Source organism: Cygnus atratus, chromosome 4, assembly GCF_013377495.2.
Source record: "Cygnus atratus isolate AKBS03 ecotype Queensland, Australia chromosome 4, CAtr_DNAZoo_HiC_assembly, whole genome shotgun sequence".
Classification (NCBI taxonomy): domain Eukaryota; kingdom Metazoa; phylum Chordata; class Aves; order Anseriformes; family Anatidae; genus Cygnus; species Cygnus atratus.
This window is the reverse complement of record NC_066365.1, coordinates 62747618-62818233: the sequence shown is the minus strand read 5'-3', so window position 1 is coordinate 62818233 and position 70616 is coordinate 62747618. Positions and strand designations below refer to the sequence as shown.

The following is a 70616-nucleotide window of genomic DNA, read 5'->3' as shown; positions in this document are numbered from 1 at the left end:
ATGTGGACTCCAGCCCAGTTCTTGTTTGCAGGGTCCTGGGAACCTGGAAGGTGATTCTGGTCACATCAGAGTTATATGAGGAGTAGGGTTGGCTAATGACGTGGATTATAATTGCTCTGCCTGATATTTTCACAACTGCTCTTATCACCTTTCCTCTCAACAGCTAGTACTAGTAGTTAGTAAAGGCTTTTTAGCCCATATCTAACCTGTTTGGATGTCAGTAGGTCCACATACCAGTGATTAAGTGCAAGCCAGCTGCTTTACAAAGCCGGTTGATCAAGTCATGCGTCCCTAGAGTCTCAGCGTCTTGCTGAGCCAGACCCCTGTGATCCTCTTTTTTGTTCTTTTTTTCAAAGCACCGAGGCACAGAGGAAGAACTTCTGCCCACGCTACTGATGAGACTTTCTCCAAGCAGTGAAGAACATCTGCTGCCTGTCACCAAAGCAGTCCAGGCTTCTGAATTCTCTGATGTCTGCGGATTACTGGATGATAGCATGCCTCCCCCTTCACATCTACCTGCACCCCAGACTTGTGGGTCTGCACATGTTCTGCTTTCACGGGGTTTGGGATCCGTGCGAAAGCCCAGCTACTCCCATAGCTCAGGTAAGTGTTACGCTTGTTGATTGGGAAGTCAGCAAGAATTGCTCCAGGTATGCAAGAAGACACCAGTCAGGCCTGTTGCCTTAGAAGTCATGCACTAGTGCTGATAAATAATACTTATCTGGTTTCTTTTTCTTTTGAATAAAGAGCAGTTTGGGTGAAAATGCAGCAGCTTGATGTTTGGGGGGAGTAGGACTGGGCCATTTCACTTGTCTGTGGCTTCCCAGGACTCCTGCAGCTGGTTGCAGAGCTGTGGGTAGGGAGATGACACGCTCATCCAGCTGGGAGCAGCCACGAGTCTGCCACCCTCGGGAGGGCCACCAGGGCCCTCTCCTACATAATGAGGCCAGCAAGTGAGCGTTGGCCAGGACTCATGCCTGTAAGCAGCAGGAGCTACAGCAGATGTGAGTGCTTTTTTTTTTTTGGAGTACGGGTAGAGCCAGGCCTGTTTAAAGCTCGTGGTCTTAGCAAAGCCTCTTGCTGAAGCTAGTGAAAGAGCAGTAAGTGTCCCTTCCAATAACAACCACCAAAACAGGAGAGGCTACTCACAGAAGTTCTCAGTTGTGGCAAGAAGAATGGCAGGAAGGGAAATTGGAGCAGAAAAAAAGGACTTTGAAGAAAAATAAATGAAGGACAAGGGCAGAGGGAGCCATCAGGACCTGCCTGGCCTGAGAGAAGGCAACAAGCTGATGATGGGAAGGAAAAGGGGAGAGGACAGGAAGGGAGAACTGAGAGCTGAGAGGGCCCTGTGCGAGAGACAGAGGGGTTAAGCAAAGGAGGGAGGACAGAGTAGAAGTGAGGGTGGAAAACAGAAGGGATGGGAAGCTCTGGGCAAGGAAACGGTGACCAGAGAGGAAAGCTATTGCCAAACCCCCAAACCCAACTTGTTGCGCTTGAGGGAACGTGCTGAACGTGTTGCTCCTCCAGAAGCCCGAAGTGCCGATAAACACAGAGGCGTGATAGGTATGGGATTCACTACGCTTACATTGCACCTTGAGACATGGTGGGGGACGGAGTGGGACCCCGTAGCCCCCTGTGTCCTGCACTATGCTCACAAAAGCAGGGATACAAGTGGATGTGCTCCTGAAGAATCCGGGGGCACTTCTCCTGCGGGTGCAGGGCGGTGGGTTCGGAGGGCACCATGGCTGCTTGGAGCACGACCCCGGCACGTCCTGGGGCCTCCCCCGGCCCGGCCTCCCCACTGCACCGGGGCCGGAGGCGGCGGGCGCTGCTGCCGGCGGCCATCCGTTGCCACCTAGCGGCTGCCTGCGGACATCCGTGCCTGGGAAGCACCTTTCCGGGGGTTATTTATTTATTTATGTGTTTATATTTCCCCACCAAGCCTCGATTTTGCCGCAGGAGGCTGCGCGTGAGGCTGCCGAGGCCGTGCAGGGCCGGACTCCTCATCCCATCGTTGGGCCGGCGATGGGAGCCCTTGTGTGTGTCCTTCCTGACACAGCACCCAGGGACATGCTAGGCACCAAGGGACATGGTCCCACTCTGCATTCACTGTGATAAAGGGTCCAGGAGGCTCCCATCGGAGGAGAAATCCCCCCAAAGTCCCAGCCTTGCTGGTCCTGCCCTGGTGGAAAGGCGACGCTTCCAAAGTTTCCAGTGGGACAGGGATTCTTCACCTTTTGCTTGTAAGGACTTTGGCCTCTAACATGTTAGAATACACTTAAAGTTTTCCCTATTATATAATAATACATTCACCTTTGCCAAGTCCCAGGCAGACCAAGACACAGTGTTTTAGACATTGGGCAAACAGAGCAGAAGTTGGCCCAACATGCATGGTGGAACTTTGCTCCACACCATCTCTCATCTCTGGTCAGTGAACGCTGAAGAGCTGGTGCAGATGGACAGCTTCGGGTCTGATGCCCTTGGTTGGAAACACAACTAATTGGAGTTCTTTCCCTTTTTTAGACACCGCTGATCACATTCCTGTTCTTTACTATCTTTCAGAATAAAAAGAGGTGATACAAGCTGAGACAAATTTTAAGAAAGGTGTGAAAAGAGGGAGAGGAGCAAAGGAATGAGAGCTGGCAAAGGTGCCTGCTCACTGGCATTATCTTCAAACAATCCCATTACCATAGAAAATGGAATTGACAAGACCCAAGAATTGCTTAGAAAAGCAAAATAAAATAAAAAATATATTATTTTCTTAAAAGAGAGAAAATTTGGGAAGTTTGGAAAGTTTCCCTCCTCTGTCTCATGGAGTATCTCTACACCACATCCACTGCTGTTGTAGCATTTGCTTGTCTTTGTGTTCACTCATGACAGATTATTCCATTTTGGATTATTGCCATTGTGGTATATAATCACAGCAGCAAATATTATCCCATTGTACTTTAAGTACTTAGCACTTGCACCCAGATCCCATTGCTGTTGTCAGAAGCGGAACCTCCCTAATTCTGAAAACACAATAAAATTGTCTGAACATCTATTACAAAGTTGTAACGGTGACTGGACAGTGTTTTGTTCGTGCAAGAAAAATGAAGCTAGCAATGTGTCTGTAACAGTAAAGCTTTGTGGATGTGTTATATGGCACAGCTGCCTTTTTCCTTTCTTGAAGAGGCTCCTTGGTCTGTTAGCTCCAGGCTAAAGCAAACGAATGTATATCCACAAAGCCTGACTGCAGGGCAAAAACCTGGAGATTTCATATTTCAAGCTGGTCCTCCTTTTCTCTTTCATTTTTTCTGCAGTGGAGAAAGAAGTCATAGGAGACATAGAAAGTTGCTAACAACTTTTTAAAGCAGAAAAACAACAAAACCAGATTAGGCGAAAGGAAAAAGTTCCAAGGGGTAGTGCCCTGCTGTAGAGAGAGATGGTCACAGAGCAAACAAAAAGGGCATAAATTACAACAGGGAGCTGCAGGTTAGAAAAAATATTTGAAGTCTAACCCAGGAAAAGGCTTCTGCATGCCAGCCAGCACTGCACCGTGCTGGGGGAGGCTGGAGGTGAGGGCTGAATAGAGTGCTGAGTTCAGAATTAGTTGAAAGATGCTTCACCTTCAGCGTATTTATTTATTTATTTATCTATTTTAAGTGGCCTTATATTGCCTATTTACTTAGCCTGAAAAATCCTGGCTGAATAGAGTTAAGTAAGCACTGTATTACTGAGCAATTCTTAGGTCTTGTTTATAGAAAAAGCAGAGTGAAGCTCTTGTCGTCTGAAAGGAAAGTCGCATTCCAGTTCTCTGCTTGCTCTGGGCACTGAAGCAGGAATGACTATTTAATTTCAACCTCTTTAAGTTTATATACTGGAATTGATGCTGGGGTATCTTTCTCCTGTATTCCTTAACATTCTCATGTAACCCTTAGCATTTATTTTTAGGAATGTTAACTGACAGAAATTATGGCATAGCATGCGTGATGGGTCACAATAAAATCTAGAAAAGGAAGGAATGGAATTAGAGGGTTAAGCTGTCTAGCTGACAATAAAATCAATTGCTTTGATATTTCTCTGTTATTCTCATTTACATCCCCAGTACACACACAGGCACAGTCAGCGCTCCTGCTGACTTGTGTGATCAGCAGAGGAGCTGTGTTTAAAAAGTGGCTCAGTCTGGGAGTTCGGTTTGCTAATAAGAGCTGTCGATGGGCAGAGATGCAAACTGACAGTACAGCTGGGTCTTACCTTCACTGTTGACTCTCAGCAGAGTTATACAAGTGCCAGTGAGCACTCGATAAATAAAAGCTAACAGCAAGCATGGGGGTGGCACTGTAGCTATGGGTCCCCACAAACTCACTTGCTGTACTCGACCTTCTAGTCTGTCTGCTCTACCTGTCATACCCTGCCTAAGATTTTCTGTAGTACTAATAAAGATCAAGGTCTCAAGGCTAGCAGAGACTGGTAGAATAACCCAGTCTGTCCTCCTGCATAGTCAAGGTCATCAGTTGCCTCATCATTTCTACATCATGCCCACACTAAAGTTGCAAGTTTCAGTAGTTGTGAGATGTTGACAAAAGAAGTACATCAAGAAGTCTGTAACATCTCCCCCTTACTGTTCCCACCATAACTCTGCCTTTCAGGTGCCAGTATATCTAACTGTCAACCCAAAACTAATACACAAAATAAACAATAAAACCTCATTGTTAGTGATGCTTTTTCCTTATTTATTTATTTTTTAAATTTTATTTTCCCCTCTTTTCATTCTCACTCTCTCTTTTCTTTTTCCAATAACCTTCACATAAGGTGCTTCCAACATGGGAAAACTGAGCTGCCCTAAACTAGAGTGTATCTCCAGAAAACAGCAAAAGAAGCATTTCCACAATGATGAGGCCACAGAGAAACACGGGCCTGTGGTTATAAGAGGACTTGCACGAATATTGTGGTACCTTTCTCAGTGGTAGGTACTTGCTGGACATCACACCACCTCAGCAGGCAATTTAGACAAACAACACTTCAAAGCCTGTTCTAACACCTAACTTGGGGTGGAAGTAGATGCTTCACCCTGCTCGAGAGTCACAGACATGAAACTTACCTTGGAGATAAAAGCCTAGGCATTGCTTTGTGACAAACATTGTATAAGATGGTGAAACACGCATGCCTCTAACACCCATTTCCTCGACATCCTCTGGAAGGGAACAGTCATCTGGAACATGGACAGTGAGACCTGGTCTCTAGCTTCTGCTTCAAGTACTGACATGTTATGGGACATTAAATATCTTAACAGGAGACAGAGTAGTACCTACTTGATACCCTACAGACTCACGTTCCGTGACATGAGGGCTTAAATCCTCCAATGCTCTCACCGCAGCATAAAAAAACTTTCCTCCTTTGTGCCTTTGGAAGGAAGACCAGACACAGACACAGACACAGATTTCTAGGTTGGAAGAGACCTCAAGATCATCGAGTCCAACCTCCGACCTAACACTAAGTACTCCACTAAACCATATCGCTAAGCTATACATCTAAACGTCTTTTAAAGACCTCCAGGGATGGTGACTCCACCACCTCCCTGGGCAGCCTGTTCCAATGCTTAATAACCCTTTCGGTAAAGAAGTACTTCCTAACATCCAACCTAAACCTCCCCTGTCACAACTTTCGCCCATTCCCCCTCGTCCTGTCACCAGGCACGTGGGAGAACAGACCAACCCCCACCTCACTACAGCCTCCTTTAAGGTAACTGTAGAGAGCGATAAGGTCGCCCCTGAGCCTCCTCTTCTCCAGGCTGAACAACCCCAGCTCCCTCAGCCGCTCCTCGTAAGACTTGTTCTCCAGACCCCTCACCAGCTTGGTCGCCCTTCTCTGGACTCGCTCGAGCACGTCCATGTCCTTCCTGTAGCGAGGGGCCCAAAACTGAACACAGTACTCAAGGTGCGGCCTCACCAGAGCCGAGTACAGGGGGACAATCACTTCCCTAGACCTGCTGGCCACACTGCTTCTTATACAGGCCAGGATGCTGTTGGCCTTCTGGGCCACCTGAGCACACTGCTGGCTCATATTCAGCCGACTATCAACCAATACTCCCAGGTCCTTCTCGGCCAGGCAGCTTTCCAACCACTCATCTCCCAGCCTGTAGCTCTGCTCGGGGTTGTTGCGCCCCAGGTGCAGGACCCGGCACTTGGCCTTGTTGAACTTCATACAGTTGACCTCAGCCCATCGCTCCAGCCTATCCAGATCCTCCTGCAGAGCCTTCCTGCCCTCGAGCAGATCGACACACGCACTTAGCTTGGTGTCATCTGCAAACTTACTGAGGGTGCACTGGACGCCCTCATCCAGATCATCGATAAAGATATTAAAGAGGACCGGCCCCAGTACCGAGCCCTGGGGGACACCACTTGTGACCAGCCTCCAACCAGATTTGACTCCATTCGCCACAACTCTCTGGGCCCGGCTATCCAGCCAGTTTCTAACCCAGCGAAGCGTACGCCAGTCCAAGCCCCGAGCAGCCAGTTTCTTGAGGAGAATGTTGTGGGGAACGGTGTCAAAAGCCTTACTGAGGTCAAGGTAAACCACATCCACAGCCCTTCCCTCATCCACCAAGCGCGTCACTTTGTCATAGAAGGAGATCAGGTTCGTCAAGCAGGACCTGCCTTTCATAAACCCATGCTGACTGGGCCTGATCGACTGCTTGCCCTGCAAGTGCCGCGTGTTGGTGGGACCAACAAAGGTCCACCCTTGGTGAAACCTAAGCAGATGGAAGTTATCATCCAGCACTACAGGCATGTCCTACATGTTTCCTACAGGCCAGTGCCGTCAGCTTCCAGCACAGCTTGTTCAATGTTGTGGGTCACATCTGAGGCACCTACCTCTCCTAACACAGAAAGCTTTGAGGCTTTGCTTGGATTCTTAACTTCCTCAGGAAGCCAGTTGGCTTAAATTCAGATGCTTCAACACTAGATCCAATTTCAGTTTAGAGCACAACCCTACATTTTACATCAGTTTTAGAAATGGGGCTTTCGTTCCTAAAGAACCCTGAAAAATCTTTTCCCACATCAGAATTTAAAGCATCCCGCTAGGGGGGAACCCACTGTGACCCTGCAAGTCATTCCACTGCTGAATTACCCACACTGCCAAGAAGAGACATGGCACATTATAGCCAGACTAAGTTTGTCTTCAGCTTTCAGCAACTGCGTGATCTCTTCTTGAAACATGGATCACTTGGAACATGACACATTGGAACAAGGATCCCTAACTAGGTTGGATAATCCACACTTCCTACAAGAAGCCCCTGTCACAAGGGAAGGATACAACCCACAAAATAGCTCACTGTCCATTTATGCACCAATTATTTGACACAGAGCTATTGTAAATACATGCTAGAGCTAATGGTGCACTTGGATGACCAACTGCAACTGCACCCAAACCTACAGTACAGAGGAATGGTGATTCCACACCTCCGCTGGCCACGTGGCCATCTTTGTGCAGGCAGTAGTATTTGCACTAAGCCAACAGCTGGTTTAGTAAACAGACCACATTAAAATCTAACCTGCAGTTTCGTAGAGGAAATTTCAGGCTTCCTTATCCATCAGTCTGTGGCTGTACAACTCGGTGCTGGCATGGAGGAAGGCACCGGCCATGGGGCAAAAGACAGAAGATGAAAGGTGCCTTCTAGTGGCAGCCTGACTACTCCGGCCATTAAACCACACCTTTGGCTAATTCATTGCACACTAAGTTCCAAAAATCTACTCCTGCTCTACTAAGTTGTGTCCATTTCAAACTATGTATTTTTCTTCCACATTTGTTTGGCATTATGTTCCTAGCTTTAAATCTTTAAATTCAGTTATCTAAGGACTCTCTCAGACATGTTTATATTTTTATTATGTTTTCCTTTTGGAGTTCTTTTTTCCCCGAAAGAGCTAAAAAGCTGAGATTTGAAAGAGAACGGATTTAAATCAGAAATAACCTTTAGTGGAATTTCGGTATAACACTGGAATTTGGAAATAAAGACTAGAATGTAGACGGAATTTCCTTGGTGTTTAAACTTTCCTGTTTTAGTATAAAAACACCCTGCTCGAAGCAGACACAGAGTTTTTGAGAAGCTGATGGAAGTAATGGAGTGTGACGTATACAGCTGGGACAAGGAATCTCTTGGAAGAAACAAGCACGGTATCTTTAAGATGTTGCCAAAACCTGCAGAAGGCTGACACAGGCGATTTCCTCTGAACTGAAGCTACAAGCAAGTGAAATAGATGAAGAGCTGTTGAAGTCACAAAGATAAGAGTCTTCGGAGCTGGTATACAAAATGACTGAGCAGCAATATTGATAATCCCCAAGGTAATATTGAGAATTCCCAGGATCAAGAGCTTGGATTAACTATATGGAGTATATGAATATGCATTCAGCTTACTTCATTAAGATGTCTACATGAGATCTTAAAACTGAAAACATTTCACATGGAATGACTTCAATGGGAAGAGAGCTAAAACCTAACAGTTAAATCCACTCTTTGCAATATAAACAGGTAGAGCTCCAAGGAAATCAAACACTGCTTTGGACAGAAATGTAGCAGTCGCTCGGCACATCCCAGCTTCGGGGCAGCGACTCACTCAGCACCACAGAGGTCCCACTACCTCTTCCAAAAGCAAGGAGTGGTAAAAGTCTGGGATGGCAAATGATCTTTTCCCATTGCACAACTCAAGGCAGGTATCAGAATTTGACCACTTTTAGTATTGACACCTAAGCCTGTGTTGGACTTGCATCAAGCAGACATCTGTTGATACTGTCACCATGGCCAGAAACATTTGCTGCTCTGCATTGCGAAGTTTTAGGGTAAAAAGTTTTACTGAGGTTCTGTAGGGAATTCCTCAGCCTCTGAGGGAATGGAGCCAGAGCTACAGATCTGAACATGCGATGCCCCTAGAACATACAGAGATAAGAAACAGTGAATGTCTGTACTTTGGGTTGATGTAACAGATTAAAAAAACAAAACAACAAAGCAAACCACAACTAAGGAGAGATGTTACTAGAGATGCTGTTGGAATAGAAAATTGAGGCATTCACAGATCTGCCAGCATCAATAAAAACTTTGCTCCAGCTGCTGAGTGCACCTACTGACTTTGGATCAGGTTCCAGATGGAAATTTCACCAGCTGCACGAGTTACTAGCTTGCCAAACCCTATCAAAAAATGACAACTGTAACTGAATTTTTACTGATGATCCTTTAGGTGGTTAAAATAAGCAAACAAATTCCACCCCAAATCCACACAAGTGATTAAAAAACTATAGAGTACGTGAATCCATAGCATTTTAGGTTTAAGGCATTAGAGAGATGTAAAGAACTTTTAAGTAGAATGCACTAAAAAAAAAAAAAGAAGAGATACTGACAGCTAGCCAGAAATCCATCACGAAGCAAGTGGAGTTTGCCAAAGTTAAAACAGTTGGGGGAATTTGCATTTTCTTCCTGCTCTAGAGATTAAGTAAAAGCAGCTCTCTCGCAGGAAGAGAACTCCTTTAATACCTTCAGACTATGAAATAATGCAATGAATGATCAAAGACACACTCCACAGATGAGAGGATTTTCCTAAATATTGCCCACCAGTGAGAGGAAGGACAGTAAGAAAGCTTCTAGGTTAGCTCTGAAAGGCTGTCGTTGATCTTCAAGGTTGTATTTCTCTGCTCAGATTCTCTTGCTCTGACTGTCTGTCAGGCAAAAGACAGTCAGGAGGCTCTGACACCTTTAAGTAGGAGCTTCATCCCCATAAGCCATGAGAACAGATGTGCTTGTGAAAAAGACAAATGTAACCTGCACTGTGGCAGGAGAGGTATTACCAGCAGAGAGAGAGAGAAGCAGACGTTCAGTGTGGTGGGAGGTTTGCTAGGAACCTCCCGAGCAGCCTCACTGCTCAATTCAGGTGTAAGGAAACAATAACAGGAAGAGATACAGAGGACTCCAGCTATGATCAAAAGCCTAGAAAGAACTGATGGGGAAAAAAGGAAAAAAAAAGATTACAAACAGCTCAGCTTGTTTAGACATACAGAATGAAGGCTGAGAAGAAACCTACAACTTTAATTTATGCATACTGCAGGGGGCAAAGGGGAAGAAAAGGAAGACATTCAACTCATCCTGTGAAGTGGGTATACATTACTCTTAGTATACATGAATGCATACATTACTGTTAGTCATGTATAGGTATATATTAGTAATATGTTAGCAAGGTATATATTTCAGCAGAGTTGAGATGGAGATCAAAAGGAGTTAACTTTCAGAGCAGGGAGGTTTTGTATTTCAGACTCAAGTTTGCTTAGGGGAGAAAAAAAAACGTGTGCACCTGCCTCTATAGTGTACTAGGGTTGGTAAACTGTTTGGTCCTCTCCCTACCTGAAGGTCCTACCCGTAGGACACCAATCAGGTACAGCATTACTTGCAGACATGGCTCCAACCAAATACATTTGCAAAAACAAGTTTTCAGAGTGATATGACTAAAAGGTAATAAAATATGGCAACTCAGGTGTTTGGCAAACATTTTATAATTTTTATATAAAAATCTCAGTAAGAAACCAAGCAGAATATCTGACGGAAACATCTGCCTTACAACAAGTTCAAAAAAAAAAAAAAACAACCCACAAAAGAGAAAAAAATAAAGGAAAATTCCAACCCCCCAGAATCCTCTGTAATTATAAACCAGAATACGAACAAAACACTTAAAATAATCTCAGATTGTTTGGCAACTCGTCACATCAGTACAAGAGACACATTTGATCATAAGAAAAGTTTAACTTTATATACAACTTCACTTGAACATTTGCTCTTACCAGAGTTAATATACATTAAAAAAAGATTCTGGCAACAATACCAGGTTCTATTTTTAATACCTGTGTATAAAACGTAACATAAAATGCTGAAGCTCTATCGTTAGGAGAAGTGACATTTGATTTCAATGGGTTCTTCTTTGTTGAAATAGACAAATACTGAAAGAACAGGTGTTTAGTTGCAAAATAAAAGTTTGTTTCGTTTCAGGGTAGAGTTGGCTGACTGAATAAATCTAACCTAGTACAATTTATTTCTTGAGGTTGGTAGTAAATTCACGAGTGAAAATATAATCCAGTAAGATTACATTTTAAGTTTTATACTTCGTCACAAATGTGAACCGAAAGGAGCCAAGTCCCTTTCACTATGCTAAACTACTTTAATGCATGCGAGAAAAATACTTTACCAACTGTCTGAGCATATTTTAGAGAACTTCAGGTTTTAGACAGCCCCAGGAGAGTGGAGGGAAAGTTTCCTACTGACATCTGCATAGAATGTAAAATATATAATTAAAAAAACCTAAGGTATATACTAAAGTTTACAGACCAATGCTTTCCATATAATAAATAAAATGTCCATCATTGATTAGATTCATACACAGAGTAAAATACAACCTATTTTTACAAGTTTATGTACAAAGTGTATTAGTAGGCCAAGGGTGCCTCGTGGGTTGGAAGCATCTGCATTAGCATGTCACATTGGGTATCCCCAACTTTCCAAGTCAGTGATAAAATATATAACTACTTTGTTTTTCATTCAGATACAAAGTAAACTTATTTTTCATCTGAAATAAATGTACATAATATTCTGTATAAACAATTGTTTATAAAGCTGTTTAAAATGTAACTTAGAAGTACTGCATCGATTAACTTAGAGCTCTGAAACAAGCACGTGCAAATCCCTTTGCTTTAAAAAAAATAGAAGCACAGATTTTTTTTTTCTTCCTTTTGACTCTTCCACGAAGAGTACTAGTTGGTAAAGATTATCGTTTAGCTTTCTTTACCGGTGTCTCCTCTGTTTTCTGCTGGCCTTTTCTCCGTACTACTGTTGGGCTGCCATCCCTTTTACGCTTGGTAGACTGCACCTTTAACCTAAAAAACATCATAATTAATTATTTTAACAATGGTAGGATCTGAAAAACAAGAAGGGTGGTCAGGCACAATCCTGTTTAGAGGACGGAACTTAACTGCCCATCTCTGATGAATTATCAGGATATATTGTTTAAAAGCTTACTACTATAACATTATAGTTTTAGTTGCACGGACCCAAGAGAGTCCCTCCACACTTCCATCACATCTTAGTAGGGTACTGCATGCTAGTTCTGTATGATGGAGGATGCTCCAAATGGAGAATCTGGGGCTAGAGTACTCCTCCTTCCTCTTCTCTTTTGGAATGACTTGTGGATAAGAACAGAATATAACAAACTACGTTATCTGCTACCACCTCACAAGGATGGAATAGTAATAGTGGATTAAGCCTTGCATACACAATAGGGAATAAAGGGCAGACACCATGTATCCTTATCTCTGTTTAAGCATCTATATATAAGCCCACCACATTTCAGCTGCAACCAATTATAAGTGCAGCTTAAACTCTTGGCCACTCATAACCATCAGGTGAACCGTGACAGCTGATCAGTGCACAATACTCATCTGCCACTGTTCCCGACATCCAGTTTGAAAACATAACTCATACACTTCATAGTGGAAAACAACTGAATGCATTTGGCATATAGCCTGTTTTACAGGTAAACTACAAGATGGATAGCAACGTTTGTTGCTCTCTTTGGATTGTACACAGTGATCTCAACTTCAAAAAAATCGCACCAGGGAAGGAAGGAAAAGGAAGTATTTTCAGAACTTCGTATGAGGCCTCAAAGTTTCTCCTTTCTTACCAGTTAATCTTAGAAATATCTTCAAAGTTTTAGATCCATGACATAGCATGTTGCTTTAACCTGAACTACAGCTGCCCTCCCCTCTCCCCCACCCCATTCATGAAAGAACCAGAGCTCAAGTTAAAATATTGCTTAGCAGCATTTTCAAATTCTCCCAAGAGGTTTCCAAGGACACACACACACACACAGAAAATCTAGTCTTGCAAATGTTAAAGAAAGGAAGAAAAAAGGAAAAGCATAAACAGAAAAAAAAATCCTTTGAAAGCTTTTATATAAAACAAAAGACCAGAACTGAGCAACATTAAGACGGCAGTTCAGATTTTGAACCAGTATGTTACATACAAAGAAAGGATCGATGTAGTGGACTCCCAAACTAAAGTGGCTTTAACTTTCATACTTACTGTGTCAATGGAGAAGATTTACTAATTTTTGTATCACTTGGAGATCTTTTTTTCGCTGATAGCTTCTGTTGTTTTCTGGGAGAAACTGAACTTGGACTGCTGCCTTTAGAAGTTGCACGTGTGGTTGGCTTGCTGGGCTGCTTTCTGTAATACAAAAGAATGATGTATGTATATATAACAAAATACTTTTACCAAGTCACTTTCTTCTTGCATTCCAAGTGTGGAAAATTAAGACCGCACAGTATTTGCAACAAGTAAATCAAAATTGTTGAAAGAAACTGTGAAAAAACATTTGCATGCTTTGAGACAAAGTACCAACCAGAGACGTGTACTTTTGTACCAAAACACAGAATCAAGAAGACTGCTTTACTGACAATATTTAACAAATAACCAAGTAAAAATCCTAGTTTCAAATCTGCAGCAATTCTGGTACATAAATGCCCATGTTTGAAAAAAAATATCTTTGAGTACCAGCATAACAATAAAAGAAGCAAGGGGAACAAGCTGTGAAAGGAAAGGTAATTATCTTATCCAGTGTAAAGAAAGAACTCCTATTAGCCTTGGTATTCATCAGTTCAGAAACATGAAAAAGTGGTTATAGATATTTTTGTTGTTTCAGTAAATAAATGGAAAGCGTTTCCAAAAGCAATCAGAATGAAAACACTGATATCTAAACATTGATTACAATTTTAGAGTTAACTGTTAAGTGAGATAAAAAGAAGCCCCTTTACCTTTACTACAACAAAACTGCTGTTTATAAAGCAGTAAATCTTCACAGGTTTATATTAAAAAGACCGTGTAACTAATACCTAAAATTATAAATTCAAGAGTTTACTCTGTGAACAGTGCTTCAAGTAAGCCCCAAAGGCTAACACCTAATACAAAATCCTCAGGAAAGAAGTAAAGCTGGTGGATTTACAGAAATCTCACCACGAGCATAAAACAAAGCCTGGAATCCAATTTGTTCTGGAAGGCAGCTATGCAGATTAGAACTTCCCAAAACTGGTATTCTTCTGTGGTTCCACATAGCAAAGTCAAGAGGATGACCTCTATATAATTAAGTTTGCCAACAGAAAGGTATGTATACTGAAGAATGGCTTCTTGGAAGCATTCTTGGTACGCTGATCTTTTGCGGTAAGATTATTTTCCTGAGCTTGGAGATCACTAATAGATAAATGAAATCCTACAGTACTGCTGATTCACGTATTTAACTTGGATAACATTTGGAAAAAGAAATAGACATTGAAAAATGTATTTTTGCCTTGTTCCAACTCTGAATACCAAACAGTGAAAATGGCAGATTCATATCAGAGGTCCCTTTTTACCTATCAGAGTTAAGTGCTTTCAGACCAATCTTCTGAGACATCCCTAGGATGAAGACTGCCAGCAGGATCAATTCTCATCTAGCAAATTCAAGTGTGTCCTTTGTGGCCCTAATAGTTTCCCGTCTCCTAGTAACACTGAATCAAGGCAAAAAGCTTTGCCCCTCCTGGTTTGTTATTCACTATTAGAATGAGAGCTACCCTCTGCCATACTACGACCTGACTCCACTTCCAAATAGGACTTTCCATTCTTCATTATCGGAAGAAACAATAGCCTCTTTCCCCTTACTATGAAACCTCCCCTTTTGCCTCTTCATCCCTAGAGAAATGGTACTGGAATTAGATATGGAATTATTTGGTAAGTTCAAATCAATTAAAAAACAAACAAACAAAATCAAAGCAACCTACAACTGAGAACAACGTAGAAAAAAAATCTGCTGTCAGTGTCTCTACAAATGGTTACCTTTGAGCCTCTAATCTTGTGGCTGGTCTAGTTGTGGACCCAGAATGCGTTTCATCATCGTCCTCCTCATCTTCTTCCTCACCTTCCTCCTGCTCTCTTACTTCCTCTTCAGAAGATGTTAATTTCCGACGTTTTCTTTCTGGCTCCAGCGTTTCTGCCCATGTAAAATTTTACACATGTGCTATAATTTTCCAAAAGCCCTCCAAAAGGATATGGACACTTAGTTTAGAAAAGGTATTCTATTCACAAATCCCGTTTTAAGTAAGTATTTTTCCATTTCCTTTATGCTTCAACATTTTTAATTCACACTTGTTTGACTTAATCTTGCTAACACATTCACAACAGTTTACTTATGCAGCTCATAGCCAGAATTCATAGAAAATTCATGAGGCTTTATAGAAGCATCTGGGATGTAGCAATTCTGACATGAGATTACAGCAATTTACACATATTTACATAATATTTACACTAGCTGTAACTCAATGATTTTTCCTCAAGAAAGGAAAATTGAATAAAGCTTATCTTGTTGCTATCAGTATACAGAAAGGCACAGTAATATCTCCTCATTCTGGTAGGAACAGCACAGTTTCATGTTTTTACCAGTTTCCTCTGACTGAACCAGAGAACGCCTGGGCTTTCTCCCTCTTTTACGCACAGCCATATCTGCTTTCCCAGCTTCATCTTCCTGAAGAAATAAAATACAAGCAAGTAAGGCAAGAACAATTTAATTTAAATAAAAGACAGACATTTTTCATTACATACTGCTTATAGGCTTACAAAATTAAAATGCTTGCACTTACATTTGTTGTTTCTTTCTTATTTGATAAGTCTGTACCTAAAAAGAAAAAACAAAACGGAATCCTGAACTTCGAATCTTTTGCTACTCAGTTAAAAACCACAAACTTCTTTTGAACTCTGTCAACTTTGCTTAAACAACACAATGTCAGAAAACATTTAAAGTCTCTAAATTAGAATTTGGCTTGGCTTTGTTGTATTTTGTTATACACAGATTGGGACAATGATTTATTAATATTTTTTTTTTAAGCAGTAAGGCTTTTATAAAACTGATGCTATATTTATTACTTTGTTGCATACGCTTTTTTTTATTTTAATGGAAAAACAGAAGTTACTTATCCCTTTTAATTACTGTCAATCAATTACAGCACCACAGAAAAATTTAGCTTGGAAGGGGCCTCTGGAGGTCATCTAGTCCAGCCTCCTGTTCAACGCACAGCTAAACTCAAAATCTGATCTTACTGCTCAAGATCTTGTTCAATGCAATTCTGAAAGTCTCTAAGAACACAGATTACATATGTAGTCCCTCTGGGCAACCTGTTCCAGTGCTTAACTACACCCATGGTGAAGCACCAAGATGGCTGTAGCTCAAAAAGGCAACACTGAAAACCTGTATATATAATACCTAATACCTAGCATACAAATTAGGTGACTTCCTCTGTTGAAGTGGCCCCGCTTTTCAATTCAGTGCTTCTTACAGACTGGCTTGTGCATGTTAAAATACATCTACAAACCCTATGAACCGTGTTGTCCCAACCTGGCCACTCTCTATGGTAGATGGCTACTGCTTCTACTCTAACTCTGTGGTAAGAAAAATAATTTTATGAATTTTGAGGTTTGCCAAATGGAATTATCTGCAACACTGCATGGAAAAAAATCCCCAGCTGTGGAAGGAGAGTAGCAGCCTAAACAAAAGCATGTTTTTATACCTTTTTTCTGCCATAAAATTGCCTTTTTTTTCCCCTCCAAGAAAGCTTAAAAAAAAAAAAAAAGAGACCACAAACTCTAAATCCATCACTAATTAGACCAGTAGAGTAAGAACAGAAGAATGTCAACTCAGTGGATCAAAACCAGATCTCAAAGCAGAAACATATTCTAAAATTCACACAAGTGTTTTTTTGGAGTTGTGCTGTTAAAGTTATGAGGAAAAGCTTTTACACAGAAGCAAACAAAATGAATTGCAAAGATGTGTAACTACTTGATGAAGAAGCATAATAAAACATAGGGCTGTCCACTACATTAAGTGTTCTACATAAAATAAGTCTAATACATCAAAAACATTTTTTAATTCTGTTGTGTACTGAAGACATATACTTAAAATTCTGGTAAGTTTTGGCAAATTTATAGCAAAATATTTTGTGATTGAAGAAGATTTCATTTAACTATAAGATACCCTTTTTTTTTTTTTTTAAACATAAACAATCTTCCCTTTAGGATGACAAAATGTGGTACTTTTACCTCAAAGTATAAAAATAATTAGCAATAACAAAAAATCCTACCAACTTTACAGCAGCAACCACTAATTAGTGCAAAATAATTTCAATTTCAAGTTCAGCATCAGTTACTTCTACTTATTCAGGAAGAGTTTTCCAGAGAAGCCCTTTTCCACTGCTGAGCATGTACAGAGGAGAAGCATGCTACGGAAGGATGTTTCCTTCAGAAACCAGTTGTCTCCAACTGTATGAGTTGTCCTGACTGAAAACGACTTCTCTGCTTCCCATTCTGTATGTGAATCTGTCTCTGTCATAAACCCTTATACAAAACATCCCAAAATTACCAGACTAAATGGACTGCACAAAGGGATTCCACTTTGTTTTCCTTTCCCTGCCAGAGGTTTTCCAATCCTCACATGAATGCTAACATATGATGAAAAGTTTCACAAGATATTTCACCCACTTCATACACTTTATATTGCCTGTGACATCAACAGCCTTTTACCTGGAAAATGATATGTTACTTAACATACTAAATTAAGTTTTAAGTACACAGCCAAGTGTCTGTCCTTTTTAATAAAAAGCAAGCCAAAATGTAGTTTTACACCTTTCTCACATTCTTGTCTGTTCTCTTTGCAGTTGACAGAAACCAAGTACCACACAACCAGCTAGCCCTCCAGAGACAATTCTGAAGCATATGGATTAAAGCTGACATTTAAAAAATGCAGTGAAAATAGGAAATAGTCTATATGTACAGTGCAGCAAGATTAATGTCTCTGTAGAAACCTAGGCTTTTGGAAACTCCTGAAGGTTTGTTTTGAAGATTTGTTTTCTCAGATTTCTTGCATGAATGTTTGTATTTGTCTATAAACTTTTTATTTGTTTGTCTGCTTCATGAATGAATTTAAAAAAAATATTTTATGAATGGCCGTTACTAAAAAGACTTAATTAAAAAATCACCATCATTTGACCTCTTACATCACAGGTGTTTGAATAGGCAATAAAAATATAAAAATATCTCACTTTTTATTTGACTTCAGTTTGAAACACTAGCAGTATATTTCCAAGTAAAGTTAAGTGATAATCTTAGACAATGTTTACAATAGTTGTGAAAAGGGAAAGAAATATTCTCTCAAGCTGCCACTGACCTTTTCAGACTCTTATTGACAGATAATGTAATTAACTGAACATAATTAGATTTTTTTTTCCTACATGCATTTTAAAGCAGTTAATGTAAAAACTGTTACTTTGATATTCACTGTATGAAAGAAAATAAGTAGAAATGGCACCATGTGTCAAACACAAATTCTTGGGTAATATTCAGCAATGCATTACTCTACCCTTTAAGCTGTAGCCGCACTCCTGAAATTTATTCTCAACATGCTGCTCTTTTCTTAAATGAAAACCTCAGTAGGAATTAGGGACAAGTCTTCACTGTCCTGTTTACTCAGATATTTTCACAAGTTGATAATACTGACTGCCAGAGATGATGTTTAAGAAAGACCCATTTGACGGTCTTGAGCACCCCCTTGCATTTCTCCCATGATTTGCTTACCTGTTTGAGGACTTTTCCCTTTACTTGCAAAGGCTGGAGACTGCAGCTAGATTTTATAACAAACAAACAACAACAACACACAAAAAACAGGAAAATCCAGGTTTGTATTACATAAACACAGAAACTTCTTTCCATTCATTAGCAGAACATAACTGCAAGTCCAGAAAACACAAACATTCTAACCAATATGCAGAAAGTTTGTACCTAATGGCCCATAAACAAATGAAATGACAGTAGTTTCAGTAACCTGATATGGTAATTTACACTGGAAGTCATTACAGTGAAATATATTTATGAAAACTTAATTCTCAAAGATAAAAAGAAAAGTTTAGTGCAGTCACTTTATGTAATCACACACAGATTTGCAAGTTGTAGTCACCAGAATTTTGTATGTACTCGTAATACAGAAAAAGCTATATAACATTACATAATCTCCTACAACAAATGTCAACAAAATCCAGTTGCTTTCATCGTTACATGACTACACTAAGATGTCTATACCATCTTTGAAGTAGCAACAGATTCTCAATGCAACCTTGGGAAAACTGCCTTGCAAAGACAGTTATTCACTTTACAGAACCATTATCTCAAATGGGTGGCAAGTAGCTGTTCCTCCTGCAGCCAGCCTGTAACTGACTGACACACCTATGGGTCATCACTTGGAGGTGCAAGACAGTTCAATGGTTGAACTAGAAAAAGACAACTCGGTTCCAGTGCTGAATGTGCCAGCGTATATATATCCCAGAGGGGATTTGAAATGAGTTTTAATTCTCGTTTGAAACCAAAACAACACTTCAAATTACTTTTCATTAAATTGATATTGAAAAATAATGATTAGGAAAAAGATTTACTAGAATTTTGAAACAAAGTTTTACCAGGCCTGTAAAAGGGACAGGACCCTGAAAGGGCTGCCTGAAATGCATGGACAGAAGAAACAGGGACGAGAACACCTGCTAAATTCCCCAGACTTCTGACAACCATGCCAGCGTGTGCCTCAGCAGGCAGAACACACCAGCTTCAGTAAGTGTTTTTTCTTTTTTTTTTTTTTTTTAAATCATCTCTTTCCAAGCAATATTTCTATCCTCAATCCATTACTACCCAGTGATGTAATCCAACTGGACTGCAGGAACACTTTCAACAGAAAAGTTGGCAGTGACTGCACGTCACGTGGGTCTAGAAATCAAGATATTGCTGAACTTTAGTAGACAGATAGATGTTTCAGGAACTCTTAACTTACTATCAGTGTCTCTCTGTATTCTGAGTTTACTGTACACACTGTAATGTAGATAACTCAACTGGATGACACAATACTTTAAGATTTTAATAGTTAATATATGCTATTATTAAAACAGGCTTATGTAGAGAAGAAAATCTCAGGTTTTCTTTAGGCCAAAATAACCCTCAGCACAAACCAAAAGGCATGTAAGCATGATGAAATTCTGATCACATGCACACGTATACTGCTAGACAGTGTAACATTTGTATTATTTACGTTGCACTGTTTGATCCTGTTATTTGCCATGTTCAGACGTAAAAGTATATTTTGCTTACTGAACTCAGTTATATCAGTATATACTTTTCATAGTTTTTGTATGCTTAGGCTGAAATCAATTATCAAGCTTTCCATAAAATGTTTCTGAAATACCATTAACTATTAAACAGAAGAACGGCTCTTGAGCTAACATGTTTAATTGCACCCAAACAAAATAAAGGCACTTACATTCCCACTGCTCATATCAGCTTTTGACTCCCCACCTGAGGGAAGAAATATGAATTCAGAACTTGAATGTTACTATTTTCATTATTTTCCCACACAGGTGTTATGAATTACTTACCACCAGGCTGCGCAGCTTCAAGAGGGTATTTACGAGGCCTTCCTCTTTTCCGTTTCACTATGACAGGTTGATTTTCCTATGAAAAATAAAGGACAAAGGTATTTTAGTTACTGTAACTGACATTCAGCATTTGATCAATATAATATAAAGACTGCTGCTAACACAGTGTGATAGTAGCAGAAGTAATGCTTGTCTGTTTAAAATATAGGTGAGCCAGGTTCTGTTAAGAGATGCTGCTGTTTATAAAATCCATAGCTGAAAAGAAACAAGACAACTCCTGATTGTATTAAATTTTCTGTGGCTTGCCTCCAGCACAATGCATGCTTGAGAACACAATGCCTTTTGCAACCTCCCACCTATACATCCCACCATGTTTTTTCAGTCTTACAAGAACTCCAAACCTGGTATCTTCTGATCACCTTTTCCCACATAGTATAGGCTACATCTTGTAACAGCTAAGGAAGTGCTATTTAACAGTCAGTATCCTAATTATCCCAGTATACAGACTGGTAAAGTTCTTTATATACCTATATACAGAGGGCCTTTAGTTAAAAAACAAAAACTTTTAAGTTTAAACTATGAAGGACACCTACAAGTAATAAATACAGGCTGAAAATCTCTAGCAACAGACTCTTCTATTTACAAGAAAAGAGTGTAAAGTCCCTCAGTCTAGAGGTGTCCTGTTTTGTTTTCGCAGCTATTTATGGTGTTGGTGAAGTCAAAATTTTAATATTGCTGTCAGCAAAATACAAACCACTTGTTTTCAGTGTGAACCTATATTATCCCAATTAGTTATCACAAATAACACCACTCACCTCTACAGAATTTTCATTTGATTCTAGACTCTGCTTCATCTTTTCAGACATTTCCTGCTCGACGCTGGATTCATCTTCTCTCACACACACACAGGAAAGAAAAAAAAAGAAACTGTGCATTTTTGTTTTGTTAGACAAAGAAAAAGGTACAAGCCACAGTCTCTGGACTGAAAGCATCATTTCATTCTGTTGCCCTAAGTTCAGCTTCCCTATAAACACCCATCAGAAATTAACACTTTGCCTTGAAGCAACAATATGTTGGACTGCCAAAATGCTTCCCTAACACTAGATGAGTTAGAAGTGACTTTTAATTTAAGGTGAAAAAAGTTCAACAAGCAACTATACAATTTTCTCCCACGTTCCATGAAATAGGAAGCTGTAGACAGTATAGTGAGGATATAAGCAGTGAGCATACAAGCTCACTGCAGAAACAGCTTCAGATTTTTTTTTAAAACATGCTCAGTGGAGAGACAAAACTTAGCTCAAACTGGTATAAGGAAATGTACACTGTTCACACAAAGGCAGACTCTAGCTACATCAAAGTCATTATTAGCCCTGTGGACACATCATTTTTATAATTTTTTTTTTAAAGTGTATTTAATATGTCAATTACAACAGTGTAACTTGTAAACTCTTTCCTTGTTGTTTTTTCTATGTAAACAAATAGGACAGTTTTTGATTGTGAACGTCATGTTTCCTCCCACAATAAACCCTTACTTATTTTTGGTTAGAGTTGGAAGAAGCTGTTCTTCTCACATGTCCTGAACATGCTGTTCCCTCTGTCCAACTGTGTATTTGCAATTGGCTTCCCTACTCAGGCTGTATACTGAAGTGGATGCACGATATCCCTGTAACTCTTTATCTGGGTCAGGCTATCACCACCAGGAACATGAGATTTGCACTCGCCATTAAAAGAACTGAGAATAATGTATTATTTGATAGCAGTAACAGAACAGAAAGCAACTAGAGAATATATGCAAGTACTTGACTGGGACTGAATTTCTCATTGCTCCCAGAATCGTTCAGATGAAAGTAGCATTCAGTACGGGTTCAGTAAATTGCAAAGATTGTGTATTTTCATTACCTTTTACTTCCACAGCATTTCTAGGAAGCGTATGTGTTGCATCAATTTCTTTGGACACTTTTGCTGTATCACCTGAAGTAACTTCCTGCATTGTTTTGAAACAATATAGAAAAGAGCAACTTACTACAAATTAAAGAAATTGTCAGTTACCTGAATTTAAAAACAAACAAACAGTTATTTCGTAATCTCTCAAAAATGTTGATGCTGAGAGCCTTCATTAAAATCAATGGGTAAAATAATCCAAAATATTCTGCATGTACTTTTACAATGAACATTTGTTTTTTCTTAAGTTCTGGTTCTGACCTGGAGGGGATCTGTGCAAATCTAGGACTTGGGTCAAGTCTGATACCCTCTTGCTGATCTCAGATCAGTACAAACATAAAGATGCTGAACTGACTGGACAGCTGGGCTCCCACAGTGCTCCATGGGATCCTAAGTTCTTAACTATTGGGCAAATTGGTCCATCACAGATCAGAAGTATTTGGTCACTACACAGACATTGTGCACAACAACAGAAACCTCTGCAATTTTTTTTTTCAGTTGACTACCCTATGGAAACTTATTACCATTCTATATTCATTTTGCATTCAACACAATGCAAAATTAATTAACAGTTAATAATAGACATACCTCCTAAAGTAAACTGCTATAGAAATAAAAACTTAGACTTAAGTCTTATTTACATTGCAATTATAGAACATTAAAAAAGTGTTCTTCAAAATACCTTGATGTTATTAGGTTTTGTTTCGGAACACTGACTTTGTTCATCATCTTTTCTCACATCCTGAGCAATCGGCTGGTTGCCTGAAAAACCAACAACAGTTCAAGCGTTTAAAAAAAAAAAAGTGCCTTGTGTATTTGTCAGATTTTGATGTTACTTTTATACCAGCAATACCATTAGTGCTATTGGAAAGATTTTGAAAAGCAGCATCTTATTTACAGAACTACAAACAGGAAGTTATGCTGATCTCTCTTTGAATAGGAACACAAAATAATTACAAAAAAGAATTCCATGTTTCTTATTTTTTGAAATATGAGCTCAAAATTGAAATTTCACAGATACCATACCAAGAAATTAAACATCAACTGTAACTTCAATCCAACCAGAGAAATCAGTTAATGAAATGTGGGACACTATCATAAATACTGCCTGGCTTCAAATTACTCACTTCATCAAATCAACATTCTTAGAAGCGGAAGGAAAACAGTTATCAAAGACATGACATAATCAGTTAGCCTAATGTACCTTTTTTATTGTTTTGTTGTTGCAAAAAAAAATCAAAAATTTTTAGTAAGCTTTTTTTGAAGTAAGTTTTTGCTTCAGTTGAAGGCAGAGTTTAAATAGCTATTACACAGTCTCATGATTATGTCAACAAAACGCCTAAACAAATCTATTAGCTTAGAAATATTTATGCCATTCAATGGACTAATTTCCTTCTCAACTTTTGCTTCTAGACAGACAAAAAGGTTATTCTAAAACTTTGGTTTTCCCAGTCTAACAGAAAGAAACATCCAGCCTCACAATGTCCAGTGAATGGCCAGGTATTTCCTTGATGATCAGCTTTCCTCAGCTTTATTTTCCTTCTGTTTTTCTTCTTTAAGGATAAAGTCAGTAATTATTTCATAGATTAAAGAAAGTTTGTTCCCCTATGATCAAAAAAAGCTACAATACTCTTCTGTATACTACTGAATTTGCTACCCTATTATTATAAAGTATATGAAGCTATTTCAAATATGTTGAGCTGTTTTGGAAAGATGTATTACTTTGGATTTTGTAATTCCCCATTCCAGTCTTTCCTTCAAAAGAGAATTTTACGGCCTGATCACAGCAGGACTTTATTTTGCAACAGAAAAGCTTTCCACTGTATCACTTACGTTTTTCTTTATCTACTGTTCCTGAAGATTTACATTGTATTCCTTTAGATCTATGTTCTTCAGTTATCTTGGTATCCACGTTTTCCACCTATGCATAAAATACAAAGAAAGATAACTCTTTACCTTCTTTTTCTTCTTTTTTTCTCCCCCATAAAGTTTATAAACACAGAAGGGAGAAAGTTATTCCCACTCACTACTTTTAAATACAACATCCATTAAAATGGGAAGTAGTGGAATTACAAAAGCAGTCTGTTTCTACAGCTCAAAGAAAGTTACTACTATTACGAAAGAACTTCTGAGTTGCAGTATTTGCACATTTTTTAATTGATACTTTTAATGAAAAAAATGCTTAGTTTTAATTAGGCATTCTACTATGTGTTTTAAAAGCAATGTATCATAGCAATTTACTCAAAATATATTTGGATTTGAAAGGACACTCTCCGACATGCAGAAACAAAATCAGTATCTCATTAGAACCAAAACATGATCAAACAACATTGTAATATATATATTACAATATATATATAGTTATATATATATATATATATATTACAAAGTTAAAACAAATAAGTTACTATTCAAGTTCAAGAAACTACAGACACACATTTTTTAACCTGTCACGTACATAAACCGTCTTGCTACTGCTCCATAAGAAACACTTCGTAACCTTCTCAGTCATCCTTATTATAATTACAGGTTCCACGTTTTTGTGAGATCGCAGTGGACTGCACTAGAAGAGCAGCTTTCTAGTCCCAATCAAAGGCCCTACTATAATCCCTATTTTGCCCTCTTTTCTCAAGGAGAGGAACAAGCTTCTATCTTTGGACAGTTAAGAACACTCTTGAAATAGTCATAAAATGTTAAACAACAATAAAAGATTTATTTACTGGTAAATTCAAAAGAGTAATTAGGCATCAACCTACACAGCTGCACAGTCTCCATATATACACATATATAGGCTCTGCATATACAAGAAATAATATTTTTGTTTAGAGAATATTTAATGTAAATAGAACTTTTAATGTAAATAGAAGTAAATGCAAGCAAGAAAAAAGCAGCATAAACTGATAGTAAACTTTAAAAAACAAAACAAAACTTACGTGAATAGTTTCTCTTCCTAGAGCAATATTCCTCTGCTGCAAATCTAAAAATAATAATAAAAAAATTAGAAAAAAGTTCAGCAGCAAAATATCTTCGTATCTTCTATTTCACCTCTCCGAAAGGGCTCTAAAGTAAGTACCTGGCACTACATAACTTGCTTTCAGTGTTGAAAATACCATTCACCCAAGCACCTTATCCTTCTCTTTAACAATGTATCATCAAACAAACAAAAATAAAGAAAATGGATTTCTAAAGCATAGATAAATGAGAATCATGTTAAGACTAAAATATAGGCATTCAGGAGGCTGTGATCTTTGAAACATACAGGAACCTGAAGTTAAGAAACTATAAGTTTCAAATACAGTTCTGGCATTTGAATGAGTCAGTCACCAACATCGCAGACCTAGATGCTAGATCATGGGATGAAGTAAATTATGCTGAAAACTAAGCTGTAACATCAGGCTTGGCAGAGAACTCAAGTCTGCACAACTGTAGCAGTGAGACAGTGCACATACGGAAGCTGTTTGATTGCTAGACTCTACTGTACTCTAACTTTGGCTCTGACAAAAGTAGAGCCAAACTTTACATATCACAAAAATGTGGAAAATCATTACTTATTATGGAAACTAATGAGTCCTCTGCAATTTGGTAAAATTCCATACCTTTCAAAGTCACTCCATATAGGTACAAGCAGAGAATCCTAAAAAAGCTGCTCTATGAAAGGGTTCAAAAAAACCTTTAGATCTGATTCACATAGGCAACTGAATTAGTATTTTTATTTTAAAAAGCTGCTAAAACTTTCCATCCAGCTTTTCTTTCAGCTACAGTAAGAACATAAACCTACAATCCAATAAAACCGTTTTCACACAAAACTCTATACAATTTGTAGCTGATTTCTTAAACCTGTAAGTTTTAGGAACAATTTATGCACAGCTATACTGTTTAGTTGCACAATATCTTCCAATTTTTAAAGCAGTGTCAAATGAAGAGCTAGATCCTACCCACTCAAACAGCAATGATTTGTTTACATTCCAAGGAAGCTTGGACTACTAAACTACTGTGTCTGCTGTTCATACTGATGACAGGACACACATTTGTCTTTTAAACAACTTCCTTTTACGTACGTTGAGCTATATGTATATATATATACATAAAAGAGAGATTATTGTGTGTGTGGGGAAAAAGCAAAAAAATCTCTACCAAGAGCTACAAAGCATTATTCTTTCTTCAGTGTGTGTCATATCCAACATGATTTACACAACAAATGGATTTGTGTTAAACATTTTACATGGAACAAGATTATCGCAGCCAGTTCAATGCGCACATTTTAAATTTTAAGTAGTGTCTGTCTGGGTGACTGAGTGATGTGAAGTGGCACAGTTTGGATCTGGTGTCCTGAAGACCACATTCTTCTAAGCCATTCTTGGGGTTTACACTTTCTTTCTTGTGAGTTGAGCATGTCTCTTATCACCTGGATGAATACACTACACCATTAAAGTAGGTATATGAATTTGACCTACCCCGAGAATAAAAAGGAATCTAAGGCTTTACAACAAGGCACATCTCACCTTGGTCCTAATTTTGTCCTCTATTTCGTAATGTTATTTTGGTATACGCGTAAAAATTTACAAGTGAGCTTTAGAGCGCGTCCTTTCAGTTTATGCTTTCAGCTGCAATTTCCATAAGAGGAAATGCATCTTTAACCTCTCTGGACTCTATACAGCTATATCATTGGTACCTCCCGGAATTCATTTTAGTTTTGCTTGTTACTCCATTAACTGAAGATTAACTCTCATCTGGTAGTGTTGTAAACATCTTTGTAAAGCATCTGGAGCATGCAATCCATCAGGATGGGAACAAAGTTGGGGTGTGTTTCTGCTTTAATAGGAAAGCCAAACAACTGCAACACATTTGAAAATGTGTTTCTAGGAATGAGAGATTTTTTTTTCCCCCTGCATTTAAGACTAATTTAATACACTGAAAAGGAATTACTGAGCACAGATCTAGAGTTGACTGAGATTTCTAGCTAGATGACTACCTACTTATAAATACTATTCAAATTTCATTGGATGGCCAGATTTCAGTGGTTGGCCAGAAACTCTTTAATCTGATGGAAGGCAAGACAGACTAAAAAACAAATAATTCCCGTTATTATGATTATATATATTTTTTAACCTTCTGTAAACTCTCTGTGGCTTAGTCATACATTACTTAACTGTCATTATATCCCCAAGGGCCTGTCACAACACCAGAAACAAGGTTGTTCTAATTTCAGAAAGAAGAAGGAAACTCATTGGGGAAGTTCCTGTGCCTGAGCATCAAACATTTTATTATTTATTTATTAATTATTTATTATTTTATATTTATTATTTATTATATTTATTTATTGAGTGCTAACATTCTATTTGAAATCCACATTTTTTTTTTTTAATTTCTAAGTGCTTTCCACCCTTCTTTTAATGTATTATATTGGAAGAAAAGGCTGATCCTCCCACTCTCTCCTGTAAACCAAATGCAAAACCACATGAGCTCCTAAGAAGCACTTCATGAAGATTTCCACAGGCTTTGCTTCAGTCCCTCTAGACAAAGCATATATCAAATTTACAAAATTCCCCTTTATGAGTAATAATCAAACCAGTATGAAAAGTAATGTACTATAAGTACAAAAATCACCTTTTTGTAGCTCTTTAATATGAGGATCCACACATACTTCTTCACTCCTTGGATTTTCAGGCTGTTGTGGCTAAACGCAAGATCAGAGAAAACAAATTATTACAGGCATCCAGTACAATTATGTTTTGCTCCCCTCCCTCATCTAGTAATTACTATTGTCTTTTGACTGATAAGCCTTCAAAAGCTAAGACAGCAGTACAAATATTAATAGGAGACACTGCCAGAGCTAAGTTACATTACTGTTGAACACTGCGGTGCCATGAGCTTGACCTTAGAGTTAACAACGGTATGATAAGAATGGATTAGTTTAACAAGGAGATCCCAAAAGAAATCTCAGGAAGGTGCAAATTCTTCTTCTAAGAGGAGCTCTGGTCATAACAAGTATTCCTGAAACATACATATATACAGAAAAATATGTATCTGCAAAGTATTTGACTGTTTTCTTTCTTTCTTTCTTCTTTTTTAAGGAAAGCTGCAGATCAGCTGTATATTACAAATGCATGGGTAAATACACTTAGCTCCATGCAGCATTAAGTCAGATCCCAACACTGTAAACCCAGGTAGTGTCATGTGAACACAACCACATTGACTGTAGGACCACTATCTTACATTGGCAAACAGTACAGCCATTTGCAGGTGGTACTGAACTCAACTCAGTAAATCCCACCAGACTGAAGCTGACGTGGATTTTCCCAAAATGCATTTCAATGCATTGAAACCGTTGTTCAGAAACACTTAACCGGTCTGCCCTGTGCCTGGTGGCCCTTCCAGAGATGCTTGTGAGTCTCTGAACCATGCTCTGAACAGAGGGATACAATAAAATGAACAGCAGTGTATGTTTACTATTTTAAAACACTAATTGACTGCCACCTGTAAGTGTTAAGGCATATATGACTACTTTACAAGTAATATCAGAAACAACACTGTACAGTATAACTAGTTCTGAAGAAAAGCAAACTCGGATGTCACTGTCATGGAAGGAACACAGCTGGGGAAGGGAATTGGTTCTACCACAGAGTAACATGGACATCACACAATTTAAATGCCAACTGCTTAGAAGAGTACAGCTAAATATTCCGAAAAAAAATGACCCTCTAAATGTTTTGAGGTTCAAATACAGTCCTTGCTGCACAAAAATCAAATATTTAGTAAGGAAACCCTAGAAAATGTATTTAATTATACAAGAAACAGCCAAAAAAAATCAAATGAACACATACCTCTTCAATTTTCAAGTTAGTTTCAAGTTCTACTTCTGCCAACTTTGGTAAAGCTGCATTATTGCCTAATGAAATACAAGTATGTTAAAATTATTAATTACATTATGCCATAGTTAGCTCATGCTACAGTAGGATGCTATCCCTCATGAACCACCACATGAATTCAACCTCTTTCTGTAGGCAATGGAAATAATAGTTGTCTGTCTGTAGCAAACCAGCTTAAAAAAAAACCTTGACATCTGCAAGAACACAAGTACTTCTCTGTTTTCCTTAAATACAACAAGATTGGAGCATAGAAGTTATCAGGATTTACCACAGCTTATTTATGGATTTCTGACTTCAGCTTTTTTTCTTGCTTTTCCTTTGAAAATATCAACAGATTTTCTGACAAAATTCCAAACAGCAAGTTACGTTTGTATTAAATACAAACTACTGTTATCCCTGGTACTTACAAAGCCTGCATCAGTCGATGACAAGTATTGAGTGAAACACCAAAACAGAAAAACTAACCTTCGAGACATACATGAGAAAGAAAAGTTTTTAAAAGAAGTGTTTCACCAGCATCATTCCATGTACCTTGGCATAACTGAGGACAGGCAGATTTCTCTACTTTTTTCTACAGTTTAATTCCTCCAAAATTTTAACAAACTCAAAATTTTGAATTCGTTATGGCATTTACAGAACTTACTATTTCATAAACTTAGTGCTTCAACTATTCTGGAGGGTCAAAAAGGAGAAAGGCTAAAATAGCAGGATGTTCACAATGTGGTATTTTAAGGAACTAGCAACCATGCAAGTTCACTTCAAACATTAAATCCCAGAAAAATGGATCTTAAAAATAAGGCATGATATTCTTAGTGTCGTATGCTATCATATCTTAAGTTCTGTATTAAAAATAGACACCTAAAATCATTGCTCTCCTAAAACATTTGTTTATTTAGGATCACTAACTCCTCCAGCAACACGAAGGATGATAAATTTCAAGTCTATTAGTGTAGAGACAAGACAAAATTCAACATAAGACAGTGAATCTAAGTATTATCATTAAAAAACTATCCTGAGAAAATCTGCGGTTACGACTAAGGATGGTCACTCAATCTTCAAAACTCACTAAGTTACCATTTTTAAAATGTTGAACGTACGTCTAAATGAAATACATTCTCTTTCCTATAAAAGTATTTTTGAATTTCAGAACACATTAGTAACAAAACCTATTTGTAGCTCCATGATAATTATCCCTTGCAAACATCATCATAAATTAGATCATGATTTTAACTCAATATATTTTATCTTTGTGCACTTTTTTAACATACCTCAGATACTAATTTTGTTCAGTCACGCCAACACTCTCAGAATCACATGCTTAGTTAAGTATTTGCCACCAATTCTTAAATACATTAGAATTTCGCAAACTACACAGAAGTCTGGTATATTTGAACAGCATAAATTATTGGTAATTCAGCATTTATTAATGACAGCTATAAACTCAAGAGAGGAAAAAAGCACAGAAATCCTCACCTGAATTAAATGTTGTATTACTTTTCTGAAAAGTAACTTCATTTCCAATATCATCTATTTTGACCAAGTTCATTTTGTCATCACTGCCATATAGTTCTTCCACATGCAACACAGGCAAGTCTTTTTTTTCCCTTAATTCTGCTCCTACAATCACTTCACCATAGTTGTTATTTACAGTTACTTCACTTGCAGAAACTAAGGAAAGAGCCTGTGCCCGAGGCAGTGGAGTCCTTCTTTCAGAAAAGTCGCTTTCTAAAAGCAAGTTCGAGTTAAATTTACAGTTTACATTCTGTAGAGTTTCACTCTCTACTGCTGCTTCCGAAATCATACAAGAGAGTTCTGATGTAACATCCGCCTGCAACACATCTTCAGCTTGCTCGTCATCCTCATTTGCCTCTGAGGATGGACTCGCACTCGCAGCAGTCTCTGTACTAATCTCCACACAAAGAGCTTCATCTACACTCATGAGGTTCACTGAATTTTCATCCGTTTCTGTGACTTCACTGTCTACAGCAGTTTGAGATGCTGCTGATTCTTCCTGCACAACACTCTCACTGGCCTCATTCTCTCTACCAATGACAAGCAAAGAATTATTGCATTTTTCTGGGCCTGTGGTTGATAGGATGCATTCAATTTGGCTAGCAGTATTAAAAACGTCCTCACTTTTGTCTTTTACTTCTGTACTCTCAGCAGCAAGTTGACTTTCTTCTATGACTGTAAAGGTGAAGAGACTATCACATTCTTCCATTGTGCTCAGGGTGATCACTGCCCCTTCCTCTTTATCTCCCATACTTGAAGCAGCATGTTGATCTTCACTGTTGGTGGCAACCCTCAGCATAGGAGCTCCACATTCTCCCACAAAAATCACAGAACCTTCGCTCTTTGCATCTGTATTGAAAGCAGCTAGTCCAAACTCTTCATCTACAGTTGCAGTGGTCTCCACGATCTTGCATTCCTCTGATGCATTTGGAGAGAGAATGGTCTCTTCATCTCCTTCTGCCACAAGAAGCTGACTTTCAGCTTGTGGTGCTGCACTGATCAGGACTATCTCACATTCTTCTGTCATACTTGTCGTGATCATAGCAGCTTCGTATCTTCCTTCTGTTTCTGAAACAGTGAGTTTATTTTCATCTTGCACAGCTACACTAGACATAGGAGCTTCGAAACACTCTGCTGTACTTGTGGAGATCATTACTGTTTCATTTTTTGACTCTGTGTCTGAGACATGCTGAACTGCCTCTTCCGTAACCTCACCTGACATTAGGATTACTTGTTCTTCTACAACACTTGTGGAGATCATAGCACACTCATCCTTTTCTTCTTTACTGCTAGCAGTTGGTCGACTTTCGTCATCATCATCTCCTCCCACACTGGATGCACTGGGCATGGGAACATCGTATACTTCCATATCTATAGAAACCATAGTATTTTCACTTATTTCTTCCGCTTTCACAGAGGGGAGCTGACCATCGTATTCAATAGCGGCACTTGACATAGGAGCCTCAAATTCTTCCACAATACTGGTGGAAATCATCGTGCACTCATCTTTCTCCTGCTTGCTGCTAGAAGCATGCACACTCTCTTTAAATTCTGTAGCTGTACTGGGCATGGGCACCTCTGTGTCTTCGGTGTCTGCTAAGACCACAGAGCTTTCCCCACTTTCGTTTGCTCTTGTAACAGCAAGCAGACCTTCCTCAGCATCCATGGCTGAATGTAAGGGAGCATCACTTTCTTCCACTGTACTGGTGGAAATAATATCACCTTTAACTTTTTCCTCTCTGTCAGGAGAAATAAGAGAGTTGTCATCTTCCTTTGGAATGGCACTACTTATAGAGCCATCAAGTTCTCTGCTACCGAAAGAAGTCATGGCAATTTCATGTCCTTCTTCAGCACCAGGCTGACCCTTATCCTGCAGTGCCATAGCACTAGTCATGGGGCCCTCACACTCTTCAGCATCCAGGGGAATGAGGGTACCTTCATGTTTTCCTATATGTGCAGCCATGGCACCCTCATCGGCAGCACTTGCACTGGTTACACTACTTTCAACAATTCCTTTGGCATTTTTGCTGTTTGTGCCATGACTAGCTTCTTTCTCGGCACCCGTCATACTGTCAACCATAAGCTTATTTACATTTGTGCCAGCCACTCCTGACTCAGCTTCCATTTGTTCAGCAACTATGCAGATAATGGAACTTTCACCTTCTTCTGCACCTATACAGATCAGCGCATTTTCACCTTCCATTCCCGTGCAAGTAGAAGCATGCTCAATTTCTTCATTTCCTCTTCCAGTACTGGTCACAATACCCTCATCTTCTTCATCCTCTTCTTTTGAGCCTGTACTAGTCACAAAACCTTCATCATCACATGAACCAACGCTAACCATAGCGATACTGGCTTCCTCTTTTGTCCTTGTGCTGTCCATTAGACTTTCACATTTCTCAGCATCTAAAGAAACCGCACACCCTTCATTGCTGTCCTCCAGTCCTGTGCAGACTACTGAAATTTCAGCATCATCTTCTGGAGTTATGCCTGTGCTGGTCACTGCACTTTCACCATTTATAGTATCCTCAGATTTGTCACCATTAGTTCCAGTTGTAGCATCATTATTTGTGACCACCGCAATACACGCCCCACTTACAGTGCTTTCTCCTTGGGCATCTGTACCAGTCACTGAGCACATAATGAAGTTATGACCTCTTTCTTCTGCACCTGTGCAAGTCACAGTACCTTCGTGTTCTTTTACTCGGCCAGCTCTCTTACTGCCCCTAAACTCTGCTGAACTGTCACCACTTGTTGATCCTTCACCTGTTTCTGTCCCTGCACTAGTTACAGCACCATCGCTCTCCACTTCACCTAAGCAGGACACAGAACTTTCAAATTTGCTTGCATCTCCACAATCTGAGGTCTTTCGCTTCTCTTCAGAGCCCGCACTAGTCACAGCATCATCTTTTTCTTCTGTCCCAGCGCTATTCACGCTATCTTCAATTTCTGCTCCACTTGCATTGACTGAATCCTTACCACTTTCTTCTGCATCAACCATGGTACAGTCACCATTTTCTTCTTTTGTACTTGTTAGGAAACTTTCACTTTCTGCTAATCCTTCAGTGACAACACTGCCACCGCCTTCTTCTGCTGCTGCAACTGTACACTCACCGATATCTGCACCTGTGATGAAACTGCCTCCCTCACTACTTTTTACCCATACGCCTGTTGTGAAACCTTCATCAGCTTCTATGCTTGTGCAGATTAATGCCACCTCACTTTCTTCTTCTGAGCAAGTGGTCGTAGCATCACTTTCCTTTTCAGAATGTGATGCACCCTCAGTTCTTTCTTCTCCTGTACTAGTGGCCATTACAGTGCTCTCAATCTTTTCTGTGCTAGTTCCTATCACAGTGGCTGGAGTTGTTTGCAGGCTGCTGTACAACAAACTAAGTTTGCTGCTTCCTGCGCTGGTACCCACTGCATTGCTTTCATTTTTATCTTCCGTGACAATCACACCATTCCCTTCTTGCCTAGTGGCTACAACAGAGCCTTTGACTGTTTCTTCAGGAACTCTTTTAGGCACTAACACAGAGGAAGATTGTATCATATCATCAGCATCATGCACCTCATTCTTTCTCATGTTATCCACCATTGTACTCCTCTCTCCTTTTGTGGAATGGTCTGTTTGCAAACACTCTCTTTCTTTTCTTTTTATCTTTTTTAGGAGATGTCCTTTTGTTTTTATGTCTCTATGGTCTTCAGTCACATCAGCCACCAAGCTTTCCTCTTTTATTTTCAACTCACTTCTTTGAGTGCTTTTTGACTTTGCTGATTTGTCATAACCTTCTTTAATGGGTAAGCCAGTTGTACCGTCTTCCATTGCCTGCTCATCAGGCTGTGGTGCCTCATTATCTTTTTCTATATTGTTTGTCATATCGTTGTTGCCATCACCATCTTTCATGACAGAACTCAGCGTTGCACTATCTTGTTGTTCCACGTATACAACCTGTGCTGCATCATTCTTCAAAATGAAAGCATCTTCAGACAAAGAACTCCCATCTGTATTATGGCATTCCTCCTTAGACATACTACCCAAGGAATCTGTAAAATCTGAGATATCCATATCCATGGACTTTGCATCAGCAGCATCTTCTCTGGAACAATTGCCTGCTAAAGGAACGTTATCTGAATTAGAATTTATCACAGTTTTAAAATTCTTTGGTTTTCTGCCGTCTTCTGAAGTTTCATCTTTACTGGGAGCATTCAGTGAGATTCTACGACTTGTTTCACGCACAGCACTCATTTTATAAGCCCCTTGTTTATTGGGTCCTTGATCCATGGAAACTTGTTTGGACAAAGCGTCTAAGGCACCAACTTGCTTATTAGGGATATCTTGTTTAACAGTTTTTTCAACTGCAGCCAGAAACTGTGGTTCACAAGCTTCAAGATCTGCCACACTGTGTTTTAATTCCTTACTTGAAACAGAGAGAGCAATTTTTTCTTTCGCTGTGTACTTGGCATCTGCAGCTTGGAGTGAGTTTAGAATGCTTTTTCCTTCAATTTTAGATGCTTCTTGTACTTTTGCTTCTTCCACATCAAGTTCCATCATCTCTCCCTCATGACCAGAATACACACCATCACTATTCACACTTGACTTTTGAGGGGCTGGAGTATGGCTACTTACAGTTGTGCCAGCTGACTGCTTTTCCTCTCCAAGCAAATCTTGATTTGATACATTGCCTTTTCTGTTTTCACAGAGTATCTTTTTACTTTGTTTTTTATCCATCGCAACTGTGATGCCCAACACTTTTTCATGCCCACTGTCCACTTCTTTGATATCTTTATCCTCCGATTTGACACACTCTTCCTTCTTCTTCATTTCCTTGTTGCTGTGCTTTAAGCTTCTGCTTTTGTGACCTTCAACGGAGAACCTTCTTTCTAGTTTGGAGTTACTTAAATCTTTATCACCTCTACATTTCTCTTTAACAGATCCTCTTTCTCCAGAATGTAACTTAACTCTGTGACTGAAGTCTTTTTGTGATCCCTGAGTTGATTGTACGCCACTTTCATTTTCAATATCGGCACCACTCTCCTCAAAAACTTTATTTTCATTCTTGGATTTGTGTTGCTTATCTGAATCATTCTCTTCCATACTCTTATCTTTGTCCTGTTTCTGAATAGTCTCTTGTTTTGCTAAATTTTCCTGTAATTCAATTTCAGATACTTTGAGTTGTTTATTATGACTCTTTGACTTAGACTTTAATAAAGTTTTGTCTTCTACAAGGCTCTTAGATCTTCGTCTATCTTTATGAATGCCATCTTCTTGCTTCAAATTACATTCAAAATTAGCTGATTTTATTTCATGCTTATCTTCTGAGTAACTTTCACTCCTTTTTTGTGAAGCAGAAGCAAGTTGCTTTGAGGCACTTAGGGAATCCTTCTGTGGCCTAGAATCACTCAGTGACCTTTTGGACTTGTATTCTGCTCTTGATTTTTCTGTTGAGAGATGCTTGTCTTTTTTATTTTCCTTACGCAGCAACTCTTCAGTTTTTAAAGTGTGTTCAGAAATATTTTTTCCTTCTTTTCCAGTCACTGATATTTTCCGTTCACTTCGGTGTTTACTTTTTCTTTCAGGTTTGTCATCTGTGGAAACCTTTATTTGTTGATTATGTTTCTGAGCACCATCCTCACTTTTCAAACTTCTCTCAGAAGAATGGAGTTCAACATCTTCACCTGACTTATGAGCATTGTCTCCTTTATGTTTGTGTTTTAAAGAAACCTTATCTTCTACAGCAGTTATTTCCTTTTCATTTTTATCTCTGTAAGACTTGGCTTCTTTTCTGGCAGAATTTCTTGTATGTTGAATTTCTGTGTCACTATCTTTTTTGGGGTGCTTTTCATTTTTAAATGTGGTTTTCTGCTTCTGTGGTTCTTCGGTATTAACTTCTGCTCTATCCAGTTTTTTTGGATCCCTCGTTTCACTGTCCTGCTGGGTTCCTTCAGCCTGAAGAGAGGTAGAGGTTTTTCTTTTATGTTCTTTTTCCACTTTAGAATCATTTTTGCTTTCCTCAGTTGAATGCACAGATTCTGAAAGTCTTCGAAGTGGTTTAGAGATTTCACTTTTCCCATGATTATGCTTTAATTCTTTTGAAGAATTTTTTTCACAAGTCTGTAAAAGAAATTTAAATATGTTACACAGTTCCCTCACTATACGTCTGACAGAATTCTAGAAGACAAACTATCCATAAAAGCAATACAGCAGGGGACCCACTTTCTGTAATAAAAATTAATTTAAAATATTGCTGGCAAGAAAAGGAAATTTGCCTTATTTATTTCAACAGAAGTTAACAGTCTGCTTGACTTTGAATATCACTTCTCTATAAAGTGACCTTTCTTTCTAAAACAATTTAAATAGACTTTTAAATGGACAATAACCCTTTCAAATGTTCTGTAATTTATTTCAAACAGCCTTTATGCTGTTTAAAAGAAAAACAAAAACCCACAAAAGATAGTTTTAGATTGCCAGTTTGACTTCCAGCTATCACTTTTTTGGTAATAACATTGTTGATAAAAACCTCTCAACCTAAAAGTTGTCTTTCCTGTACTATTCAGACTATATTTAGTTTCTCTATAAGTTCCCAAGGAGAAATTTATGTAGATCAAACTCCTGAAGTCTTTTACATACTTCACGCCTTTAAAAATTCAATGTGTTTTACAGAGTACAGCTCAAACTCTCTCCTACTACAAAATAGGCCAGCACCAAACACATACATGATGTAACCTAATATTTACTAGAATTCAGAAAACACTACCGTGGTAATGTTGTATCATTAACCCAACTCAAAGAAGTAGCAGGAGAAAAAGTAATTCAAGAGAATGAATGGAGTAGTATACAGTTTGGTATGGACATATGAATAAGTCCTTTTACAATTAAAAAGAAAGATCGTAACATTAGTTTCTTGAAATGAATTTTAATAGCTTAGGAGACACATACCTCATTTGTCTTTTGAATTTCTTTAGAATCCTCTTCAGTTGGCTCATATTTCTTTTTCCAACTATCTTCAACATGCCTGAAACAGGAATTTGGATAAGCAATTAAAAAAAGAAAATAACAGACTAACATTAGTTTGTAAATTTTCTGCTTTAAAAGCTGAAGGCGAGAGACAAACGCACACTAAAACACTGAACACGGTCACACTACTTTTGACTAAACAGTTTGCCCAAGCCTTTTTTTCTTCTTGGAAAACTATGTGTACTAACTTCACAGATGCTCTCTGGACAACAGTACTTTAAAGCAGAAAACGTTAGTATGACAATATTAGTACTATAGTTGTCCCTGTAAAATGAATAAGAGATCTTACCACAGAGAAAAACACATTCTGCCCTTATCATAGGAAAGGGAACTTTAAAAAAAATACTGGTTTTGTATTTCAGAAGCTTAGTCTTATTTAATATAAATACATGTGTATCTAGATATATATGTATGTATCTACTTAAAACACCAAATTAAAGACCAGGGCAAGCTGAAGACTGAATGAATTATTTAAGTTACTCATACTGAAGGACTGCAGGGTATATCCCAGCTCGTGCTGCTCTGCATAATGTATTTCTGTATATCTACAATATATACACAAAAATTGTATTTTTTTATATATTAACATAAATACATACACAAGCAGGAATTTAGCTTAATTACTATCAATCTGTTAAGTTTCTTTTTTTTTTTTAATCTTACTTCATTTATGAAGTCAAGAAACGATGTAATAAGTGAATGAAAATGTAGTAATGGAAAGTTAGCAAAAAATTATGACAGAATACAAAATAATAAATATATACTAGGAACTCAGCCAGATCAGAAAAACAGAAGTTAATGGAAATACATTACACTTGTTTTTTATATTAGATGCACAAACATCTAACAGCTTTCCATTCTCATGTCTTTATTATCATTGTGTGGATGAAAAGCCACACAAAGGCTGCTACTGCAGCATGCCTGTCTGAGCTGCACTACATTAAGGAGACATAACTTCATTTTATACCTCAACTTGGTGAGTATTAGTAACAAAGTTCTCTGGATGCCTTAGGACAAAATTGTTAAAATAGGTAAGGCTAACTGCAAAGTTGAAAAGAACCTTTAGAATCTGCAGAAATGAAGTTTTAAAAACTTCATTCCTTTTGAGCAAATACATGAATACCTTGAATCTCTTTTTCTTTTTCTGCTCAAGGCTACTTTTTTTTCTAAGAATTTCTGTTCTTTGAGCACATCCTTAATGCTGGTACCAGTAGTTTTTGTCTCGAGACTTCTTGCTGAAGGTTCTTCTACGTTCAAGCCACTTTTTCCTAAAATAATACACAAATGGTGAAAGGCGTAAGTATGTCTTTGTATCACTGTTTCAGCTATAAATGAGATTGAAAGTGGAAAGAAGAGAATACTAATGTATATGGGTATTCAAGTAATATAATCATGGATATATGAAAAAGTGAAGACATTTGTATTAATAATTCGCATTATCCATTTTCCTGTCACATCACTATTGAAACAATGGGCTTTCAAGGGAGATGACAAAAGACCTACTGACATTATTTTACTCCGAAAGTTATTTTCCCTTAAAATAAAAGAAATAAAAGGCTAATGTATAATTTTCATACCTTTAGCATTCTGACTTCCACTTTTTAAGGACTTCGTTTTTTCTGCAGCTTTCTGTTTACGTTTTTCTTCAAGCCTCTCTCTGTTGATTTGTCTTCTTAGGAGTCTCTCTTCTTTTTCTTTGGCCTACAGATACACAAGCAAGAGAAAACAAATTATCATTAGGGCAAAGAGTGTTCTTTTACTACAAATATACATCTAAAACCTACAGTTTCTTACTCTCCACACTGAATGACTCAATTAAGAAAAAAATCTACCTATTGCCTATTCTGTGAAGAGCCTGCATGCACTTAGTAAATCCTCTGTCAACACCAAAAGACTATTCCTTTGAGAGCGAGGGAAAAGCTGTCAAAACCGCAGTGTGCTTTTTTCCCCCAACTGCTAGAAGCCTTCAAAGCTCACCCAGTAGAGTAATTCCCTGCAGTGTGGTGTTCCAGATCACATAATACTGATTGAAGTATGAAGGAGGGACACAAGCAACAAAAACAAAATGAGAAGAAATAGAAAACTCCCCCTCACAAACCACCACCAGTTACAAGTGAAAGTTCTGTGCTGAATGCTTTAAGGACTTAGACAGCGAGCAGTAACAAAACTCACACTTACAATGGATTGTCGGCGTTGCTCTACAGTTCGCTCATCATCAGAGTCACTGAAGTACTTGGAGTACAAAAAAGGCTTTCGAACGTAAGCATGACGAACAGGCTTGGCTTTCCCATCACTCATCTCATTAGAATGAGGCTTTGTCTTAGTTTGATTGTTTTTCGCCTCTTCATCTGGAAAGTTAGTGAAATGTAGAGATATACTAATATGATAGAGCAGTACATTCAACATAGTTTTTGTAAAACCAAGACACACAAAATTTAATAACTTATTTTCTTTAAACATGGAAGCAGTCAAAAAAATAATCAAATATTGTGTGAAGTACCACTAGATTATGAAAACATGAAACGAATATTCACCCATTTGTGTACACTATTCAGCCAAAAAAATCCAAGATACTAAATAAGAAGTCAGAATATACCTTCTTCTGTATATTAAACTAAGCTCCATTCTTACACCAAAAAATTGTACAATGTTTAAGACCTTAAAAACTAAGTAGGCTTATTGAAACATATAAACAGAACACATTTGTTTATATATGTAATTATTATATAAGTAAAATTGAAATAGGTTTTTTTTATCATGATGATTTGCAATAGAGCAAAAATATTTGTACTTCACATAATACAAAGTATTTGCATGCTTGAAATATACTTAAGGCTTATTTCACTTCATGCAATCTGTCACGTTTACAGGTAACACCAAAGCCAGAGAATATGCAAGTAGTTCAGTGCTTCTAAGTAATATTCTTAGAGCAGAAGAGAAGCTCAGAATATACGTGAGACAACTCATTCAGGTACTACGAAACTGGTACTGTCTTATGAAGCGGTTAGATCTTAATAAACGCAGAAGTCACATATCTGCAGAAATCAAAAGAATCTGAGGTCCGCTCAAGACAAGGAGAATTCAAAAATGAACCACAGCCAGTGAACAGGTTTGGTGTTCTCAAACTCTTAAAAGTTAAATCCATTCATGTTCCTTCTACTGTAGCCAGGTAGAATTTGGAAATCCCAGCATGCTTGAAGCTCTGAAAACAACCTAAATTGGCAAAGTCTGCTACATGCACTACTGCAGGATCATAAACAAAACACTCCAATGATATACTAAATCTGTGGCAGAAGGGAGGGTAAAAAGCTCATGGCAAAGCCACATATCCATCCATATCCAAACACTATGCGTTTCTGTTGCCTATGGAATACTGTAGTACAAGTAATATTTACAATCCTTAGAATATATCATGCTGTTAAAAAAGGTCTCAAAATATGCCTAGTGCTCATCTTTCACGATTGCACAAATACTACCACTCCACATTGAAAGTCCTTCCTCAAAAATAAACACAATAGAAAATACTGCAAAATGTCAAATTTGGGATAGGATGCACTCAAATAACAGAATTGTTGCATATTCTTTCTTGCCATTTTACCACCAAAATTAACATTCTGATTGTTTTACCATCTGATGTGATCTCCCCTTCTTCAGTACTGTCAGAAATTACATTTTCCTCTTCACTCTCTTCTTCAAAGGAAGAAAGGTCACTGGTATGGACAGAGCTGACAGTGATGTCACTGAGTACATCCAAATCCGAATCTATTGATGTATGTTCTTGCAAAGGAAAGAATAGAGAGAAAAGGCTGTAATACAGCATACTATATTTGAGAATCTTTTCTTACCAAAACAGTTTTTTTTTGCCACTGAAAACAAAGTTGTCTTAAGAAATAATAAAAAAATAAATAAATTAACACCTTAAAATGCAGACTGGGAAATTTGAGAGATCTTGCTGGAATAACACCGATGACCAATAACACACACACTGAAGATCAAAGACAATCAGATTCCTAATTTGGGTGCCTTCGTTAAGGGTGATGAACCAAGAGCTAACTGTAGCTAGCTAGTTAAGTTTGCCACAACTAGCAGAGAACATACATTCCACACACACTTCTGATTCAGCTCCTGAATACATTTAAAAAGAACAAAACAAACACACACAACAAAAACAACTTCATATTTTAAGAATGAGCATTGCCCACATCATACCTTCTTTAGTGCTTTCAGTTGTTTTATGTTTACTGCTATTTTTTTCTGGGACTAACTGTTTCGCTGGTTCCAGCTCTCTCCCTTGCTTTTCTTCTTTTGACTTGGTAGTATCATCACTTTTCTTTGAATGGTCAGACTTCTTGTCGGGTTTCTCTTTCTTTTCTTTTCTTCTTTCACCTTTTTCACTGCTGTCTGGTTTCTTGTCACATTTATCTATTAATTTACTCTTTTGATCTTCACTTTCCTGTTGTATTTCTTTACTTGTATTAGTCAAACAATTGGTATCCTTTGCTGAATTTTTTATTTCTTCACTTTGGCTGGGAAGCTCATTTGAATCTTCACACTTTGCAAGTGTTTCAGCTCCTTCTCCAGAAACATCAGAAGTTGCTTTCTCTCTGTCTTGCAAGTCCTCTGTGTTTTTCTCTCTCTCCGCACTACCATCAACACTGTGCTGAGATAAGAGTCTTTTAGCAACTTTGTCATTGTTCTTGGAATTTGAGTTCTCTGTTGAAGCCCTGGCAGCACTTGCTTCTTGATTAAGAGAAGTTATTGTTTCCAAAATGGACATTGCATCACTAGCTACATTGCCACTAGGAGTTGTAGTAGAGACACCTTGAAGAGTAAGAAAGAAAAGTTTTAGTTCATCTCAGTTTCTGTGATTTTCCATGAAGGATGCTTTTGAAATATTTGAAAGAAAGTGGCCATTTAGATAGAATGACTTTAAGCAAGTAAAAGGAAAAAGAGTGATTTTTATTTATTTGAAATAGAGTAATAACTAAAAGGTTTGACTAATTTTGCATCTGGAGAATGTTGTTCAGAAAAAAAAGTACCAGTTACACTTCTCAAGTGAAAGCAGTGGTCGTTTACGGGAAGGATGCTCAACTTTACTATCAATAGGCTTTGGAGAAGCACAAAACGGAATACTGCAGCAAGAAGCCTACATTTGTACCCCCTGGTATCTTCATAAATGACATCAGAAATGAACTCAGCGTATCGATTATATAACAGAGCTATCAAAATGCCCTCTATCACTTTCCCATCCTCTTAGAAGCATCTTTGAAGATGGATGAGAAAGGGTTAAACAGACTAGTACTGGGAGCTGCAGCTGGCTTGTTAACCCACTTACATTAAAGGAAGTGGGCCTCACAGGAAAAGGGCTAGGATTTAAATAAAGGCTCTGGTTACAAATAGATGGACTGCTGTGGAGTCTCTTAGGAAGGGAAAGAATGGACAATTACCTGCAGGAGTGTTTAGAAGTTGATACCAGGCAACATAAATGAAAATCATAAAGGAAGTACTGCATTTATAAACTAAGGATTGGCTGATTTACAGCAGAACTTAAGCTCCTGAGAGAATCTTAGCCATTAAAGTTTTACTGTACACAGCAACAGCATTAAGACAATTAAATGTCTTAAAGACAAGCTCTGTTCATCTATCAATGCATAAAAAAATAAATCATTCTTCTTATACACCTATGTCTCATCTGATCATATAATACATACAGGGCTAAACCCTGAGGTCGACTTTTCTCCTTACAGTAAACTGATCCCTTGTAATCTCAGGTAGAAGTGACAGAGTGGTACATGGCACCTCTCTTGCCTTCTAACTTTGTACAAACAGCAAGAGACAAGTATTATGGTATGCTGCATGGAGCTCAGCTTACTAGCATGGATGATAACAATTCTGTGCTAGCAGCAAACCTAGCTAATGCTTCTTCTCCTGAGAAAAAGAAATAAACTTTTGGTAACAGACTGCTAAGAGAAATGGTAGAATACCTTGTACTGTAACTGAAGCATCTGTTTTGTCCTCACTTGGAGTTGTACTGGGGCCTGCCTCCTCTTTGTGATTCAGTGTAGCTAAAAATTCATGGACAGCTTTTTCCACCTGAGGTCTGAATGTATGGTTGATCTTTGGGTCCACAACCTGAGAAATAATTCTGTCAATTCCAGATTCCAACATTCCAGACCTGGAACAAAGTTACATTAATACTTAATAAAAAATGACTTTTTAGAGAACATCTTAATGATAAATGCTCATTTAAATAACGTAAACTCTCTTAAACACTTCAAGTGAAGCACCAATGTTTTTGAATCTCTCTGCAGGAGTGCACTTAGCCAGCTACCTGTATTTCCACAGCTCTCTCTATTGCCTTATGAACTTAAAAAAAAAAAAAAAAAAAAAGGTAAAGAAATAAAGTGATCCAATCACATGGAACTAACATAACAAATGGCCCATGGTTACATCACTAGTGGTGATGCCTACAAGTATTAGCTAATTATAAAAGTGACTTTTGTGGTAAAAAAAGAAACCTGATCTTATCAACTCCCTTAGCATAAACAAACACGATCAAGAAGGCATGAGGGACAGATGAATACCAGACCAGTCATCACTGCCCTAATTTACCTTTTGCACAATACAGGGTGACACCTCAGAATTTTTACAGCTTTATAGAACACCCTTAATGCTAAGTAAAAAAATAAAATAAATGACAGAGAACTTTTCAGCTAAGGGTTTTCTCTAGAACCTCGTATGTTCCAGGGAAGACTATGCTGCCTATTATCCCCATTGCTTATTTAAAAATCCCCAGATCCTCTGTACCAGTCACCATAGGTATTGCTACACCATAACTGAACACATTTGCTCACAAAGACCTTACTTGACCAAGTTCAGTGACCAAACTCAGGCTCCCTTGAGGAAACTTTCTGATGATTCTTATGACTACTTTCTGACAAGTAAAACTAAAGGGACGCTAATGAAATAATCAAACATGAGGTAAGTGTTTGACATCAGTTTGACATGACAGCGGTTCTGCAAAAGCTCTTCTCATAACAGATTTGCATCCAGTTTCTTATTTTGTGAATTTCACTTTGCACTCTGCAGAGCTTGATCTGTCAAATCCTATTAACTTCCTCAGCTCAAAACTTGATGACAGTAGTAATTTTATTAATTTCTGACTTAAAAGAGACAGGAAAGTTAATCTTTAGCTAGAATGTTATACCCCAAGTCAAAACTAAGCTTTCCATCCTTGGCTCAACTTGGATCAGACAAAATAACATTTGAAGCCTAACTCTGGCTAATGCTGATGGTGAACCGTTAACGGAAATATCACCACCTTTAAAAAACAACGATAGAACCTTCTTCAGAAGTCCCTTTAAAGAAAGGGGACAGTTTACAGTTGACCTAGCGCCTCAGCCACCCACCACAGAGCACCGGTATGCCCAAAGGGAGCACGCCGAGCGGCACCACTTACTTAAGCACCTGCTGCCTGATGTTATTCCTCAGCTGGTTCTTGTTGAGGTGGGGGCTCCAGGTGTGCGTGGCCAGATGGTTGGAAACAAAGTTGTCCACGCGCTGCCTCAGATTCTGATAGGCGGGCTGAGGAGGGAAAACGGCCGAAAACGAGGGAGACAAAGCTGAGAGGTGGCACACGAGGCTGACACACGCCTACCCCCAGAGCACGATGTGCTGAAGAGAACATCATCAGAGGGGGCAGACCGGCGGCGAGGCAGCGCCCCTCGCTCCCCCTGACCTCCCCGAATCCCGGCGATCCCCTCAGCCACGTCCCCGCCGCGCCCCCCCCCCGTTACCTTGGTGTCCACGTCGGCCAGGCAGTCGCGGCGGAACTGGTCGAAGAGCCCCTGGCTCTTGAGGTGGCTGACGATCATGGAGACCAGCTCGGGCTCCGCCGCGCCGCCCCCCGCCGCCGCCCCGGCCCCCGGCAGCGGCGGCGGCTGCTGAGGGGGCGGCGGCGGCGGCGGCGGCGGCGGCGGCGGGGGCTGCGGCTGCGGGTTGCTGGCCATGGCGGCGGCTGCCGGCGCTGCCGGCCGGGCCGCGGGACCGGGCTCGCTCCCGAGCGGCAGCCGCGGCGGCTCTGACCCCGGAAGCGAAAGGGAACGGAGGGAGGAAGCGAGAGGCGGCCGCAGGGGAAGGGAAGGGAAGCGGCGGCGGCGCCATGCGACCGCCGCCGGGCCCTCGGAGGGGGCGGGGCCACCGACGGAGAGCGGCGAAGCGGGGGGGGGGAACGGCGGCACTCAGTCCCCGCTGCCCCCCCCCTTCCCGGGCGGGCGCGGCGTGCACCGCCCCCTCCCCCGCCCCGCCCCGCCCCGGCCCTGCCGCCCGCCCCGCGCCGCGCTGCGCGCTCCCGGCCGCGCCCCGCCCCGCCCCGCCTCTTCCTGCGCCGGCCGCCATCATGGCGGGGGCGGCCGTTGGGGAGGGGGTGGGGCTAAGGGGGCTGAGAGAGGCGTGTGAGGACATCGTGTTGTGCCCTGGGGTTTTAAATGCTCGGTTTTAGCGTCTTTCTGTGAGGGAACAGTAAATATGGAGAAATGGGGAGGGTAAAGTCCTCGTACCTGGCATGGGAACGGGGGGGACAGTGCCGGGTGTACTTCGGTTCTTCACTCTTCCTGCCATAAGAGGCTAACCTGTCCTCCCCACGATACATAAGAAAAGTACAAAAATACATAAAAGCACAGCAGAGGCCGGCTTGCAGCCTAAAAAAGGAGACTTGGTAGTAGTAATATTTCAGTTACACAAGTTTTGTGGTGTGAGGAGTGGAGATCTTGTGCAGCTATGGACATTAGAAATTGCAATCTCTAGTAATTATTATATATCTGACTATAAAGGCAAGAGCCTCGGGGTTGTTATTGCACACTTGAAAACGTCAGAAGTATAAAACTTGCCCCTAGTTTTCCTGCTGAGAAATAAATACTTCTAGATGGTTTGCAACTCCACAGAACGAACTATATCTGGAGTATAATACTCTTAAGAGTATTGTGAGTTTTTGATCTGTGGGTGCGTATGTAATTAAAATCTGGCCTTTCTTTCTAGTTTCATACTTTCTACATAGACCTCATGAAGGATTAAAGCATCAAAATGGAGGATCGCAAAGTCTGCAGCTTGGAGCCTGGTACAGCCCCTACCCACATATGCCAATGTGAGGTCTGCTGGCTCTTACTTTTTTTCTCAATAAAGAAAAGTTTTGTCAGTGGTGACTAAAGGCCATGTAGCTGTAAGCCAGAAAGTGCAGAACTCAGGGGTATCATTTCTGTAAATGCATTACTGATTTTAGAAATTGTGTGACCATGAGAGTAGATGAAAAATTCAGACATCACTGAGAAGTTAGCAACATCTTCAGTTTTTTTTTTTTTTTTTGTTAGGAAAAAGCACTGCAACTTCAATTTAGTTTTTTATTTTTCAACGATAATGCAGAAAAATTAAAAAAAAAAAAAAGGCCTTTCGACAGCACAAGTAAGATTCTTGCTTCGTAGGACAGCATACCATTCACGTACATCACAGACAGCCTGGAGTACCTGTGGCCTTTGTCTCCAGCTATGTCAAGGAATGTGCTGTGAAGAATACTAGAGAGCAGGAATCCATTATTAAGATTTGGGAATTTAAGGGCTATCAGGGATCAGTTATGCCCAGTGGTCTGAAACTATTGCAACAAGCAGTCCATACTCAAATTGACTCAACAGCTGAATGTGAAAGATTGTTCTGTGCTATGAGTTAAGTACCATCTCAGGTTGCACGCAACTTACTGACTGTTGTAGGCTTTTCAGATATCTTATTTACCAAGCTCAGTAATCCAGCAATCTGGAACTTTAATCCTAAGTACTATCTGCAAATAGCTTTGTTGTTGTTGTATGGGTCCAATTGTATGTTGTCATATGGGCAGATGCTGTAAAAGAAACTGGAAGCTTCTGGAAAATAAAACAATCATTTGAATTAAACTGAAGTTAGCCTTCATTTGTCTCTTAATAATGCTTTTGGTCTTACCTTAGCTGAAAAATGGTTATATAAAGTCTTGTATGCTAACAAAAAGATACATTATTTGTTGTCTGCGCTATAATATAGCTATACAATTATTTATGAATGCATGACTAAATGTTAAGCCATCTTGCCATTTTCAGTGGACTCACAAAGGAACTTATGTATTGAAGTGTAATTGTTTCAATTGTTCCAGTATTATCCAGTACTTGTAGTTGTTTATTTTGTACTCCGTATTTATCCTTGTAGTTTATTGTGGTTACTCACTTACTGATGCCTGATATCCAGTGCTAGTAAAATTTTCTTAATTGTGAGAAAATGGATTGGAAAAGATCAGGTAATGTCAGGTAATTAAGCAAAAACAGTTTGGGGCTGAAACACTGAAAGATAAAAGAGGATTTTTTTTTCCAATATTTTGTTGTTCCGAGTTGAGTGATCTTGTTTACCTTCAAAGTCCCAGCAAATGTTCCTAACGTATGTTTGTGGTATCATATGAATTTCCACATGCTTAATATCTTTCTTTATGCTTGGAACAATTATTTTTCTGGACAGTCCTAAGAGTACATCTCCTTAACTTTTGATTTTTTCCATATTCCACTCATTCCTCACATTTTTACTGGTTTAAAAAGTTTAATTACATGTAGTGTTGTGTTTGGCTTATACCTTGCACTGTAAATTTTTCTGTACATTGAATTGTACTTTTGTGTATTTCTAAAGTAATTTGGAATATTATATATAATGTTAACATCTGTGATTGCTAATCACAGTATGAAATCTTCATTTTATGCTTTGTGTTCTGACTAGTACATTTTACTTTATTTGGAACTTTTAGTGAATTGTTGTTCTTTTAAAAAATCACTTACTTCCTCATTTTTACATATCCTGCAATCTGCAAACCCCATTATGGGAATTTACAAAGCAGCAATTGGTACAAGTGCTTTCTCATACAGTCTCATTTAAAAATGTGTTTTACATGTATGTCATGTGAAAATTCCTAACAAGTTTCTTAATATCTCCTTACTTAATAAAGTAGTCCACTTAACAAATATTTCTCAGTTCTAGCTGTGGTTCATAAAGTTCTGGCAAAATTTAAGTGTTGAAGAAATACTGAGTTTCAAGAAAAATGACAGGGAGGTGCGTGTGATATTGTGAGAGTAAAAAGTTTACATGGCTGCAAGAGGAGACTGGAAAAGTGCATGAAAGCCACTTGTTGAAAGTCACAAAATCCATGGAAAGTACTTCCAGCTCAGAATAATGGAGTAGAGTAATAGAATAATTACGCAACCTCTGAAGCAGAAAGTCTGCTCTTAAATAGTAATAAAATAATACATTGGGTTTGGAAGTACTGTTTTTGATACTAGTATAAGTCAAAATAGAAGGCCTGCAATAGGTATCTTTTTTTTTCAACAATGTTATTCTGTGAATTACTTTAACAAGCATTCAGTGGCCAACATCTCAAACTGGTTCACGAGTTAATAAAATTAAACTATTGAAGTCAGTTCATAGCATATCTGATAAAAGTGGTAAGAGAACTTGGCAGGCTAGATGTTTTTTTTTTTTTTCAGTAAAACAGTTTTTTTGCGCAATTTGTTCATCTAAAAATTTTTGCTTATGCAGTATATGCTGATAATGAATCTAATTTTATGAAGTAGCTGAAATCCAGGTGGCTGTTGCTTGTATAAATTGTTGACATGAGAAAATTCTTTGCTGATGTAGTTAGCTGAGGGCATCTTAAAGCCTTCCTTCCAAAGGCTTTATCCAAGACTCAGAAATTCAACTCAGGAGAAATAACCTTAAACTGTCCATGTAAAGGCTCTGCACAGGAATCTAAGTTTCAAAGGTAAAAATCCTTACGTTAAAAATTCTCCTTTACATAGGAGCAAACTACTGATCCGAATAAGTTTGGTTTTGCAAAGATACACCGTTCCTATGTGAAGAACTTTATGTTGCAAACTTCTGTACTCTATAAAGAGTTGGTGGCAGTGTTGAATTATGAGGCTGAAAATCTTAAAAGGATAATAATGTTCCTGTTAAATCTCTGTAGCGTAAATGAGGGTATGCAGAAAGGGGAGCTGTTTACAGGAATTCAGATTTTCTATGAAAAAGTAAAGACTTTTTTCATCAGGAATGACTGAAATACCTGAGAGGTTCTTGGATAGTAAAACCTGTAAAGCAGTCTAACACCAACCAGAGGTCTGCCCTGGCTGAATTGCCCAGTTCATCTTATATGTGGTAACGTCTGTGCCTTGCACCATCTGTGTTACCACTGTGGCTCCATTTTGGGAGGCTTATTTTCTTTTGCTGTGTAATTTATGTATTGTTTATTGTGGTACAGTAGAACCCTGAACCTACAGTGATAAGTTACTCCCAATGCAGATTTCACATTTACTTCTCCCTGTGCATAAACAGTGTATTTCATGATTTTCTCTAGTTAAAGAAAACCTCATTTTCTGATGCTTGCTGATGGGGAACTTTATCCAAAAAGTCAAAATTATTATGCCTGCGAGCAACACTAGTAATCACAGTCTAATCCGACCTATTTTGAAACAGCAGAGAAATGCTGCCAGCATTGCTGAGGTTTTATGCTTGATACATAACAGCAAATGTGGCCTCAGCTGAGCTGCAGCGTGAAGTCCTCTGCTTGTAAGACTAAAATGTAGCCAAGACACGCTCTGTACCTCTAGCTGTGATGTGATCAGGTAGGTGTCCTTCCTCTAATACAGCAGCAGTTTTGGTGTGTGAAATGCTCTTGGACCTCCAAGACTGGAGGATATGATTTTGTTATCTTTTCTGCATGAATAATATACATTCGGATAAACTCCGTTGTTTAATAAAGCATAACTGAAATGCTCTTTCCTGCTTTACAATTGTGTTTCTTCCCAGGTGTTATTAGTGTTTGTTCAAGCACGTATATACACATATTTATATCTTTTTCATGTGGCACTGACACGTAGGTCCTCTGTAAAATGTGAAGCTTGGGGACGTAAGTGTATTATCTAGTGGAATGGCAAAAGTATTTTGATACTGTAGGAGGCTGCCTGTCCTAGGTTGTTTCTGAAGGCAAGCCTTTGGTAATCTAAATACATTGCGATAATGAAAACAGTGACGAGTGTTAAAATAATGAAAGAAAAGCTTTTATTTAAACTAGCCTGTCATGACCTTGATGATGACACCTTTCATACTTTTCAGTAACTTGTGAAGGATTCCTAGAACAAAACTAAAACTACAGTGAAATCCTGGCCCTCACACTGGAGCTGAGCAGATCGACGGAGGTCAGTGACAGTTCAACAGAGACAGCACGTTGTAGCTCCTCAGCATGGCTACTCAAATAGATAAGCTGAAATGTCCTATAAAAATACTAAGACTTTCATGTGCAATAACTGGTACTTTTTGGTTGTGTTTGCTGGGAAGGTTGCCTGGTTAAAGTTTGAAAAAAATTCTAAGTCACATTTCAGGGAACTAGATTTTCTAATACTTCTCCATTGACGTGCAGAGAAATGAGCTCATCTTTATCCGGTTCTAACACATAAAAATGATTTACACTTCTGACCGTAACTTTATCTGAAAGGTTAGGATTATTTTTTTCCAATTTCAAAACTTCAATGTGACATCCAGTTTGCACATGATGCTTTTAAAGTACATTATTTTGCAGGTACAGCTAGGCCTCTTTTCCATTTGTTCTCATTTTATGTCTCTGTTAAGGCCAAAGAATGAGTTCCTGCGCCGCCAAGTTTTGTGACGAGATGAATAAAGCATGCTTAGTGGGTGACATTTGAGAGCAAAAAAAGATTACTGTCACAAATAGCTTTAGCCCACAGAGTTATTTGATTTTTTTTCTGTAACATGAAAGAACTCTTCAATGGCAGATGGAGTCTTGACCTGACCGTGAGGGGAGCACACATCCACGTGGCTGTGGCTGCGACTTGTGATATGGCTCTTTGTGGTGCACTCTTCCATGGTAATGAGGGAAGGGAGAGAAGCACTAAAGCTTTCTTACTTCTTCACAAGCAATCAGCAACTAATTGATGCAGCATGGTTGGGATTGTTATTGGCATCTAGGGGACCGGACATCTAACTTCTGCTAACTTGATTGATGATCTTGATATATCTTTTTTTTTTTTTCTTTTATTTGAAACCGAGGTTCCTGCCTGCTGAAGAAATCCCACTTTATTTCTCCATTCACATGAAAAATGTTAGATTGAATGACTGCACTCCCTGTAATGGATTTTTTACTTTGCTGCTTGTTTTTGACTGGAAAATACGTGTTTTTGCTATTTGTGTACAGGGAGACAAAGAAAAAGTTAATGGAGGCTTTTTCTCCAGAGAGAGCGCAAGAGATTATACACTCTTTCACTTTTGCCCAAATGTAATTTTAATGGTAAGGTAAAATGGTACAGCTGAAACATGAAAGCATAGTGAGTGGATACACAAAAGCACGGCACCTTTTATATCAGCATTCTTTGCTGACTGCAGCAAGGTGAAATCAAGGTGGAGGCACTGCTTAAATGGGATGCATGAAGCCTAAAGTAGAGATGATGGACTGAATTTTGCTTTAATTTATACCTAGTGTTGCTCCATTGAAGTCAGCAGGGAGATGGATCAAAGCAGGACTTTGCTGCTAAATAATAGGGTGCTCAAAATTGGTCATGCCATCTTTTTTGCAACCTTAGTTGTAATCCTCAAGGGAAAATTAGAGTTACCGTATCTAGTACAAAAATAGTATTTTCCGTGGAAAATTGAAAATGCTTAGAAAAATAATTAAAAAAAGGAAAAAAAATGGGAAATGGAAGTTTTGACTTCTGACTTGCTCTTTTGTGTTGGGGTTCAGATGGAAAGGGACTATGAGTCATCTTCAAACTACATTCTGCTAGGAGAGGTGGGGCTGGAGGGGAGGAATAAGACAGGTCGTTTTGTTGCTGTTGACCTACTTTCTGTGCTTGGTTCACTATGCAGCTGTGCAAATAAGAGAGCTCCAGCCGGAACTGCTGGTAAGATGGGAGCCTGTAGAGAAAGGGCTGGTAGGAAGCGAGGCATTAGGTAGAACACACACTGGGTCTGGCAGCCAGTGGGGGCTGTGGGTCAGGTGCAGTGGGTGGTGTGTCCCCATTCCCAGCCCGCCAGCCACTGGGTGTACAGACCCTGCTGGGTACCTTAACCTGGGATCCTTGCCTTGCTCTCCATCAAGCAGGGAGAGGGAGGCGAGTTGTCCTTCTGAGGCTGGTCCCCTCAGGTAGTATGCCTGGACAGGGGGCCAGGTATTACCTGCCGGCTCAGAGAAGTACCCTTAGGTGTCACCCTTAAGGCTACGTGCAGCCCTCAGGACTTGTTCTGAAGCAGGTGGCACATGGGGAAAAACAATCTGCAGCGAAACAGCAGAAATAATAATAATTCTTTTACATTGTTTAAATCCTAAATGCTCCATCCCCTTGTCTCCGGTACTCCCAGCTTCATACTGCCCTAAAGCACTCTTTTATCAGGAGATAAGGAACTTGATTTTCCTCGGAGCAAGCGTCTAGGAAGGATCTGTGTGCTGGCATGCATCCTGACCGGCTGACTGCTGTTGCTGAGGCTGGTACCTTTCCTTCACCAGAGGCACTAGTTCAAAATTTTTCCTTCTCACCTATTGACAAAGGTGATTGGAATTTAATGTCTTTAAGATATGGGCTTTTCTTCCAGATTTCATTAAAATTGGCCAACAGTTTCAAAAGTTATGGGGCAGGGAGTTCAGAAAGACAGACAAATAGTCAAATAATTGTTTCCTGAGTAGAAAAGAAAAAAAAAGAAGAAAAAAAAAAGAATGGAATCCTGGTCTGCTAGGATATATTGTATATGGAGATAACTGGCTTTGAATACCTTCAGAGACCAGGTGCTTTCTGAATAGGTACTGATGTAGAAGGCAGACAAGGGGAAACAATCCCAGACTAGTGCACCCGCTCACTGATGCTAAAGCATGGGAGAAATGCAAGGTTTTCTATTTCATTCACTTAACTGCAGGGAAATAGAAAGTCAGGGAAAAGTATTAATAGTGTTATGAATGGCAGTCCCAAATATTCAAGTGTTCCAAGTTCGATCCTAGAGTAGGCAGTGAATATTTTTAAAGTTTATTCTCACCCAGCTGGCTTGTCTGCAGCCCCTTCCAAGCACACAGAGCTAGACTGCTTCATCTGCAGCCTCCTCTGCAGGTGTTTCCTCAGGTATCACTGACCTGGTCTGGTTTTGTTTTACCCCATGGTCTTTGTTGCTGCGTGTTGGTCATCATTTGTCTGGCTTTGTTAATGCCAACCACACAGCTTGTTTTGTAAGAGTAATTCTTAAGAGAGCAGTGTTGCACTGCAGCTGATTTATTTTGTAGCTAGACATGTCTTAAAGTTATCTTCATTTGCCACAGGCTCTTTTAACCAGCTATATGGTATGTTTTACATAAAGACAGTTTAAATTTCTTATTCATTATATATTGGCTTAAAAGGCATATTCTTCAGGTTTTTATCAGTAAGGTGCTGGGAAAATTTTGGGCAAGGCCCCCCTCTCCTCTATGGTGTTATGTGACAGTGGATCAATGAGAGGAAACCTGATCAGCTGAAGCACCTGCTTGCTCAGACATCTCCAAAACATCTTAGAAGTTCAAACTTTAAGAAAGGCAGGTTTAGAAAAACAACTAAAGGTTTGGAGAATTTAAATAGAAACCATATGCCACTAACCCTCTGCTCTCCTCTACAGCTTGAGTTCTCCTTGCTCCTGTGTCCTAAGGACTGTTGAGCAAGAGCCCACTCTCCATCTTCCATCTTTGATGCTGGTATCAAAGAAAATGATCTAAAATGATTATGGTATTCCCAGTCTGAACCTGAAGCATGGATGGAAATTTATTTCCTTGACTCTCTGCAAGTCTTAAGTCCTTTCCCAGCTCTGTTTGTTTTTGTGTGTGAGAAATAGAAGTCTGAGGTTTTCCAGAGTTTTAACTGTATCTGCTTCTGTACATTAATGTAAAAAGCACCCGCTTCCATCCCTCTGCTGGGACAGGATGAATAATTGCCCACATTGGACAAGAATACTCTAGTCACCTTTCTCTTGCTTTCTAAAGTAAAAAGGAGGACGACCATGAAGCTGTGTAGCCACTGAGAGTGCTTCTCAGGACTGGTACCGCAGAGTCTCTGCCTCCAAGCAAATCTGTTAGATTGTCCCACAGGGTCTGCTCATGTGAGCAGAACATCTCTGTGTCCTGGTTCATGTGCCTCTCATGGCATGAGCTTGGGATATTTCATCTTTGTATAACGAGGGATTGTTAAAGTCAACTTTTTTTAAAAGCTAGCGCAAAGATCTCCCTGGAAAGATCTGGATTTTTTTTTGTTTTTGTTTGGCATTCAGTAAGAATATCCTTCTGTACCTCCTGATTTCAGCCAAAATTCTGAGTAGTCTTGAGATACAATTTCATGATTTACTGCTTGTTGAAAAGAGTCTGAAGAGACAAGATTATTGCAAATAAGTTGTACGCACACTCTGCATAAACTAAAAGCCTATACAACATAGCAGAACTTTCCTTATAAGAAAGCCTGCAATAAAATATCTCAAGAGAGGCAGGAAGTAAGGAGAAAAATACATGAACTTGCAGAACTCAATCAAAGCTGTTAATACTGAAACTTTGTGAAATCAACCATTCCTGAAAAATATATATAGCACTACATTATGCCTTGACTGCTGCAGTTCGATTAATTGTAGCGGTATAGTATGACATGTAAATCAGAGTGGGACTTTACCTTAACATATAGCAGAAGAGGGAAGGACAGAATTGCCATATGCCAAATTTCTCACTTTGCCTAGGGGACAGATTAAAATAATTTATTAGACAAGTAATCCAAACCTCCAGGGTATGTGAAAGAATTTCTAGATTCTCCTGGGACGTATATTATAGATTACTCCTCTGATATTAAAACAGAGTAAATGAGGGGAGGGAGGGAGCTCCCACAGCTGTTTCTTCTACAGAACTATTCTCAAATTCTCTTCGTGGCACAAAACAGCAGAGAGTCTTCTGACTAGGTATTTCAAAGAGCCTTCCTCCCTCCCTCCCTCCCTTCTTTTTCCCCAGGCTTCCTTCCTTCCTGCCCTGCTTACTTCCTGCTTCCCTTTTCCTTTTCTTCCTTTCCCTTTCCCCTTCCCTTTCCCCTTCCCTTTCCCTTTCCCTTTCCCTTTCCCTTTCCCTTTCCCTTTCCCTTTCCCTTTCCCTTTCCCTTTCCCTTTCCCTTTCCCTTTCCCTTTCCCTTTCCCTTTCCCTTTCCCTTTCCCTTTCCCTTTCCCTTTCCCTTTCCCTTTCCCTTTTCCCTTTTCCCTTTCCCCTTTCCCCTTTCCCCTTTCCCTTTCCCCTTTCCCTTTCCCTTTTCCTTCTTTTTTTCTTTTCAATTTTCTCTTTCTTTTTCTCTTTCTTTCCCTTTCCCTTTCCCCTTTTCTTTTTCTCTCCCCCCCCCATTTTTTAACTCTAGTTTAGCTGCACTTAGATCTTGCTTCTTACAATTACATTTTATTGAAATAGTGCTCTGTGCAACTGCCATGCTATTTGAGCTGGCTATTTGCACTAGCATATGAGCAAACTAGGAATACGTAAATAGTACATTAAATGAACAGGGATTTTGGATAATTTTAAAATATTAATTTAATGCATTTTTGGATCATTTTGCTCGTAGGCAGACAAAGGAAACTAAAATTATGGATGCTAAAATTATTCAATATATTCATCTAGGCTTGTTCTTTCATTCTTCAAACTAGCTCCCCACAGACACATTTGTATAAACAGAAGCATGCTAATTAAAATTGCCAGGGAGACACAATCTATTTAAAGTCTCAAAGCACATTTTTACTTTTAGGCTTCATATTGTGATAGTGCAAAAGAGCAAAGTTTGTCTTCAAGGTTTAAATATAATGAAGTGATTTTTTTCGTTAAGTATGTGCTATTTGGCTGCATGCTGCTCTTATCTCCCCTAACATGCACCTGATTTCCTTTTCTATTTGCCTTTGTTCGTTTTTAAATCTCCAGTGGTCTTTCATGTTTTTTAAAGGACCACAAAACTCATTAAAACTTTGCAATTGTTTATTTCCTTGTGCTTTCTCATTTAACCTTCCTTTCACAGCTCCTTCAGCTTGACATAAAGGAATGAAGTTTAAGCAGTTCAGATATGCTACTGCATATACTGACAGCATTTACATGTCTGTTTATTATAAGCCTGTTTATTTCTTGTTGCATTATATATGCTTAGATCTGGTGTATATATTTTTCAATCTAAGACCTTAATTTTCGAAACAAGGACCATGTAATTTCATTCCTTCCAGGTTTGTAACAATGGTCATGTTTTTTTTTTTTTTTTTTCCTCCCCTTGGATGACAGCTCCCTTGTGGTTGTTTTCCTTAATTCTCCAGGATGCTGTATTGAAGTCTTCCCTTTGGGATACTTGTATAACTCAATAGCTAAGCATATTTTAACCTTATTTTTCAGGTCTTCAGAGGAAGAGTCTCTCCTGTGTTTATATGAAAGAACACATTTACTTCTGTAGCCTGAATGTTTTTTGAGCCAGAAAAATTTACTGTTGAGGAAAGTGTTCCCATATTCCCTGCAACATGAGGCAGGCAGTAATCCAGAGCTCATCCAACCTTCCTCAGCCCAAAATTCACCTACGTGACAAAGTGCTCTCTTTGTGCAGTGATGTGTGACTTGTGCATTTTGGCTAGATTCTCTGAAGTGGGCAGAGGTTTTAGGCTATCATCAAAAACACATGCAACAGCCGATTTGGGATTTGTGTGCCACTTGCTGCAAAATGGCAATTCTGACACAAGCATCAACAGCTTGTCCAGTGAGTGATAAGTCCACTGGCTGGGAGGGCAGGAGGAAGCAAGAGAGCAGATGAATGAATGACTAATATATACCCATCCAAAATAAATAACTTGCTTAAATGTCATGAACAAAAGTCAGTGTTGGAAAGCCTTCAGGTACAGTACATACACTTGTGCCTGGAGCACAGTTCTTTTTGCTTGGAGCATTATTGCATTAACATTTTTGTCACAAGAATAAATTGTTTTCTGATAATTTGGTGTTCCTGGTTTTGCTTAATGTGTGTGAAGCTCATGGCATTGTAATGCCTCATTCACTTCCCTTTGGATTTGAGATGTACATTGTAATATAACTGATATGGATTTGTTCCAATTTACCTCATATGCAGTCTAAAAACATTTTGCTGAAAGAGTTTATTAGTAGCCTCTACCTCTCTGCACTCCCAATAGAAATGTGGGACATATCTGATGGCATTGCTTTAGACTATTAGACAGCCCCAGATATTTGATCCCATAGTTTCATGATATTCTAGCTTTGGCACTAAAGCTGACCTAAGGGATTTATGGAGTTCTTGCCAAGGTTGCCTGTCCCTCCATCTGCTTCGCTACTTTATCTGCAATCCTATCTTCTGATGGTTGCTGGTGTGGGCCTAATCACTGAACAGAGCCGGGTTAAAGAAGTCTGCAGAAAAGAAGCAGAAAAGAAACCAGATCAGAACTCTCTGCAGAAAAGAAGCCCAGATCAGTTTATTGATTCAGTTTACATTGTGGACCTCCAGAAGGAAAGACTGCATTGCGCTTCAGGCACAAATGTAGGAACAAAAGGCTGAGAGGCAGGAGAGCAGAAGGGACACCTTAGGACAGATAGGGGTTGGCCATAGCTCCTGTGGCATGGTTTAATGCAGGGATTAGGTGCTGATGGCTTGGTATGAGACCATGAAAGAGCTTGTGGGTCTGTACAAAAGGCACCTCTCCCCAGACAGACTCTAATTTTATTTTTGCAGTGGTTGGGTCTGATAGTGAGCTAGGAGCCAAGCAAACTCCTATAGTCCTGACACTGTGTCCAGTGGACTCTTGCAACAACCGCTGAGTACATCAGGCTGGACTTCCAGTCTTGTGAAAACAAAGCAAATATTTCCTTGCTTATTTTGTCTCAATTGTCATTATGGAAAGATATTAGCAGCATAAAGTAATGATTGCCTGATAGCCCTGGTAAAATAAGACGTTGTCTTCTTGGATATAGTCTGCTTTCCTTAAGTGTACACAGAAATGGTTAGCTTTGGTGTTTAAGAAGATGTTAGCTGAATTTTGAAGCTGCTTCAGTGGTGGAGGCATTTATAAATCCCCTTCTCTGTGGATCCTCTGGCATCTAATGAGCTGTGCCATTCTGCAGCCCCTGTTAGAGCTGAATGGGGTCCTTGAATCCCTGCTCTTGCTCTCTGTGCCTAGTGAAACAGGTGTGCTGTAGTTCAGGCCTTGCATGTGCCAGCAGCTATAGCCACACTGGATGCATTTGCACCTTCTCTGAGCTTGTAGAGGAGCCTCCCTGCTCATCAGAGATGGAGCAGCAGCATGCCTTCGGCCGTGGTGCAGAGCTGCAAGGTGTCTGCACAGTGACCTCGAACAGGTCCTCACAGTGCTGTGGGGCCCCATTTATCACGTGCTCCCCATCACTTGATCAAGGTGAGCTCATGAGCTGAAGCTGACAGAACTTGAGACCTGCTGGCTGAATCTGTTTCTTGTTCTGTCAGCTGTTTTCTTCCACAGAAAAGGTGTTTGGCTTTGGGCTTTGATGAATGCACTTCTTGGTTTGGCTGGCCCGGCAAATTAACAGCACAGCTGGTAGCCGGACTCTCGTGCAGTCAATGGCAAAATTCCCATTGATTTCAGCAGAGCCTGAATTTCACCGCAAACGCATCTTTTCCAGACCTGCGTTGCTACCCTCCCTTTTGTCAGCAGATGGCAATATCTACTTTTCGTCTGAACTTCAGAAAAGTTCTGTGGGCAAACATAAACTCTCTTTATTCAGAAAGCTGTTACGGCTTTGCGTCGGGTGTTCTGACTGGGAGCTAGGTAAGATCTCCTTCCAAATCTCCCCTAACATTTAAGTGCTTCCTTAGTCATCAAAGTATTTTTAAGAGCACAGCTTAGGAAGTCTATCGCTCCACAAGCCATCGTTGTTCCTTTCTCATCTCTAGCTCTCAATTACATGCAGGAACTCCCAAACCTCAAAATCAAAACGTGATTTGAGTTGTGTATATTAGTTTTTTTTTTACTGTGAACCTTACACATTACTTAATATGCTAGTGCTCAGACCTCATAAATTTCTGTGCTCTAGCACCCAGAGTGAATGTGACATTAACATTTCAAATGAATCTTGTAAACAGATGATACGAACAAGAAAAAATACAGGTATTTGCACGCCTGTGGTTAAGCCTCTGCCTTGCTTATTATGTCCAAGCAATCTAATGTCCCTTCCTTGTGGAACAATTGGCCAACAACATACCCAAGGTCAGTAAGTCCTTGAGCTCTCTGCTGTGTAAGTGCCAGTCTTGCAAAGCAGCTCTGTCTAAATTATTTCAGTATCAACATCGCCTTCTCCTGCCCCATTCTGAGACCTCTTTTGCATACCAAAATGTACAGCAGAGCATGGTTTCATATGAAATGAATGAATTCTTGTGCCTAAGCTCTGTGGGAAATTTGAATTTCTCTTTGAAATTGTGAGAGACCTAAGTAAGTCTTCTCCCAACAGGTATTTTGATTTTAGCCTTGCAGTCTGAGGGACACAAAGAAGCTAAAATACCTCATTTCTTGCTTGTCTGTTGGCAGTGGTAAGAAAATAATATTTCTTTTTCATTGTTTAACTGCCATTTGCTCTGGAGTATTAATACCTAGAATCTGCTGTTTAAGTATGGTCCATTTTCTGACAGCTTGAGGAAATTTGATGAGGATTATTAGGAAATTAAGTTAAGTTACAGCTAAGTTAAACAATTATGCTAAGGGCATGCAGTCCACCAGGGTAAATGAACCTGCACAGATTCATTACGCCTATTGGTTGAAAGCAGAATATGAAACATTAATTTTGGTCAGGTAAGGAAGTCCAGTAAGGGTCTTGTGGAGTTGGTGTAGTTATAGTGACGGATACAGAGAAAAGCGTAGCTTGGGAAGTGCAGTCCGCATGCACGGCAGGCGGACAGCTGGAGGTTTCACACCACAGTGGCATCACCCTGACTCACGGTGAAATAATAGCATGCTGCTAGCCAGGGATGCCCTGCAAGCCTGTAGATGCACTGGGCATTGCGTTGCCCTTGAATCCTCTCAGCTATGCTGGGAGCTGCCTTGCAATTTCCATATTGTCCCTTAGGTAATTGTTCCAGGTGCTTGGATGCCATGGTGATGACTCCTGTCAAGAGAGATAAGTAGGAATGCCTGCTGACTTAAAAACAGTGCGATATTCAGCCCTAGGAAAACTGCTCTTCTGTGGCAGCACTCAGACAACAGATGTTTTAAAACACTCATTTTGGCCAGACATCTTGTGCAGCCTCCATCCTCGGAGGCTTTCAAGACCCAAGAAGATGAGACCCTGAGCAACCTGGTCTGATTTCACAGCTGACCCTGCTTTGATGAAGAGGTTGGATCACAGCCCTCTGGAGGAGCCTGAATAGTCATGATCCTACAAATTGACTGTTGCCCATGTAGTCCCTCAAGGCTTGAACCTGATCAAGCCCTGTAGGGCCTCCGCAATTCCTGGCCCTAAAAGCAACACCTCTGCAAATATAATACATTTCCAAGGTGCATTTCAAACACCAATTAACCTTCAGCAGTTCTGTGAGCTCTTATCCCATACTGATGTTGTGGAAACCATGGAAAAGATTACCCCAGCTGAAGGTAGGCCCAGGTAGGCCTCTATGAGGGCAGAGATCAGGATTTGGTAATGCAGATGGAGGAAGTTCTTTACCACCCCAATTTCCTTTCCTATTTTGGCCTACGTTGATACCAGGATGTTTCAAAGGAAAGAGAGACTTTTTCTTGAGCTCCAAATAACCAATAACCAACTTGGAAGGACACTTGTGGAGTATATAAGAGACAAGACTAACATCTCTGGACCAGTAAGGCACACCACAGATCTTTTGACTTTGGGGTTTTCTGGAGCTGCCTAGTCTTTTCCTGGTGGTGATGAGATGTTCCTACGAACTTGTTTGGGTTTCTTCCCCCCAAAACAATAGTCCCATTACAATTTTCCCTTGTTGTTAACCTGGCTTTTTTTCAGAAAAATACCTTTTATTAAATTCCATACCTCATTTAGATGGGCAACATAACTCCTAATCATGAGGTGAGAGCATCAGAGAACATAGTCTCTTTCTTTTAAGAATGGCATTGTTTGAACTGAGTGCCTGATGTAGATGGGAATCACAGCTCACTTGAACTAGCGACTGGTTATCAGTAAATGAAATCCAGACACCACAGTCTAGCAGATTTTGCATTCAGTTGAATTAACATCCCTTAAACTCAAGTCTCTTGCACTATTTCTAGTTTCTAGCCTACAGACATTTAATGCTGTAATCACTTCCTCTAAGAGTAGAAGACAAAACACCCCTTTTCTAGTTGGAGTGATCTTCCTATAATGCAAAGCAGAACAACACCCAAACAACTGCCCTCATCTTTCATGTGCTTTTTTCTTTCCTTTTGAATGTATTCCTTTGTGCAACAACAAATTCTTAAAAGACAACCAACTAACCAACAAAAAAGAAAACGAACAAACAAACAAAAACCAATCATCTAGTGACCCTTCTCCACCATTTTGTTGATGCAGTTATTCTGTCTTGGTAGTATATCAGATTCACAATCTACCTGCAGTGTTTTACATTTGAGTCACTGTCAGGTTCCACAAAGGTTATTGTGAGCTACAACTAACTGTGCAATAAATGGCCACAAATTTTTCTCTGATATTTGGACCTAAGAATGGCCAAGTGTGGTATAACACAAAAAGGCTCACTAACAGTAGATTCTTCTGGACTTCTCTAATGTCATCCCTTGATAAAAACAAACATTCAGCATGGTACCAAAGTGCAAAGCAGTGGAGTAGAAGCTACCCGAGGGACCTGCAATACTGTAAACATGGCAACAGTCATCAGTGCTGGTAAAGGAAGTATCAGGAGAGAGAATCAAATATTATTCATCAAGCTTTTCCCATTTCATGCCTTCATTAATACTTTCTATTAATAAGCCAGAGTTGGGAGACACCATTCATAGAGAAAAAGGCTGGGATATAATATGGAAATGATGACTGAATAAGAGGAATGGGATGAAATTCAATAGTTCCAACTGTGATATTGTACAATTCTTCTGTACCTAAGGTTGTTATCATTGGGAAATGCCTGAGGAAGAGAAAGATCTAGGCATACTACCCGAATGGATCATGAATCCAGTCTTCTAACATGATGAATCTGTGAGGAAAAGAATATGTTGTGCATGAAGAGAGGTGTTTCTAATGTAGACAGTGGATTCTCCAGAAGAAAGAAAGACAGGAAGGGAATGTAACTGTTCTGAATAGCTATGTGGTCATAATACTTCTGTGGCTGGTTTGAAACACTGCTGTGGTTTTCCTTTAGAAATGCCGCCATTGAGAATTGAGCTCCATGTTTTTGCAGAAGGCTCAGCAGAGCCAGTTGCCTGGGAAAAGGGAACAGATCTGCTCAGTGACTTACTATCCATTCTTGTTTTTGGAGCATGCTCAGGAAACTTTTTAAGATGAGCCTTGCAGAGTTTTGTGAAAATTCTTGTCCCACAGGAGAGAAGCAGTTTGGCTAAGCATCAGGTTCATTAACTTTTGGGTGACCTTTTCACAGTAGATACATGGCTGTTGCAGAAGCAGGTAATGAAATGCTAATAATTTTGCAAAACCCAGAAAACATTCCATAAATGTGGCTAGAGGCAACAATGCGAAATCTGAAGGAATAGGTGTCCTGCTTCTAACTTAGGTTTCAAAAATAAACCTGAATTTGAAGACAAATTGTGCAAGATTATGAATATGATTTAAAGAGAACCAGTGTTGTTGGAGGTTTTGTTTTGTTCTTAGCATGGAGACTCAGTATTTTCATTGAACGGATGAATAATAAATGGATTAACCTGTCAGGGAAGCAAATGGCATACTATGCTCAAATTCTACAGCTATTTTGGGGAAGGTGACAAATGTGTGAGTGAAGATTAGGTAGTTTTTCTTTTAACCCCTTCCTCCCTCTCCACAAAATGCCCCATCACTGTAAGCAGAAAAGGCAAGATGGATGACTGCAGAACTGTGGGGGTTGTTGTGGATAGGAATGTCTTTTTTTTTTTTTTTTTTTTTTTAGGGGGAGCACTACTTGGTGCTTTAGTGGGAGGTGGCATATGGGGTAACCTGAAATTCAGGAGCAAAAGAACAACACATGCAGTGCTATGGTGTGTCTGACTGTATCCTCCTTAGGAAGAGAGACTTCATATTTTTGGTAGGGCTTGCTAATAATTGGGGTGTCTAGCAGTACACCCCAATGGATAGTTTTATCCAAAATTTACAAATCAAAGGAGTGTCTGTTAATTCTTATAACCAGATATATGCAACAGTACTGTCAGCAAATTTGTGTTTTCCATCTGTTTGAGTCCCAGTGAACCAGAAATCATTAAAATACATCAAATCTGATACAAGGTGTATTTTTAGTGGTACTGTTTTTAAGCAGAATGGTTATTACAAGTTCAAGAACTGAGATGTCCAGCCTGCTTTTTGGTTGCAGTTGTGTTGTGAAAGGGCTGAAAAATTCCAGTCTGACTCAAGAACGTTTTTGTGTGCAGCTTCTTGGGAACTAAGGCAGAGAAATACATTTGTCATCCCCTAGTCTTATAGCAAGAAGTTTTGAAGAGCTATCTTCCATGAGTGAAATTCCATCAAAGGCGTTGTAAATAAGTGTGAAGGCTTTGTGGGTTTCAGATCATCCTGTAGAATTCGTAGCTTTGCTCTAAAATTTGGTGAAGCGATACCCAGACCTTTGGAGATGGATCTGTCTCTGCAAATCCCAAAGAATTATCGTAATAAAAGCTTAGAGTAGTTTAGAATATAAGATTTGTTTACTTTTCCTGAGTGTTTTTTGTGGGGAAAATGGCTAAAATACATTACAGGTGTCATCTTTTGTGATCAGAGCATTTCTGTGTTTTATTTGTAACCTGAATTAATTTTATAATGGTTTATGTAGCAATAAGTGGTCCTCTATAACACTTCACCTGATGTGGTATTCTCCGAGGAACATTTTGGGTTGAATTGGTTACAAATTGTTAGCAGCCTTTTAAAGGGGAATTTGCAGCTTCCACTATCTACTTCACAAACTTTTTTCTTCTCATATTGAAGACTCATAAATTTTATAACCTCCTAATTCAGAGTTCTACATTGCAACCTCAGAATATTGAAAACAAACTGAACCACATGCAGCCCCTGTGTAAATGCCCTCAGCCACAATTTTAAGTGACTTCAGATTTCTTGGTGAAGTACAGGAAGGGCAAGTCTATATAGATAAATTCAATAAAACCGAGGCTCTCTGCCCTCACAAGTGGGTAGTATGGCAATGTTAGTACCTTAGACATTGATTGCAGTACTCCAAGCTTTGTCAGGACACTCTGTACCTCAGACCTATATCATGCTCATGCAGTTCAAAGCTTTGCCAGTGAATTTCTGGGACTGTAAGGTAAAGTGGGCCAAGCATTTATTTTGGGCTGTGTTTGTACTGTGTGTTAAGCCTCGATTTGAGCCCAGGGCATTGCTCTAGCAACAGTGCTGGAGCACAGTTATTGCATCCTCAGATACAGGTCTCATCTGTGGGGGAATAGGCACCTAACATCATGCAGACATACAGCATGATGGAAAACTAGTTCTCTACTGATTGTTGATGCACACTTATAGACTTGAAGTATGTTGTTTGCTTTTTTTTTCTTTTTTTTTCTTTACTCCAAAATCAAAAAAACCCAAACAACCACCCACCAAAAAAACCCCATCACCACCTCCAAAAAAAACAACACCTGCCCATACCAGAATTCTGCATTGCGGCTAAGGAAATTATTTCATGAAACGGAATTCTGACAATGTTGAGTCATTTGCCTGATTAGACCCCATGGCAAAGATATGTTCTCTAGTACAATGGTATGTATAAGATTTTCAACATCTTTTTTACCACTTTGATTGTTTTATAAAAATTATGCCCAGTTACTACCAGAAAGAGCTCCTTTAGAAATGCACATCATTAAACATCTTCCTTAAAAATCAGAGAAAAAAGATATAGAGGAAATGTTGTAGTAAAAGCATGTTTTATTAATGCTTTGTGATGATGGATCAAATGATATTTTTGCAGGGTGGCAGATACTGTCTCCTTTGTTTTAGGGTATACCAGAAGATGCTCACGCATCGCTTAAGGTGCCAGAGCAGGGAAGTGGAATTGAGTTGGGGGTAGATGAGTGACTGGAGAATAGAAACTCATTAAGTGCTGTGATGTCTGTCCTAATGGATAGGAGTTGGAGAAGACAGAAGATAGTAGTGGGTAACTGGAAAAAAAAAATCCTATCTGGAAAAGGATCGTGGAGCTCTGCCTTATATAAAAGGTGGGAGCTTTTGTGGGTCTTGAATTGTAGTGAAGAATAAGGGGAATATTCTTTTTACTATCCCATTGCTCACTTTAGGAACAGAGAAAGTAAAGTTCATTTTCCTTTTGGAAGTTGCCTCTTCACAGATGAGCATGGCTCCCTGCTTTGTTTCCATGCCCTCTGATTCTCCTGTTCCAGATTGCAGCCTAGTTGCCTGGCTGAAACTAGAATTAGTCCTCTAACCACAAATAATGCCAGAGAGAATAAGGTTTTGCAGTGTAGTAAACTTGCACAGGCAGTGCCAGATGGCTTTTACAGTCCGGTTTGGCCCATGAGCGTTTGCTCGTGTGAGTGTATGTGTGTATTTAAAAAGATAAAAACAAAATCTAGTGGCTGCTGGTAACTGGACCATCTGGTAGCTGTTCCATCCAGTACAATGTCATTTATGTTTTTTTTTTTTTTTTGCTTTTCAAGCAGGTCTGTTTTTAAATGGCTCATTTTAATCACCAGAAACCACATATGTGCCAGTCAGTTGTCTAGTAGTTCCCAGCGCTTGTCCCTCTATGCAGCCTCCTTCTGTCAGCTGGGGTTTTCCCCAAGATGCCACTCACACTGATATCAACTTTGTCTTTTCCCCTAGGCATCTTCCAATTTTGCATATGTGGCGCATTTTTTTTTTTTTCCAGCAGAAAGCGGTGTCTGTCTGTATTGTTTCCTCTTTGTAAGGAAGAATTCCATTCCTTCCTACACGCTCATATCTTTTATCAGCCATTGTTTGGTCTCACTCACTCTGAGGACGAGATCTGATCTCACCTACCCCAATGAACACTTTAAAATATTTAAACAATGAAACCCAAGTTTCTTAAAGCATTCCCCCTGTGCAGCTGGACTGGCTACAGAGCTGTGCAAGTCCCCAAAGCAGGTGCATGGAAAATCATGCCTAACTGGCTTCAGCAGTGGGGAAAAAACATTTCAGTGCAAGTGGATGAGGAGGAAGGCATAAATGGCCGTTGGCTAGGTAGTTTCTCTTGTATCACCCTTGAGCAAGTTGAGCACCTGAGGCTTCAGTAAATGAGATTATTTAACTCTTTGTGCTCTTACCTAGCAGATTTAACAGGATTCAGGGTCATGCAGGGAACAGCTAAACTCAGAGTGGTTTCCTATCTAATCAAACGATTTTCTCTAGCTTCTTCACATCTCATAAATGCATTTAGTGTCCATAGATAGTCTTGTCACATGCCTCCTTTTGGTGGAAAAAAGCTTCCAAAATGGGGCTTCTACTGTGAGCACTTATGTTTGTCTTTCCCAGATATACGCAGGGAAAGGACCCCCAAATTAGCTACCTGCTGTACATCTTCAGATGCCTTAGCTTATTCTCCTCACCTTTAAAATGCACAGCAGATTTCAGAGTCTACTAATCCTTGGAAAAATACACTGCTGCAGGAAATTTTGTTAATATGGTACAACATAATATATATATATATTTTTTTCCGTGCCATCTAGCCATAATTTTTACTAGCAAAGTACTGTGATGGGCTTGTAAACAGGGCTGTACCTTTGGTATGCTCTCACCCTGCAGTATCTCTGCAGTCACGGCACGGGGCTGTGTGATGCAGAGGTTGTAATGCGCAGTGTTGCTCCTAAAATCTGCTCTCTTGATTTAACAACTCTGCATTACAAGCTCACCCATAGGCATACGTGAGCTATATCTGCCACCCCAGTATAGCTTTCTCAAACCATATGATTTCTAAAAGTGAACTGAATGGGATAGTTGGTTGAAATAGAAAAACAAGAAAATGGAAGCCTTCATTTTTAGACAGTCTCTGTAGGATAGCAGGTAATAATAATCAGAATTTGATACTTTCCTAATATTTTCCCTATTGTAATATATATAGCTTCATTTTACTATATTAAATGAGTTCTTTAGCTTAGTCAAGGGGTGAAACTGTATGCCGTTCTGACATTTATTCACATGAAATGCATTTCATAACACACATTTTTAATTCTTGCTTCCTCTCAAAAGCTGGCACGACTGTGTGTATTCTAGTATTGCAAGCAAAAATAAAATATATGGTTGCAGTTCCACCCTTTATTTTAAACCGTATAATATTGTAACTTTTCATGTGAAGGCAAAGTTCATGTTGAATGAATGCATGATTAGATAATTATAATGTGAAAAATGTATCCTAGGATGGAACTGTATGAAGTCAGTTTTATAAGCAGGATTCTCAGCAACAACCCTCACTGTCATTAAAGTACCATGGCATTACTGTGAAACAGAAATGCTTTGTTTTCTTAGTACTCACAGCATTGTCCAAGACAGTCAACTGTGATCAAGAAACTGGATTGGCAACGTATTGTATCTGTCACTCTGTACCACTGTTGAGGCTGAAAATTATAGCTGGTTGATTTATGAACAGCATTCACGGGTATTTTCACTTCTGAAAAATACTATAGCACTAAGTCTAAGAACGATGCACATAGGCTGGTGCGTTTACTGGCATTTGGAAGAAATCTATGGGCACAGATCCATTGCGTTGTACATGTGAGCTGTTGTCTAGCAAGTACATATGTACATCCCTTTCATCAGAATTTAGTCTCAATTTTAGAAGAGAAAAACAGTGGTATGAGAAACCACCAGTCTAAAAATGTGCTTCTACTGTTTTTTGTGGTATTCATGAGCAAGCTACCAGTGGTGTGTGGCCTTGATGTATTGTTAATAGCAGTCTCAACAGATGAAATCAAACTTTCAGCATCCACCCTGGTAGGGGGAACTTGAAAGAAAAAAAATGAGGTTCTTCACTATCTCTTTTTGCAAAACATGAATATATATAGAAAAGAACAAAACAAAGCACAAAAAACAAAGCATTCAAATATGGATTTGAGAAACAAACTCTCACATAAGCTTACAGTTCTTGAAATAAATAAAAGATCCCAAAGTAATAATCATATAGGTATATGCCCACCAAATTTCTAGAACTCGGAGAAGAAAACAGCATTTGACTGATATATCTGTTACTTCTTTGGTGCTGATGGTTTCACTTATGTACAGTCAGTCCAGAATAAATGCAGCACTGCGTAGCAGGATGTTGTCTCTGAGAAATGGGTAGGAAGCATTATAGTGACACCAATTGCCAAAGAAGGATAACAAACTGTGTACCTTTTGGTCCTCCTTAAAAAGCAGCAGAGTGTGAGCCTGTATTGTGTGCAGTATTTAACAGCATAAGCCCTGAGGAGTATATCAAGGAGCTGCCAGTGTTCCCCATGGCACTCTTGTAGAGTCCCTGAAGGATCAATTCTCTTTTCTGCCTTATTTAACTTACATTTGCAGCCATTGAGGCTGGTTAGACAACAGATAATAGATACCTCAAACAAGCTCTTTCATAGCAGCAAAGCAGTATATAATGCTTTCTACCGTCTCCAGTTATCCTGAGGATGCTGCCTCAGCCTCAAAACCCGTTCTCTGTGAATCAGTTTTCATGCAGGCAGTGACATGAGTAAACCTGTGTGGGAAGGCTTGGCACTCTGGATGCCCCAGCAAGCACAGAAAACAGCGGTCTGCCACAGCAACATGAACCCGCATGACCTATAGCTTTTCTTTTCCATAAACCAATCTGTAGAAATCCAAATAAAATTCAAGGCTTTGGACCTCCAGGCTTCTGATGGCTGGGATTCATCCTGTACATGGTGTTAGCTAAGGCTTCATGATAAAGGCTGTGCTCAAGGATTCTGTGTCTCTGGCATAACAGAACTTCCTACAGAAAAAGGTTACGTTTGACTGTGTTGGAAATAGAGATTTCTTGACAGCCTGTCTAAGATTAGACTGAACACCCACAGGAAATGAGGATAATCCCAAGCCTACTATCTTCCTCCTCGAGTACAAGCCTTTGTACTTGTCTAAGTGGCATAATAACATTTAGAGATGATGTATAAACTCCTAGAAAAGCTTAACACTGAACACATACACATGTCCACGTATACGGTCCTTTAGGGGATGGAGTGAGAGAGCAAATGGTGTGCGACTGCCGTCTATCATGTCACCCAGGACACTTCTGCTTGGACCTCATCAGGAACAGCTGGAGCGATCCCAGCCCAGCCCAGCTGGAAGTGGGACTACAGGAGGTTAGCAAGGGACAATGTGAGTAATAGATGGCATAAAACAAATCTCTAAAGGAGAGAGATTGTGAGGAATTGACTGTACTTATCTTAAAAATTAAGAAAAGACATTAGGAAAATAATGAATGATCTAGAAAAGAACGCAGAGCAGGTGATGTGGCAAATTCACCTGCATTCTCCAGTGGTTCTTGTTTCCTTCCCACAACAGACAAAACACACACCATTTTGAAAAATACTTATTGGATGTAATAAAAACAGGGCCAGCAGAATACTGAGAAATAAAGTTA

General features: G+C 39.4%; 1 protein-coding gene across 2 annotated transcripts; it reads right to left on the bottom strand.

Annotated features, from left to right (window-relative positions):
* Positions 1-10502: 10502 nt before the first annotated feature.
* BOD1L1 (biorientation of chromosomes in cell division 1 like 1) lies at positions 10503-45839 on the bottom strand. 2 transcript variants are annotated; one of them, XM_035547284.2, is made up of 25 exons: positions 45627-45839; positions 45290-45414; positions 43815-44005; positions 42040-42651; positions 41458-41607; positions 40009-40178; positions 39408-39531; positions 38954-39098; positions 37753-37828; positions 30777-36927; positions 29259-29323; positions 28042-28111; positions 25368-25411; positions 24268-24355; positions 23117-23196; positions 22393-22477; positions 21309-21385; positions 20494-20569; positions 20379-20413; positions 18659-18704; positions 15676-15710; positions 15476-15560; positions 14876-15029; positions 13091-13234; positions 10503-11886 (listed from the first exon to the last, which is right to left on the bottom strand). In XM_035547284.2, the coding sequence occupies exons 1-25, from the start codon at positions 45837-45839 to the stop codon at positions 11778-11780; spliced, it is 9150 nt and encodes a 3049-aa protein (XP_035403177.1). In that variant the 3' UTR covers positions 10503-11777. The 2 variants fall into 2 exon arrangements, with proteins under 2 accessions (XP_035403177.1, XP_035403178.1); XM_035547285.2 differs by having other exon boundaries at positions 21309-21382.
* Between the last annotated feature and the right edge of the window lie 24777 nt (positions 45840-70616).

Coding starts and splice junctions, on each gene's coding strand:
- BOD1L1 (XM_035547284.2), bottom strand. CDS start 45,839: ATGGCCAGCAACCCGCAGCCGCAGCCCCCGCCGCCGCCGCCGCCGCCG. Junction 22,478..23,116: donor CAAAACCTAATAACATCAAG/GTATTTTGAAGA, acceptor AAAACAATGCAG/GAAGTTACTTCAGGTGATAC. Junction 18,705..20,378: donor CTGATATGAGCAGTGGGAAT/GTAAGTGCCTTT, acceptor TATAAAATCTAG/CTGCAGTCTCCAGCCTTTGC.